This window comes from Carassius auratus, chromosome 20 (genome assembly GCF_003368295.1).
Source record: "Carassius auratus strain Wakin chromosome 20, ASM336829v1, whole genome shotgun sequence".
NCBI lineage: Eukaryota > Metazoa > Chordata > Actinopteri > Cypriniformes > Cyprinidae > Carassius > Carassius auratus.
Window position 1 is genome coordinate 21,782,653 of NC_039262.1, and position 72,089 is coordinate 21,854,741.

Genomic DNA, 72,089 nt, shown 5'->3' on the forward strand with positions numbered 1-72,089 from the left:
TTTCCTAGGAACCCTTGACTACTTCAAGCTCCTTCCTGGGTGTCTCTGGGAGAATATATTGCAAATAAGCAATGAGCTGGCTACTTATTTAGGGTATAGCAATAGTGCAATAAACCCTTTTTTGTATGTTATCGTAGGAAGCCACTTCAGGAAGAGAGCTCAAGGAGTTTTTCAAGGTGTTCTTTTGTGTTCTAGACGCAAGAGCAACTCCTCTGTGAACTTAAATGTTACTGTTATTAGCAAGTGCAGTGACAGTCCTAAAGATAACAGAATAACACCGCTGGCACTGAGAGCTGTATATCCACCCATCAAACCTCATATGATGTGTAGATCGTTGTGAAGAGACGAAAAAGCTCAGCTGGTAGAGATCAAGGGTTTGATTTGACTTTATTTTAACAGACATTTTACTGACTATAAGTAGCTTTGCAAGTACAGAAGGCCATCTTGGTCTACTAACCCTTACCATGACCTAACAATGAGAGTATTTGTAGTTTCAGGGTCACTTATGGTCTTCAGAATGTGGAGAAACAAAGTATTGTGTGATAAGTGTAATCATGTGATTCCAACGGTGAAAAAAACATACCTCTTGTTTGATTGTGCAATCTTATTTTTCTGTTCTTGCATATTTCCCCACCGTCTTTGCTGAAGTGTGGAAATAATGAGATGGAGGAACCAAGGAACTGATGGAACAGTTTCACTCACTCAGTGTCATGTCAGTCATGAATTTGCACTAAATTATTTGGAAAAGACTTTTGTAAATGGTTTCTGAACATATGTGGACTTGTTTAAAGATGTGTGTTTGGTTTTAAAGCTATTAGTGAATCTTATTGTTAATCTTTTACTGTTCCTTAAAACATTTCATTTCAAATTTAATAACCACAAACCTTTTTTTTTTTTTTTTTTTTTTTTTTTTTACAAAACTAAAGAGTATATCCAAATTAATAATAAAAACAAAGGCTGTGAGTCTGTGCTTTTTAGTTTGTTAGTTAGTTTGTTTTGTTTTGTATTTTTTATAGTACACTTGGTGTCTTTCTTTATGAACGTGTATATATGTTTGTATTTATTTAATGTATATTTATAATACCTATGTATCTGTGTTATAATACCTACAGTATGTTACTTTGTACTGCTGTAATACCTCACTGCTGTTGATGTAGCTGGTTAAACATTTTGAATAAAGCAATGTGCACTATGGAAATATGTCAAATGTATGGTTGATTAAAATAACAGAGATTAAAAAGTTATTTCAGTATTATTCATCCAGAAGTGTACACAATTATTGGACACATTAATCCAGGAATAATACCCCTTTGTTTCCTAGCTCAGGTATTATCTGAAAGCTTTCTCTCTCCTCGTTCCTTGCCTGGCAGTGGGTTTAGTAAACTGACATGTCCTTCATGATGGAGGTCTTCAATCGATTTCTAGATCATGGAGAACCGAGCAGCGAGGAAACAAGGAAGCATCAATTAAAGTATTTAGAAGCATCACTTTGATAAAAAAGTGCCTGCCAAATACATAGATACATACATAACCAAAAGTACAATATGAGACCCACTTTTCAAATTTCTCTGATAGGAACATTCATTTATTTTGGTTATGTTTATCTTATAAATTCATAATCTGTGTGTTTTCAACAAAGGGTGCAGAAAACCTGAGAAGTAGTCAATTAGATGTCATTAAGCAGACCTTGTAATGGTGTGCTGATTGAGTCTTAAAATCCTCAGTAAATATGACCATATTTTAAAAAATAAAACGCTAATTTTGTTCCTACAAGGTTCAATATTGAGTCTGGTCTGAATTGTGTCCTATGGCAGTATGAGCTGACACAGGGTTGTAAAAGGTTAATAAACTACAACAAAGCCTATTTTCCTTTTCCCATTTTTGGTACTGTGTTGGCTTGCCATTTGATTAAAAAACAAAAAACCAAAGGGATCCTGAGGAAAACCAGCTGAGAAGCTCTGGTGGCCTCTACAGAGGTGAGTCAACTGCTCTGAGTGAATCACATGAAATAAAGCACAAGGTTTCCTTCCTGCTCATCTGTCTGATTCAGCCAGCATGTAAATCTCTCATTGTCTACCCAAATTAGGCAGTTACTCGCGAATGTTAGAATTACACTCTTGAACACTTTAGAAAAGACTTTAAAAAAACAAACAATCAATAATAATAATAAGTGCGAATTAAATATAATGGTCTGGAACCACTCTTAGTGTAGTTTTTACAAGACTACTTATGTGTGTTAAGAAACTGTCACAAAAGCAAGCATTTTTTGTTAATTTATTTATTCGTTTACTTTTAATATTTGAAGTGCATTACATGTACACATTCAATACAAATAAGTGTACTTTTTTCTACAGGTTTTTTTTTTTTTTTTTTTTTTTTTTTGTTCTACTGTTACGGCCACTGCTGAGTCTTGAGCCTTGTCCAGTTGAGTTTTGTACATCGATGACTGTGTTCAATGTGATGTAAGCTATAGCCAGTACATAAAGTTCACTTGATGATTGAATCCAATGTAGTCTGCTACATTTAGGAGCTGTAAAAATAAATGTTAGGCTATTAGGCCCATAGTGAACAGCCATCTGTATACTATCAACAGGCCAAAAGGTCAGTAAACAAACCCTGCAGACAGAGAGGCTATATTACACATGATATAAATGTATATGACACACATGAAGATGACCGTTTCCACTGAGCTGTTTTAGGCATTAGCAAACACACAGACTGCCTTATTAGCCATTAGCATGTATGTGTAGGGCTACAGCTTTGTTCCTCCCTCTGAAATCCCTTAGGACACAGTAGTTACTTGGTCAATTGGCTAGATAATGCATTTTCAAGTGTGTTACACTGCGTTTGGAAGGGTAAAGGACATCTGGAGGCTTCAGTAATCAAGTTCAAACCGTGCTCTGTTTTTTGTCTGAATGCTGATCGTATTGCATTAATAAGTTAAAAGACAAACTCCCAACAGGAGCAAACTGTACAGATATGAGAATGACGTATAATTCGGTGTCTCTTGACTTAAATAGTTAAATTAAACTGGAAAGCGAGTTGTGTGCTCTTGACCACTAGAGGTCAGTGCAAGACAGCACATACTGGTGTCTGATTTGTTCCCCCCTGCAATACAGAAACTTTGTATCGTGTAATGTTTATGAACTTAGATTTAGATGACACCACAGTGTCTCAGGAGAAGATTTAAGTTGTTTTATTATTATTATTATTATTATTATTATTATTATTATTATTATTATTATTATTATTATTATTATTATATTTATTATTATTATTATTATTATTATTATTATTATTATTATTATTATTATTATTATTATTATTATTATTATTATTATTATTATAAACAGGATCCAAACACAAATATCCCTGTTTGTGTGTGGTGGGTATAGGGTTAGGGGATAGAAAATAAAGTTTGGTCAGTATAAAAACAATATAAGTCTATGGAGTGTGTGTGTGTGTGTGTGTGTGTGTGTGTGTGTGTGTGTGTGTGTGTTCACTTAAATTGTTAATATGAATAAAGTAGTTTGTAATGAAAACAGTGTATTAAAAAAAATGGTTTTAGACTTTTTGTACCCCATTCCACTATATAATTCAAAAGGTAAACATGTATTAATTATTCATTCATTCATTCATTCAATCATTCATTTATGCCTCCAGTCCAATGGTCCATTATGAAGCAGACATTTAAGTAGACATGTAAATGGTATATACATTTTCATTGAAATCATCTATGTATTATACTCCTAGAGTTCGCAAAATGACAATAAAGAAATAAATAAATCAAATCTCTCTCAGCGGAGAATAACAAGCATGTTAAAAGAAATGTCTTGTAAACACATCATGACCAAAAACCACTTCTTCAAAATCCAGATTCACTGTACTGTTCAAAAGTTTGGGGGTCAGTATAATTGTTTAACTGATTTCAGGATTCATAATAATGATGCATGTTTCTCGATCAGCAAATCTGCATATTAGAATGATTTCTGAAGGATCATGTGATGTTCAGAAAAAGGAAGATAAAACAGCTTTGACATCACAGGAATAAATAGCATTTTACTGTATTTTTTATCAAATAAATGCATTCTTGGTGAGAGATGTCTTTTAATAACATTAAAAAAAAATCTTACACAAATCTACACTTCTGAACAGCCTTGTATGAGATGTCAATTTCATGTTATAATATGAACATGAAAAATCTGATCATAATAAGCTTTTACATTTTGTATCGGTACAAATTAAAATTACCACAGACAATAACAAAACTTATTAATACATTCTCAGCTTCTGTTGATCACTCAAGAACATGAGTCATGAGTCTATAAAAGTGTATGAAAAAAAAAAATACTCTAATGGGCAAGTTACCATTTTACCTGGTAACCTGGAAGACTAAATTACTTCTAAACATTTGCAATGAGACCTCAAACAAACCAAATCCATTATTTATTGTTATTTATTGTTATTTTAGTTATCAGTAATTTTCTGGTAAGGAAGGACAGAGTTCTAGCTGAGGGCTTTTTACATGATTTAACGCAACAGCTCTTTTATTATCCAGTCACTGGTTAAACTGTGTCATTCATTAATTTTTGTCCACTGTATTTGTTAGAGGAAATGCACAGCATGGAAATGCATCATGGGCCCAATCAATTGTAACCCAATTTGGGAGTGTGTTCAGTAAAAGAACAGCAGTTGGCCCTGAGAAAGCGGCAGACCACATCCATTGTCTTGGTGTGAGCTAATCTGACTCCAGTCGAGCCACTGACGTCATTCCATTTTCCAAGCATTCCTTCCTTTCTCCTGTAATCAAACGCTGCCTGATATTACAGCTTGTGTAGTGCCACCTAGAGCTCAAAAGGACTTTTTGTGCTTGAGCTTGCTATTGCATCCCATGCAAGTAGTGGTGTTTATTGTTCACTAGTTATAAATAGTCATTATACATGTACAACATATACAATATTGCTGTAATATTTAGGTATTGGGTAGGGATATAAAAGATTACAGACTGATAGATAGATCAGATACTGTAGATGGATAGCAGCAGCACTAAAGTTCACTGTGAAGTTTCTTTGACTCGTGTGTCCCCATTTCACCTTTAATCTAACTGCCATCCAGTCAGACATAAGGATGTTGTTACCTCGACCAAATGATCTCATGGTTACGACACAATATGATGTTCCCACAAGTTAATATCTCATTATTATGTCGTGGCCATGACAAAATTAAGTGAACCGAACGTGTCACCTTATGGGCACCATGTATCAGTGTGCTTGATTTCTGTTTCTTTTCACTGTTGTTCTTCACTCTCCACTTGACTGATGTAGATGTTCCCTAAACTCTTATTCTTCCCCCAGGTACTGCGTATCTAGATTCATGGAAGGTTAATAATACTCATCCAATCAGCTCTCATTCCTTGCTTTTGTTTGTCTCACTGTCACTGACAGCCAGCGTGAGTCACATTGAGGAACTCGTGGAGCCCCCAAGTGACAGAGGCAGCTGGGAACATAAGCCTCTGGATGAAATAACAAGCAGAAAGAGAAAACAACTCATAACCTCACAGCACTCACAGGGTCAATGGCTCATAATATTCCAGTAATGGGAATCATGCATCAAAAACATTTTGACAACAGCAGCGCTAATGAAACATCCTGTTTTCTAAAAGCCTAATCAACACCGTGGATGTTCCTCTGCAGAAGCAGCGGGGGATATACAATCTGTACGTGTTGATATAACACATCGAATATGTTTAAGACAACAGCAACACCTAAACTTGTACCTGAAGTGAGAGTCAAATGACTGCTTCCTGCTACATTAGGAAAGTTTATGTCTACTAGCCCATGTGATTCTTGATATGGAGAATAAATTATGTAGCTCACTCAAAACAAATTAAATAAATAAATGAATATATAATGTAATGTGTTTAAGATCCACTTACATATAAAGACATTTTGACATCATTCATATCAGGTTTCCCAAACAGTTTTTCTTTAAATAGGGTTGTTGACAAACAGCTATGGATGTTTTCCAAAATCATGGTTTTAGGTTAAAAATTGACATTTTTTTTTTTTTTTTTTTTTTTAAAGTGGTTGGCCACCATTTATTTTCAAACATTTTAATCAGATGTTTATATTGCTAGATCATTTTAATGGACTTCTGATTGACAGATCATTTTATATATATATATATATATATATGTACATTAGTACATGAAACTGCATGCAAAATAATAATAAAAAAGAAATTCAAATGTTAATGCATTTGCCAGATGCTTTTATCTTTTTCAAGGTACACAGTTTATCAGTTTATATCTTGGAATCCAACCAATGGCCTTAATGTTCAAGAAGCACACTTTACTGCTTGAGCTACAAAAATAATAACAAAATAATGAAAAAGGAAAATATTTTAGAATTTAGAATATCATAAAAGAGGCACTGCTGTATGGATGCAAAGGCACACTGATATGTATGTTGTCCTTCAAACAGTATTCACACTAAAAAGTGCCATTTTTTATTTTAATCTACGTCACATTAAGTCAAGAACCTGTGGGCAGTTCTCCACATCTCTCCAGCAATCACTTCTTCATTTAGACTATTTATACTCTAGAACCAGTTGTACTCTCTGCTGGCTCTTCATCCCTGCTTCCCTCTGTTCCTCGTCCTTACATCGCGTCTGGCGCTCGGCTCGTTGGCAAAGCCGTCATCCTCCGTCTGTTCATCCTGCTGACGACAGCACTTTCCACCTTTGAAGATTTTGTTTCCCTTTTCTTGTCATTTTTTTTATTTTTTTATTTTTTTACTAGAGAGTCTTTAAATCAAGCTTCATCTTTTTGTTATTGATTTTACAGCCAAGAAAAAAATAAACATAAATAAATTCACAAAAAAGTGTGCATATTATAAATTGAATAACATTGACATGTTATTGACTTAAAAGTTGGTAAAAACATGTACTTACCTACATTACTTAATAATACAAAGTAATATTGCATTAAATAAACAATGAAATAGCCAGAAGAGGCTGTTCTGGAATAAGCTGCTCCCAACTGACTTTAAAATGGTAAACGGACTGCATTTATATAGCACTTTCAACAGACCCATGGCCATCCAAAGCACTTTACATTCACATAAACCGACGGCGACATGTCAGCCACGCAAGGGCTATCCAGCTCATCAGGAGCAGCTGGGGTTATGTGTCTTGCTCAAGGACACCTCGACACTTGGTAAGGTGGAGCCAGGGATTGAACCACCAACCTCCCGGTTGGTAGACAACCTACATGAACCACTGAGCCACTGCCGCTCTAGTAAGAAAAGCTTCAGAAAACGCAACTTCCTGAAAAACATCTTTATCTTAATTTTGTGTCTGTACAAGCTTCATTGGCTGCAGAATGAACCGTTCTGAGCTCTTTTGTGGAGTGTCCTGACATGTTTCATTATACTTGTACCTGTTGTGCATCACAAGTTTAATGTCATACCAGGTGGGCTACCAAGCAAGTTAACTATGTCAGAAAAGCCCTAAATGTGTGGCTGATTGTGTGATGCAAACATCAGAAAGTGTTAGTTTACAAATCATGCACAATGGTAAAATTGCTTTGTGGTCATAACATACTAGTAACGTTCCCTGAGTTCTTATATTCTTTTCCATTTTTTTTTAAATCAATAATCACCAAAAACCTGTATTTTTATTTTATTTTCTCTGATGTTTTCACAGTTTTGCCCCTGTCCGTGCCTTCTTTTGAATCAGAATGCATAAAACAGTTGCACAAATCACTGCATTTTTATCACAATTCAAACAAACACCCACCCACTACAATGACAGAGCTTAGAAGTGCCAGGATCATATTTCATAAAACTCTGATTGGATTCGTCTAAAAGAAGAAAGTCATATACACCTAGCATGGCTTGAGGGTGAGTCTAATTTTCATCTTTGGGTGAACTAACCCTTGAATAACTGTATTATTAATAGTTCTAAAAGTTACCCTGAAAACTATTTATTTAAAATCCAGTGGGTGTTCTGTGTGTTGAAGAGCTTGGGCTGAAATGGATTTAGGCAAATGTGTGTAATATTTGATGTAAGATCAAATTCCACAAAGTGCTCTTATGCAAAAAGTTTATTCATAACGGCACAGCTAACTTGTCCCTAATTAGGTTAATTTCATGGTAGTACAAACATGTTTACACCTATTCATGGCTCATTATGATACATTAGTGCATTAGCATTCAAGGTGCGGCAGCATAACTCAACAGATTCAAAAATAAACATCTCATGTGAAGAGCTTTTCAGGAGGTCGATATCGGTACTGGTGCCTCGTAAAAGTCTCCCACTGTCTCTCTCTTTCTGTCAGTTGGCTGAAATCTACATGAGGAGATTTTCAAGAGGTAACAGTTACTATGACAACCCAACTGCATCACGTCACACCTCTTTATTCTCTCAGTAACTGATGTAGTCTGTGTGTTTTGTGTGCTGCACTTTTCACATCCCTCCGCTCTGATTTACACAGAAATTAAAGGCATAGTTCACCCAAAAATGTGTCATCTTTTGTTTGATTTTCAATATATACTGACTTGAATTTCATTGTGTTCTTCACATAAAGCTAGTTTATAGCTTGAGAATTCTTGTGAAAAAAAAAAAAAATTAAGTACAATTTTAAAATGTGCAATTTATCATAATGCCAAATTAAACGTTTTAAATAGTTGTCTTTTAATAAACTTTTGCCCTGACAAATAAAGCACACTTGTACTCGATGTACTCGTTCACGTGTGTTGACAATAGCATATAACACAAGTATTTGATTTTACTTTTATATACACTATTTGTAAATGCTACTGCTTCTGTTAGCTTTTAATATATGGTTTTATCCTGATTAAAGTTTTAATACAGTACGCAACCAGACGCGCATTCCCTGTTTAACGTTTCTCATAGCATGAAAATAAGTGTATAAATGAAACATTGTTTGAGCTGAGCTGATGATGTGAATGGAAGAGAGAGAGAGCGAGAGAGTGGAACAGGATTAAGAACTAGGGATGGGTGAATTAATCCTGAAGTATCGATATATTGATACTGATGCGAGTATCGAAAGTATCGATACTCAAATAAAAAATATTGATACTATGGTGTTTTTATTTACCAGTGATTTTGTTTATTAAGCAAAAATAATGCCTAAAATATGCCTTAAATTGGAAGAATAACCTATGTTAGCAAATAATTGTGTGGAAGGGATTTCCCTGCTCATCTGAACACGCAAATGTTGCAAGGCAGAAATAATCAATTACAGAGAGTGTTCACTCACTTCTGACGGTGCTTTTAAACAGAGCAGCGTTTCCCAAGAGTAGCCCATAATAAGAGAGCATTTATGTTTTTGAAAAAAAAAAGCCCAGTACAATGCAGAAAAAAAAGCAGAGGCTATATGTTATTTCACAAGAAACCTATTGAAATTGTACCCTAGATTGTACAGTACATTTATTTAAATTTGAATGTTAAAAGTTCATATTGCTACTGTTCTATTCTTTATTGCTAATATAAATCATACACTCTCTGAATAAAAAGGTTGCATTGATTGGCAGTCCCTTATGACAATGAACCATGGTACAGTGAAAAAATTTAACTATAGTATTTGTAGATTTGTGCAAACAAAAATATAGCCTAATAAGTTGCAATTAACGTGTATTGAATGTTCAAATGCATTTCAAATATGAAGTTAAGTAGGTAGTATTACCCATTGTACTCATAATAATTAAATACGTTGCATAATCTAAAAGTTCAGTTTAGAAGTATCGTATCTGTATCGATATTGACAAAACTGGCCATTATTAAAAGTATTAGTATCGTATTGAAAACAAAATATGTGGTATCACCCATCCCTATTAAGAACTGCTGCTTTAGAACAATGATTTTGAAACTTGTGAATCTATTACAATCATTAGAAGACAGAACTGCAATTCGTATATGAATAGTTTTTTTTTTATGTGCACTCCTAGTTTTCTTCCTCTTCTCTAATGACACTTTTCTACTGCATGGTTCGCACAGAACCGTACAAATCACTTTTGGGGGTTTTCCACCGTGTACAGTACCTAGTACTTTTTTCAGTACCAACTCAGTTGAGGTTCCAAGCAAACCATTCTCTTACTAAAACGTAATGTAATCTCTGCTGATCACTGATTGGCCGGAGGGAATCGTCAATCCCTGCATCACTGAACTTGTGACATGAAACACAACAGAACCACTAGATTTAAATCAGCACAGCAAGCGAAGAATCAAACACAATGAGCGCACCTTTTTTAAACAACCAAAAAATGGCTGTGTCGTTGTCTGTTGAGGAAGTACAGATGTTCCTCTCGTTGATAGCAGAGGAGCAAGAGCTTGATGGGGGTGACGTGGAATGTAAAATTTTGTTAGGAGTTCTGGCCGTAATATTAAGGCAGCACAACTAAAACACAATGGAATAATCCCACCCTCTGTATAGCAGTAATAAACTGCAGTGGAAACGCAAACCAAGCGAAGCCGAGCTGTCCTTGGCATACTGAGCTGTTCTGGAAAAGCGCCATTAAGCAACACAACATGGCCTTGCCTCCTTTGTTGCATGTTCCCGGGGGCGGGTTTATCTGAGTTTTTCTGCTAGAAGTTGTTTTTGTAGGCATGCCGCATTAAACTGCGAGAATTTTAAAATGCTGCAACTTTGCAGATATTGTTTATGCTCAAACAGCAACATTACAAGAGTGAAATTGCAATCAACCACTCCTTTAAAACTTTGTACTACAACTGTATATTATAGCGCCATACTTTTTCAGCCTGATATACTGTGGTATAGGCTTGTGCTTCCTAGTGCTGTCCAGGTGGGCTTGTTGTGTTTGTTTTCAGATCTGCTGCAATCATGAACTGTTCATCTGAACAACCACCCCCAGGACTCATACACAAGATGAAGGAAAATCAGAACAGTGCATTCAATGCACAAAGCAGCAAGAACAACCAAACCGACATGAACCTCAACTGATCAGCCCTGTTCAAGCAGAACTTCTCTTTCCTGCCTCTCTGACCCCAATATGTCTAAAAGCATCTGTAACAAATGGAATAGCAATGAATTTGAGCCCTAATATAAGTTCATCGTCAGTTCAATAATTAATTCACTGAAAATGCAGGTGAGAATATAGATAAATGAAGGTGAGAATATAGATAAAGGCTGTTCTTTAAAACAAAAAACAAATATAGCACATATATTGCAATTAATAACAATAATAATAATAATAATAATAATAATAATAAATAAATGAATAAACACTTTTGCAGAAGGCAAGCATAAACTGACCCTGACTTTTAATCAATCACTTTTGTTTCCTTTCCTATCCAGGTTTGGATAATGGGTATGAAATTCTGTTGGATTGTTTTATTATTATTATCTCTTTTTATCGAACAGCTGAAAATGTTGTGCTTCATTTAATTTATTTATTTTCTATCTGAAAAAATATAAATAACTTATTAGTTAATTAATGAAATACGTTGTCATAATAACCACCCGAAAGACCATAAAAAAAAACAATGAACTGGTTTGAAATGTAATAAAAGTAGCAAGTGCATCCACAATAACTTATTACAGTTAATATTAAATATCAAACAATTAACAATAAGTTACTAAAGTGCATATGAATTTGTTTTGTTGTACAGTTGGCTTACAAGCATCAGTTTCATCAATCTTTCGACTTCTAACAGTCTGGAGAGGAAAGATCCTGCTGTGACCCAGCTGATTCAAGCCAGAATCAGTGTGTGACACCAGCGCTGTTGCCCTTGCCAAGAGCTCATCTGTTCTTCAGGCCACATCCGTTCCGTACTGTGACAGGTGTGATTCCAGCACTAATGTGAGAGCTCACCTTTACGTGCCACTGAAACAAGCATCTTACCCACCTGTCTGTAAGAGCAGCTTTTTTATAATGCTAGACATAATACAAAAATGTCTGCAAACTTTCAAATTTACCTAATTTGCCAGGCATATGACATTTAACAGTTCTATCCATAATTTATTCCTAAAATCAGAGGGAAATGATAAGTGAATAACAAGGGTGTAGAAGCATCTAACCTTGATTGTAAGTCTAAAACTGACATTTACGTACAGTGTTCCTCGATTCTAATTGGTTGATTGGAATGTTGAACACAAATGTTGATCCAGGAACATGTTGTACTTGGTGAAATCATGTTCACCTATGACATTAAACAGTTCAATAATATCACTGGGTATAAACCCGTAAATGGCATTGGACACTGGGTGGAACCCCAACATTTTTTCATTATGGTCTTCTCAAAAGTCAGAGGCAGGACATTCAGATGGGTGGAAATTTTGGGATGCGGCGGGCTGAGGACTTATACAGACGAAGAAATGTAATTTTAGCAAATTTTTTTTTATATCGATCCTATTTCAAATAACTTCAACATAAATCTAATATTTACTGAACTCTTTAAATGACAGAACTGGATTATGGAAGTTCAACAATTAGAGTATCCTATAACCAACTAAATGTACGAAAATGAAATGAGCACAATGTTCAAAAGTTAGAGAGAACACCATCCGAGGACAAGCTGACCACTTCACTGTTAAACATGTAAGAAGTTTATAATTACATAATGAGTAGGTCAAGCTGTTATATTACTGCATATTGTGAAGGATCTTAAGGCAATAATAGTGTAAAATACAACGAGAGGAGTAGGATTTGTGAACGTTGGCATTAGACAACTTTATAGTGGATTAATGAATCAGCATAACTCAGCCAAATACATTTAGTAAGAATTTCAAAGTAATGTTAATTAAAGATGTGCATCAGTTAATATATTCATCTCTTTTTATGCATTATTTCATTATTTGGACGCATGATCTCGACACTTTTAAAGGGGTCATCTATTTTTCAAATGTTTGCTATGTCAGGTTTTTTTTTTTTTCACACTTCTTCACACACATCTGCTTGTCTCTCAATCTTTCAAGAAGTTAATAAGAAATATTGACCTATATAAACAGGATGTTGGTATTAGAGAGAAGTAGGATAAATGATTGTTTCATGTCACCTTTGATTGAGCCTGTGTCCCACATGGACCAACCCATTCAACAAATTTATACACGCCACTAGTCATGAACTTCTTGCACTATATTTAAATGTGCTGTCTGTCGTGTTTGGATTGCCTGTGCTACAGAATACTTTATGGTATGTTTTTGTACACTTTTTAATTACTTAGTGGTGTAGAGATGTTCTTGAGATGTTCTTCACATGGTGTGTGAAACTGTTGCTTGTGAGAAAATAGAAAGGATGCTGAGAGGTGTGATGCTGTAGAAATATGTGCTTTGCAAAAGGCAAACTTCACAGGAATTTCCCAGGTTTTAATATAGCTACAATAAATGATACTATTGTGAACCATAAATACCAGCAGAACACCATAACATAATGTTGTTTTGTGCAAATATCATGCAAAAGTTGCTAGGTTTACATTATCTTGATATAGATCGAGAAACTGGACATCATTTTATACAGACTTGTAATATTCTGGTGCTTTACAGTTTCCCAGTAGATTTTCATTGCAGGTCTATTTACGTAACCATACAATGTACTTGTTTACTTATTAATTCAAACTGATGGATGGCCATACAATTTAATATTATTAGCCTTTTTAAAACAGAACAAGGAAGGGAAAAAATGTTCTGAAAAATGTATGCAATTAATAATGTAAGTTTTGCTTTTTAGATCTCTATTAACTGTGAAATAAAACATTCAAGATGTTCCCAAGAGAGATTACTTCTACATTTACCTACAATTACAGCTTCTTTACTATTATTGACTCAGATGTCAAGGTCGGTAATGCTGAAAAGAGTTTCTTCGCACATCTCACTCGGCGTTGCAGTCTAATTGAAATTTCTCTTGCAGTTATGGCACAAAGGGACCTTTGAACAATTTAGCCTATCAAATATTTGCATAAATACTTTTTTCATTAAGATGTTATTGAATGTTTAGGTAAATGCTGTTTGGCTGATTTTCATTCCAGGCTTATTTAAGAGGCATTTCTTGCCCATCAATGTTGCAAAATATTTGCAATTGTAGTGCAGGATGATCTTACACCTGGAAACACATTTGAAGGTGAAAGTTACCTCTAGATTTTAAAATAGCACGTTGAGTGTTTTTTTTTTTTTTTTTCAGTTGTTGATGTTTTTGTGGATTCTTACATTTCAAGTTGACCTTTGAGCGAGGAAACCGTACAATTGATAAGACACTGCAGGTCATTTCTGAAAATGGTCTAAACTAAGTGGAAAGAGAAAACAAACCATTTTTGTATTTTTGTTCAACTGTGTTTATTTCCAAAAGGCACTCACTACATTGAATGTAATGGTTGCACAAGATACTGCAGATACTGCGAACAGGAATTTACTTGCATGTGCAGCCCGAAGTAGAGCTCAAAACATGGACATTTCAAAGTCTCAAGAAGCATGTTTGTGGTACAATCAATACCATAGCATGATAACATATTAGCACAATAGCATGCTTTAGGGATCCATGTGTTTAATAGTTTTGAATGCTTTAAAATGCTTTACATTTTCATAGTTTTTTTTTTCCTTATCAGAAATATTCAGTCCGTTGCTGCATTCGCTCTAGACTATTGCAAACATGAAAAGAGTAATTAACATTAGCTCAACAACAAGCATTTTGCTGCAGCTGTAAGTGTATGTATGTGTGCGTTTGCGAGTTGGTGGGAATGAGGTACTGATACATGTGTCTGCCTCAGGGAGTTTTCATAAATACAGTCAGCAAGACAACAATCACATCAGACAAAGCTGTATTTGGTTTCAACACAAACACACACACACACAAATACGTCAGACGCTCCCAGGCGATTAGCACAATATTGTTTAGTGGTGTCTCAAAAGTCTATTCCAGAAACATTCTGGAAAAGAAGATATGAAAATCATAAACTGAACACAGAAACTTGTAAAAAGTGCAAGGTTTTTTGGCAAAAAAAAAAAAATAGATTAACATTTCCATGTCAATCCTAAATGGAACTGCATCCTATACTCTCATAAAGCTATTACATAAGTATGCCATATTTCTTTCATTCACATACAGAATGTCTAGTAGACTTCAAATGAGTCAAGATTTTACCCTGATCATTCACAAATCAACGTAACATTGTGAATATGCTATTATTTTGTGTAATCAGCACCATCAGTCAATTAAATAAAGGTGCAATAAGCGATTTCTGATTTCTGAAACTCTTGATATTTGAAATGACCAAAAACACAGGCCTCTACCCAAAAGGATCACATACTATCTTGTTAACTTGGCCATGCTATGCAACAGGCACCTCCCCCATCATGAGTGGACACACCCCTTACTGGTGATAGGCTACAAGATATTTTTTAAATTAGATTCAACTTCTCCGAAATCGCTTACTTGACTGGCTTAAACGGACAGTTCACCCAAAAATGGCATCAACATGTGTCGTTTTGTATCTTACTGACTTCAGATAAATAGACAAAACCCATTTTTTGGGTAAACTGTCCATTTAAATGAAATAAATGGATATGTTCAGTTGTTTGTGATTAAACTCTACTAGATATTCTAGCTTAAATGACATCTACCATGACTTTCTACCTTATGGCTTCTCTTTTGTCCCATTGTCCTAAAATTTCAAACTATGAAAACAGTACTTTGAAGCAACAGTTTTAGATATTTCATGAGAGCACAGAAAATTGTATGTCAGACATACCGTACAATTTGACAGTTACACTAGGACTACAAGCCCTGAGATTTCATAGGTTAACTTCATGAATCTGGATCACATATTGATGCGAATGACTTGTTTTACAAGACAGTTGAGCTCCGTGCATATATGACGTGTCACCAATTTAACATGGGTTCTTCATATTCAAAGAATTTTATAATCGTTGATCATAGGGGATTCAAGTCTCAATGTAGGTTTCTTCATTTCGAATGGGTGGGGGTTCTTGACAGACATTGTTTTTAAGCAGTTATGCTTCTTAACAAATGTACTTGACAAGTACAGTCTGGCAGACATAACACTGAAAGTGAAGCAGTGAAACAAACAGCCATTGTAGCTTGCTACGAATTTTGTCCAGGACGTTGGGAGAGATTCTTTCAAACTTATACAAGCATTTTTTAGCGGTCTGAAGAAAAGAACTAGCTGTCTTCCAGTGCTACTGTCGCCATATTTCTGTTATCAAGTTATCAGGACACAGTGAACAGTTAAATGAACAGCAGAAATTGAGATTCTCACATCCCAGCTCAGGGTAAGGGCTAAACAAGGCACTTTAGGCATATGTTATTTTCTTACACGGTTCCTTCTAGGGCTCCATCTGCAAATGGAACTCTTTTTCTTCAAGTTTTGTCTCGTTTTCTTCCTCTTTGGTCTGTGGCGGTAGAGGCATGAATCCGTTTTGTCTATTAGGGCTCTCCACAAAGAGAGGTAAGTCGGTCAGACTGGTGTTGACCTCTTTCTCAAGCTCGTCGTCCTCGGCCTCTTTCTTCTCCTCATCCATTGTAGGAGTATTACAGGAGAAGGAATCTAAGGCTTTCCGACCGTCGTCTGGGATGTTTTTCCTCAACTCTTTGTTCCTGTTCCGTTTGGCTAGTTTTGTGACTGAACCAAGGCGATTGAAAAGGTTATCTTCAGAGTACGCCTGGCTGGGGTCGCTCCGCCGATGCTCATTCTGCTCAACTCGTAGACGCAGGTTGTTGAGCTTTGTGTCGATGCTCTCCTGGGAGGATGTTTTGTAATTGGTGGTGTCCAGGCTGTTGAAGGCAGCTCGACGTTCAGGGGACAGCATGTCTAGGGAATGGGCCCGCTGGTCGAAACCTAGCTGCCTGCGCTCCATGCTGCGAATGGTGGCGGCCCTTTGCAGTTTGTCGTGAACTTCCACGCTGAGTCGGCGCCTGGTCTCACGGAGCTCTGCACGGACATTGGCCTTCCATTCGGCGGCGTGAGCCTTAATTTCACCCACCTTCAACAAGATGACAATGGTGAATAAACCTGTAAGCTTAAAAACGTGCCAAATTCTTAAAATGTGTTCTTTGCATTGATTTTGGTTTCATGCGATTTTGAAAAACTGTTGTATAACCATTAATTAAGTAAAATTACTATTTGTTTTAACACGTGTATGTACACATCTTAATGATTATTTTCGAAAAATAGAAAAAATATATATTTATTAAGGTAAACAGTATATATATAAATATATTAAGTAAATTAATCAAATAGTGTCATGTCATTGACCATTACATCATATTTGGAAGTATAAACATTTAGATGGAATAACCAATGTAATGCAATGCAAACATCAGTCTCACCTCCATTTTCGTCTTCTTAGAAAGCACCCTGAGCCAGTCTCCAATCATGCTCAGAACTGCAGCAAAGTAAGCCAGTCCAACCAGGATCCAGAACCACACCAGTGGTCTGTACCATTTACGGTACTCTATTCTTCTGTTGCCTCCTGGAAGAGATGTATAAATGACACTTTCATTTCAGAGGTTGGGAGCATTTGATTGTCTTTTAAATCTACAACCACACGCTTTTTGAAGCATTCATCAAAACCTCCTGCCAAAGACATGTAAGCTATTTCCTGAGAACAGCAATCAGACTAGCTCAGTTTTTCTTGACAATTCATGGTGTCTGCAAGTATTTCAAAAGAAATACAATAAATAGCTTTTATATGGACTTTATTTTTATCAAGTACTAAATTGAAACAAAGTCTATAAAGGAATCCATTCAGCTGCGCAGGTAAAGTTATTTGCCTCTGAGATTTGCCTACCAAAGCAAATCAAAAGGCACTGAAACTGTTCCCTGAAAGGGATCCACAGAGATTAAATGTAAAATGATCAAATCATACATGGTTGTTTGTTGTGGTTTTTTAATATTTATTATTATTATTATTATTATTATTATTATTATTATTATTATTATTATTATTATTATTATTATTATTATTTTACTTCTGTCTCATTTGCAAATTCCCCAAATGGTCTGCATAGATTTGGTTTCACACTTGTCTCTGACCTAAACTTTTAATCTTAAAATATTAAACACCTTCAAAAATGTTTGATGGATGGATAGATGGATCGAATGAATGAAGGAAGGAAAAAAAGGATGGATGGGTGGATGGATGGATGGAAGAAAGGAAGGATATATGGAAGGAAGGACGAAAGGATGGATGGATGGATGAAAAGAAGGAAGGAAGGATGGATGGATGGATGGAAGAAAGGAAGGAAGGATAGATGGAAGGAAGGAAAAAAGGAAGGATGGATGGATGGATGGATGGATGGATGGATGGAAGAAAGGAAGGATATATGGAAGGATGGACGAAAGGATGGATGGATGGATGGATGGATGGATGGATGGATGAACAGAAGGAGAGAAGGATGGATGGATGAATGGATGAACAGAAGGTAGGACGAAAGAATGGATGGATGGATGGATGGATGGATGAACAGAAGGAGGGAAGGATGGATGGATGGATGGATGGAAGAAAGGAAGGAAGGATAGATGGAAGGAAGGAATGATGGAAGGAAGGATATGGAGTATGGAGTATGGAGTATGGAGGGAAGGAAGGAAGGAAGGAAGGAAGGAAGAAAAATCTAAAATAAATGTTTATTTCATGAAAATGATTTCCTCTTTAAAATCTATGAATATCTTGTTTAAAATTGAGTTTGCTTAGTTACCAAAGAGACAATACCATTATTGAACGCATGGGATGAAATGTTAAAAGTAAACAAAATATTGAAACAGGCATTAGTATAACAGGAATTCAACATTTTATTCATACATTTATTTATACATTAATTTAATTTAATTTAATTTAATATATAAATACATAAAAAAATCACAGAAGTGCTTTCCCGCCTTAATTCTAAATTCAAAAATCTAAAACTAAATTCTGTCTGTACCTGCAACATAATCTCCGATCCCAACAGTTGTCAGTGTGATGACCACGAAATAAATCGCCTCCAGCCCGGTCCATCCTTCAATGTGCTTGAAGATGATGGCTGGTATGGTGACGAAGAGAATGCAGCCGGCCAAGATGAAGAGCAATGTAGAGGCCACTCGAATCTTGGTCTGGCTTATTTGATTGTGTTTGCGCTGGTGGGGGTGAAAGAGACAAAAACCAATATCAACATGAAAGATCGTACAAGAGCCATTCTTAGTCACGCAAAACAGCACGACTTCATTGCCACCAGCGGCTACATGTGGCATGAGAAGACATTTCGTGACTTTGTGAAGGTGGCATGTGTTCATTAGGTCTCTGATGGGCCTAATGATGATCTGAATGAGATTGATTAGCCCTAATGAGGTGTGATCTCAGCCCGTACTGCAGATGCCACTGCCACAGCATGCTGGAGCCTCAGTTCTGTGTTTATTTACTAGGCGTTTACCTCTGCTGTGCAGGATCTGACTAACCTACCACAAACAAGAGCTGCGATCTTCATGACTAATGCCACCCAGGACGTCAGGAAAAGAAGTGACCTTGCATAGTCTAATATGATAAACCTAACACTTGAAATTCTAATTGCCATGGTAAACATTTTTATAGGAACATTTAGCATTAAAATACATTGTTGGTTTGGTTTGTTTGGAATCGGCATAGCAGTGTTTTTCAGGTGCATACATTACCGTTCAAATGTTTTCGGTAGGTAAGATTTTTTAAAGAATATTTTAATGCTAACAAAATTGCATTCATTTGATCAAAAAACACAGCAATGAGATAGTATTCCTGTTATTCCAATTTTTAATGCATCCTTACTGAATAACTTTTAAAAAAAAATAATAATAATAATCTAGCCCTAAGCAAGACTGCATGACTTGTGGTACTGCATGCAGTGTCACCCAAACATCACCCCATGCTCATTAGAAATATGTGTTTGTGGAGACATTTCTGCAAAAGTTTCTGCAAATGTTTCTGCAAATGTTTCTGCGACGTTTCTACTTCAAATGTCTGGGGAGTATTGCTAAAAGGCTAACGCTCTGTCGTGTTTTCATGACGTTTTTGATGATGCAACCATGCTATTTTAACTAACTTAAACACTGATTTTAACTCTTCACTTCACAAGTGCATCGCTGATATCGCTAATGCTGCCGAGCAAACCTATTGCATTAGAATACGTGAAGCTGTATACGTAATGCTAACATTCAAAAGTGTTCGTTTTCAAAGCTTGCAGCATGTTAAAAAGTCATAATATTCTGCAAGAACCTGTGCGAAAATTGGACTCTGGACCGATAAATCATACTTTGTTTAAAAAGGAATAAAAGTTGTCTGAGTTTTACTGCCTACAGTGTTCATTTCAACTAGAATCTGCAGTGAATTCTCCATATAGGTAAATGTTTTTGAGTTTTGTAGAAATGTACATAAAGGAACATGCTACCAATGAGCCTGGATGAAACATATTTGTACTCTTAGGGTACATTTATTGACAACAATGTACTAAAAATTATTTTTTTATCTTATTGTATTGATTTTTTTTTTTTTAAACACCACACACATGTGCATCCTACGCATATGCACAGTATCGCCATTTTTACATATTCGCATTTGTTTACACAAAGTCTGTAATGGGATTGTTTTTTTAAGATTTGTGTTTTCAAGCCGCTCAAACAGTTGTTGTCATGTAAATGAGTGGCCAGAATACTTAAAAACATGTTTCATTTTAAGTTGAAAACAGCCTTAACAAGCGTACTTTCCCACAGAGCCCATTAAACAGATCGTACTGTACATCTATCCATCACAGCTGTGTTTTCAATAACCCTAGTTTCAATAACCCACGGTCCACTTACCCTGAACATTTTCTCCACTTTAGCAATGCTCTTCACAAAAATAGTCCCTAGTTGATCACCAACACCAGCCAGAAGAAAGCCAAAGAGTGGGATGCCAAAAATTGCATAAAGGATGCAGAAAATCTTTCCTCCCTCTGTGCTTGGAGAGATGTTGCCGTAACCTTATAAGAGAGCAATGGTATAAATTAAGATTCAACTGAAAGGCAAATTTACCACTATACTGTATATTCAAAATGACAAATGAAAGAATGTCATATGATATAATGGTAAGGGAATGTTATTGGATAATTACATGGAAATTTATTTCAACGTCAATTCAGAGTAGACAAAATCAAATGAAAAAATCATAAATGTGTTCAAATTTTGCTATGTAAAAATTCATACTACAATCAGTCTGTTAATTCCAATGCAGCCTAGTCAGAAATACTCTGTAGGTTTAAAGGGAATTGTAGGATATTACCTACTATGGTCCCCACGGATCCAAAATGTGTCTACTGAGAGCATGTTCGAAGGTTTGCCAACTGAAGTGTAAAAACTAATCTTGTTTAAACCTTTGTCCATTGCCTGCTGTATGGCTGAGCCAATGAGAAATGACATTGAGAGTACTGTCAGCATTTAGATACTGAATTGTATTGCACAACAGCTTCTTTAAGTAATTAATCACAGGCCCTGGCAGGTAACACAGCGGGTAGCTTATGGACTTCAAATTAATTACATCAAACTTCCAGTGGAATGTGCCATATAACTGCAAGTAGTGAATTAATGCCTTGTATTTTCACCACAGAGTGAAAAATAAATAAAAAGGCTTTTTTCCTTGCAGTTTAAAAGTTATATCTCAAAATTCTGACTTTTTATCCTTCAATTCTGAGCATAAACTAAAAATAAAAAATTATCTAAATATAATATTAATATATTAATATATATATATATATATATATATATATATATATATATATATATATATATATATATATATATATATATATATATATATATATGAATTTCAAGATATAGAACTTTCAATTTAAGTATTTTTGTGTTTTAATGTTTGTGTGTTTCAACGTGCAAGAAGTCAAAATTGTCAAATCGAAATGTGCAATTGTGAGAAAAAAAGTCAGAATAGTGTTTTGTGTTTCTGCCAAGGAACCACAGATAATAATAATAATAATAATAATTGCAACTTCAAGTTAATATCTTGCAATTGTGAGTTCACATTTCAACTTTTCTTTTCCATTTATGGCTTTGATTATTTGATTTATTTCCTTACTGGGACTATAAAATGTGTCTAAAAATCAATGAATCGCCACATAAGCATCAGTAGTTTCATTCGGATTGACAGTTGAAGCAAGCACATTTTCACACATTGAATATGAATGGTGCTTAAGGAGAAAATGATTGATTGGTAGTGTTAGGGGTCAGGCATATTGACTGCAACTAACATTATAAATGTATGACACAAGCAAATCCCTTGTATTTGGCTTGAGCTATACATATTAATGTGGGGTGGAGAGGTCTAGAAATGTATTTATAATATCCAGAGATGTATAGGTGCTACCTATTGTGGTTATCACAGTTCCAGCGAAGAAAAAGGAGCTCCCCAAGTCCCAGTGACTGGAGTTGTATGATGTGTCTCCGATAGGACTGACACCAGCATTCACTGCATCTACAGAGTGCTGGGAAAAGATAAGACCGGAGTAAAGTTCATTGTATGAGAAGCACATATTCCATTTGATTAATAGTCCATTCCAGTGACGGATCATTTAATGTGGGAATGAAAATCTAAACTGATATCAGGCCAAAATAAACAAATAATTTCAACATCGAATTGGACTGAAAATCTAAAAGCCATACTGACAGTGAATGCAATTTGAAATGAAGTATTACTTAAAAGGCAGAAAAAAAGTATTTGGTGTACTGTAATTTTTAAACCACTGTGTATCACATAAATAATAAATCCATATATATATATATATATATATATATATATATATATATATATATATATATATATATATATATATATAAACATATATTAGCCCTGCAAAACGATTAATCACCTCTGAAATAGAAACATGTTTTGTTTACATAATATGAGTGTATTGTATATTTCTATATATAAAGACACACATACAGCATATATTTTGAAAATATTTATGTGCATGTATATATTTATGTTCATTTAAACTATATCATCATATGTTCATTTAAACTATATCATCTATAAATATATTTATTATATAAGCGGAACATATATTTCTTGAATATAGCGATGCATGTGTGTGTCAGACTCTGTTCCTGTCTTGTGTTGTGTTTCCCACGTGCTCCATGTTTATTATTATGTATTATTATTACAGTATGTCCTTATTTGGTCCTTGCTGTTTCCTAGTCCCATTATTTTCCCTGATTAGTTCTCTATTAGTTCCAGCTGTGTTTGATTTGTTATCTAGTTTAGCCCTGTGTTTCCTTGTCTCCAGTATTTGGTGTTGAACGTCTTCATGTCTCTTAGTGTTTGTATCCCTGCAGTTCTGTCATGTGCACCTTGAGAAACTGTGACAGAACACCAAACTGAAACAGTATAGTAAGTGGTGCCCCTTCTGCATGTTTTGTTTCCTCATTTTTTGAAAATGTTTTTGTTTTCCCTTGTTTTCTTCCTGCGGCATGGAAATAGCTGCTAGCTTCTCCGCCCTAGCCTGCAGAGATCTCCCCTTTGTGGAGTATGTGTGGGAGTTCTGTGGGTTCCCCTGCGAAAATAGCACTGGACAATGCCATGCTAAACTCTCTTTTTTGGATCGGAGCCAATTGCTTTCGCCCCATTTACCTGACTGAGCTGGAGAAAAGAGATCTTCCTGTGTCTGGAGAGCATCCATTCCCGATACAGAACCAGCCCGCAGTCAAGCCCACTGACCACACAATTCACTTGTAACCCTGACCCTTATCCTTTCCTGAAAGCGCTCCCCCAGAACTCGCTTAAGTGTCGGCTCCAGCTCCAGAGCTCGTGCCGTTGTCGGCTCCAGCCCCTGAGCTCAGTCCAGTGTTGGCTCCAGTCCCAGAACTCACTCCGGTGTCGGCTTCAGCCCAAAAGTTTGTTCCAATATCAGCTCTATCCCCTGGCCAGAGAGATGGTTCTAGTTCTAGACCAGCATCAAGATAGGACTGCAGTTTTCAATTCCTGGCCAGTGAGGACTGCTATTCCTGAGTTTAGCTCATGGAGGGCTGCTGTTCCTGAGTTTAGCCCAAGAAGTGCCCCCATTCCTGTTTCTAGGTCCAGAGAGGATCAAGGTCCCTATGTCAAGCCCACATAGGGCCTTGAAACCTTGAAACCTTGTAATTTCCCCAGGTATTCTTTATTTTTTGGTGGGGGTCAAAGGGTTCCAGCTGTAGAAGCTGGGGCGGCGGCCTCAGAGCCTGCTCCACAATGGTCTCCTGAACTGCCTGCTCCACCTTGGCTCTCGTGTCTGTTCTGAGGGTATCCAGAGCACCCATTTCACCTCCCAGTTGGATGCTGTGAGGCACGAGGACATGCCTTCTGGGAGGGAGGGAGTAATGTCAGAGTCTGTTCCTGTCTTGTGATGTGTTTTCCTTACACATGTGTTCCATGTGTATTATAATGTTCTTATTAGGTCCTTTCTGTTTTCTGTACCCATTATGTTCCCTGATTAGTTTTCCATTAGTTTCAGCTGTGTTTGATTAATTATCTAGTTTACTCTTTGTACTTAAGTCATGTGTTTCATTGTCTCCAGTGTCCCGTCTTCATGTCTGTCAGTGTTTGTATTCCTACAGTTTTGGTTTTATTAAAGTCTTTCCAAGTGAAATGTCCAATGAGTTACACAAAAGTTGTTCAATCTTACATCAAAAAAATATTCATGATCAAGTTATGATGTTGTACGCAAGGTGTGATTTGTGAACATTTTCCTGTTCCCTATCACTTATCCCATATACAGTATATCGACTATATCACAGATCACAGAAATAAATACAGATAATTTTTGACAGCTGTTATAAAACCATTTTTTACAATAAATATTCTGAAATGACCCAGCTTCGCTATTTGACAACAGTTTATAATAATAGTTGGTTTTGCCCGTGTGTTTCTGGATGCGGTCGATATATCTCTCCTCGCGCTGGCCACGATTTCGGCTCACCATGACCCTGTTGAAGGTAAGTCTCTTGGGAGGCACGATCTGATCATCAGGTTCCTGAGAGGAGCAAGGAGGCTCAATCTGTCTCGCCCTCAGCAAGTCCCCTCTTGGGACCTCGCAGTGGTTCTATCAGCACTGCAGAGGGCTCCCTTTGAACCCTTGCTCTCACTGGCGGCTTTGGCGTCTGTGAAGAGGGTCGGGGGGTCCAGGCATTTTCAGTTGATGAAGTGTGCCTGGAATTCGGGCCGGCTAACTCTCATGTTATCTTGAGACCCAGGCCTGGGTACGTGCCTTGAGACCTCAAGACCTGCCATGCCCCCTAGGGGTGGGAGATCACTCAACTAGGTGTGTAGCTTCCTCCTGGACACTGGCGCATCGCTCCTCACTAACAGACATCTGTAGAGCTGCGGGCTGGGCGACACCTAACACATTCGCGAGATCTTATAATCTCTGTGTAGAGCCCGTGTTCTCCTGGGTACTCGCCCCTTCGGGCCAGTAAGGACCTGCTTGTGTCAATCTGCTTGCTGTGCCATTTCACTCCACGGACTGGATGCGTGCGCTATTGCCCTAAGGTGAGTTCCTCAGTTCAGAACCCTGGGTTCCTCCAGCACTGTTGATGTCAGGCACTTGCGTACATGCCCCTTTGTTCAGCCCTGTGTGGGACTAGGTGCCTCCATGTGTTGTGGTTCCCCTTTACGGGCAATCCAACGTGTGTATGTCCACAGTTAGTCTCTTCGCAGCATGTGTCTTTCCCTTGGCAAACCCCTTGCCAGCTCGGTCATTGAAACTTCCACCCTGCGGGCTTGGTACCACAGAGTTAATGCATATCACCACCTTTGGTTGATACCTGCCTTTTGTAAGTCCTCCTTTGAGCAGGCAGCCTGCTAGCATACATCCAACAGGATAATGCTATCCAGTGCATTCTGCGTAAGCTATAGGCCTCGTGACCGACTGAAAGGGAACATCTCGGTTACGTATATAACCCTCGTTCCCTGAAATAGGGAACGGAGACGTTACGTCCACTTGCCACATCGCTGTTCCGCTGAACAGTCGGGTCACTGGCTCGGCTCTTCAGTGAAGACTTGAATGCGAGTTGCTCACGCTGCTCCTTATATACCCGCTCTGTGGGGCGGAGCTCGCGATGCAAATTCCGCAGACCAAGGTACTCAGCTTACTATTGGCTCATTCTGTAACCACTCAAAGGGGATTTGGCTCTTTTGCGAGATTCCATTTGTCAGTCTCTTTCTGATGTAACGTCTCGAGGGTTACATACGTAACCGAGACGTTCTGAATCATGCTCTATGTGTTGTTAGGTGATAACAATGTTGTTCAAAGACTGGTTTGTTTGTGTGTGTGTGTGTGTGTGAGGGAGAGAGCTTGTTTATGTGGTTAACGAGGACACAAATTTGTATAATGACATAGGTATGACACAGGTATTACAATGAAGAGGTGGTTTATGAGGACATTTTTAGTGTCCCTGTAATTCAAAACGCTTATAAATCATACAGAATTAGTTATTTTGAAAATCCAAACATGCACAAAGTTTCCTGTGAGGGTTAGGTTTAGGTGTAGGGTTGGGGTAGGGCAATAGAAAATACAGTTTGTACAGATTAAAACCCCATTACACCTATGGAGAGTCCCCATAAACCACATATGTGACCCGTCACGGAAACCAGTAACACAAGTCGGCAGCACAACTTTCGAGCAAAATGAGAAAGAAGCTGTTTTTTTTTTTTCAAAATTGGTGATTTTCGTTTTTTTGCAGAATCTGTTAGTTGATATCACAAAGAAGCCTCTCCGTGTTTGAGATAGCAGTATTGGTATATTTAAAAGCGTACATTTTGAGGTTGAAATCAGGTTGTTTGTCGGAGATTCTAGCACGCAGTAGGGGCGTTTCATTGTCTGTCTGTATTTCCATACTGGATAAGCCGGCTTTTGTTTCTTTTGTTATTGTCCCCGCCCTCCGAGGGAAGCGTGGCTACTTAGTATGCAGTGCTCTAGCCGGCTGTAGCTGATATCAAAATTCAATGAAGATGGACGCCGCAAAGATGAACGCAGACGAGCTAAACAGTGGCCGTTACACCAAAAATGTTTCGAAGTACTTCTTCGACAAGCCGGATGCTTATAAACAAGCACTCACTGATTCTGAAGACGATCTGAGCGACGATGAAAGCGGCATAATAAGACTGTAATATCCCTAATCTAACTGAGCGAAGATGATGACGAGGAAGAATGTATTGGACTGGCGTCAGACGAGTTGGACCGTAAGATATCAGACGCTATATTGTTTCTTATGGGGTGAGTTTCCATAAACATCAAAGTTTGTTGTTTTGTGTTCATTCTAAGAACACACGTTATCTCATGTTTAGTCCATGTTTAGACCTTCCCATATCTACCTATTGTTATTAGCTAGCTCATCGGTTATCACAGAATCCTGTTAAAAAAGTCCTACGGCTACACAATGAAATTAATTCACCAAGTTTTATGTAGAAAACCAGCAAATAACAAATATAATTAGCATCAATATGTACTTTTTGTTTACATAAACTTTAAAATAATAACATTAAAAATGATGGCCACATTTGAAAGATTAAAGATTTTTTATTAAAAGATAAAACTCACATATTTCGGTCTCTAAATCATTTTTATAAAAGTCAAAAAAGATAAATTACTGACATTTACAATGCACTTTCTCCTTTATTATTAATAGTATGCGGTCCGATTTTTCCCGTTGTGTCTGTCGTTGCTATGCAGGGGGTATGGCTTATCTAAATGAGATGTAAATGAGCCCTAGTGTCACTCGCAGCAGTGAGAACCGCAAATCTTCAGAGGCTATTTCCTGCTTTTTGAGCTTTTTTGAGAGCCTACCTTCAAATGGCCACAACTTCTCCAAATATTATCAGATTTCCATGTGATACACATCGTTGGAAAGCTTGGAGACTACACTTTCAGAATCTGTGAATAACTCAAAATGCCCCAGAACCGACTTGTGTCCCTACTTTCCATGATTGGTCACATATACCAACAGCAACGCATTTTATCGACGACCGTTTCGTGAACCTAGGAGAGGAGGTTATTCTGACTTTGCTATGATAATCTGGTTTTGTTATTAGTTTAAGTATTTGCTATTGATTGTTCAAATGCAGAGTTTTGTGCACCGTGTGTGTGTGTGTTGTTGTTTACTGCAGTGCTCATTTCAGCTTGAAACTGTATGTGTATGCACCTTTTCAGAGTTTTTCAAAAATGTACACAGAGCCTTTCCCAATAAGACTATGTATCAAGCAGTACATGAAACATCCAGCTATATATTATAAAGCATGATGACTCATGATGCCTCACACATTCTAGTCATTCCAAATAGAACAAACAATAAATAGATCCTCTTTTCTTAGGCAAACTGTAGTTTTTGAGCTACAGTTTGTCATGTTCAAGGCACCAAGGTGGTGATACAAATAAGCTGTCTGGCTTTAATGAGCCTTAGATGATCAGATGTATCATTAATAGAGAGGAACAGAGAGGGCGGATCAGAAACAGGTCACTCAGCCCAACAGGATGCCTCGAGAGCAGATGGAAGTACTATACTGAGATCGACAGGAAGCGGCTCAGGTGTGAGAAAAGAGTGTGTGGGCAGCTGAAGGGCAGGTACACTGCAGAGTCTTGTCAGTCTAGACTGGATGCGTAATACGAAGTTTTAAAGCCAAGTGTAGCAATGAAAGCAGAACCTCGTGCAAGAAAAAAGAAAGCAAGTTTATTGAATTTGCAAGAAAACAACTACTATTAAGAACAAAATAAATTCTAGAATTTATGTAAAGCAGATATCTCATGAATACCAGATATCTTATTACAATCTTTGAAGTTTTGTGCATAATGAAACTGAAATAGCCATATTTACATTCTCTTTACTGTCCCTTGGGTCATATAATGTGATGTTCTCCACTGTTTAGCGCAAATGGTTTTACCTCAACACAGACTGCTGGAAAGCACAAATTTGCATTCAATATGTCTGCAGCTCATCTTCAATTTCTTTTCTGAACTGATCTAAACTGCATTTTACTCCATCTGCTTGCCTGGGTGACTTGTATATGCATCTGTGTCCCCTACTGGGAGACATTATACCTCTTTTAAGGTGGTGAGAAGATGATTCCGAAGAAATATAAATGTGTCTTTACAGCAGACAGCAGGTGCTCAGATGACAGCATCTGAAAGCTTTCAATCCCATCATGAGAAATGTCACTATGGCAGAGGTAAGCCATATAGAAGCTGTAAATACTGAGTTTCATGAGGGATTCCTAGCTATAAGATCCTGCTTCAAACAAAGAGAGATTGATCAGGAAACCCAATCTCCACTAATCAACACTGCACTTTGTTATGATTCTAAATTAAATTCATGCTGAAACATGGCTTTTAAAAAACACATACTGTAGCTGCTCAACTGATTTATGCTAACTTTTCATATACAATACCAACATTTTCTATTTTTTATTTTTATTTATTTATTTATTGGGTGGGGGGTGAAATATGACTTGGACTTCTCATCTTGAAATTCACAAATGGTATAATATAACCAAAACATACAGTACTACAAAATATAATATTGTTAAAGCTTGGCAAACCCTTAAAAACAGTGGTATTATATATCAGGACATTTAAGCTTACTTGACTCTCCAATTCTCACTACTGAAATGAAAAATATAAATTATCATTCTCAAGTAATAGTTATGTAGCTTTTAATTACAAAGTACATTATTTATTTAAATAATTTCAGAACCCTATATTTATAATTTATTGTTTATCTCTAGTATATTTATTTAGCCAGTGTTAGAGGCATGTTAAGTAGGATATATAATAGCATATGCGAAATGTAATGAAATATTTGTTTTCCATTTCCTGGCAGGTAGAGTGATGTACGGTAACTGGAGGTGAAGAATCTGAGCAAATATCAAAGCAGTTCCTCGAGCTGTAGACAGTAATGCTTGAACATTTCCTGGCAATTTTAGCTGAAAAAAAAACACCTTTTGATAGTCAATGTGCAAGCATTAGTGCACACGCTCTGTCTGGTCTGCAGCTCAAAGAAGTGCTTTGGCATTTCTTCAAATTCTTCACCTCCAGTTACATCACTGCCAGACTGCAGTACATATGCACAGCTCACAGCCTGAGCAGAGCGAAAGCAACAGCTTACATGCAGCTAATCCACCCGCCACTAGGCTGAATCATCGGTGCTTTGCAATATTTCTAATCAGTAAAACCACAAGTTACGTTTCCCGCAGATTCGTTTTCCATTTTCTTTGTTCCACAATTCCCAGCTCAAACAACATTCAACAGCAGAAGCTGACAGGAAGCAGCTGTCATATCTGCCTCTCTCAGTCTCTACTGGAGTTGGTGAGGCTGAGCTATTTTGAAATGGTGCTTTGTTACAAAGCTCTCAAATGCAGCTGGTTCTAGATTAAATTAGGGTTTCAGGTTATTGATTCAGTTATGGTTTTTTAACCTCCCAGCCTCAGCATTGCGATGGGCGAGCTCCACATTTTTCCCCTGCCCATACTCCTGATGGAGCCCCATTAGCGCAGAGGGAATCAAGATCCTCCAGCAGATGCTTTTAAGACTTGATTGTTCTTTATCTGCGGGGCTGGATGATTATCACCGCTCATCTATCAAGGAAGCTTCTGGTTCTTTAACTTGGCTTCATCTCTCAAGGACATCTTGAGCAACCGAAAATCACAGTAACAAACACTAGAACTGCTCAACAATATTGACTGCTCAACACAATTAGGTTAAAGGGATCATATGATGCGATTTCAATTTTTCCTTTCTCTATGGAGTGTTACAAGCTCTTGGTGCATAAAGAAGATCTGTAAAGCTGCAATGACTAAAAGGATGTAATTAACTAAGGATGTAATTAAATGTCTTTACATTTATTTTGAAAGATAAAGCTCGCGATTATGGAAAGGAGCGTTACATTTCTGACAGTGATTGGCCAATCACAATGCACTGGGTCATTTGGCCAATCAGAGCAGACTGTATTTCTCAGAAGGAGGGACTTTGTTGAAAACAATGTGTTTGAGAGACGAGTCATAGAAGACCTAAAATAATGTACAATATTTTAAATAAGAATGTTTTTGTTTGTTTGTTTGTTTGTTTTACATTAAAGCATGTCAAATTATTCTGTTACACCAAATACACAAAATAATGATCTTAAAAAAAGCATCATATGACCCCTTTAAGAATGTGTACTTCAACAAACGGTCTTCCACTGTTGGTGTTGTGACCTGCTGAGTGAATAATGAAAATGGAAGCTTTAGCCTAAGTTCTGCCAGGAAGACTCAATCACTTCGTCACTAATTACCTTCATCATTATCCAATCACGTCTTTATACTCCTGTATAAAAGATCGTACTTACACATGTTTGAGTTCGCAGATGCCAACGCGACAACAACCGCAGATTCCGACGCGATTGTACTTGCTCAAGCTGTTGTGTTTATTCATCTACTTGCTGTAATTAAGTTCGTGCCCCGCAAACTATCTAGAGTTCGACGTTCCTCTAAGATGCACACGGGATCGTTGGCTTAGCTCTGTGTCGCGGTGATTATCTGCAGTCGTTTGTGTTGGATGATTTACAAGCTTTTCTCGGCAGAGGATGTGAACATTGGCGGAGTTCCGTGTGCTTCCAGGCCAGGGTTGCCAGGTTCTCAAAACCACCAGTTACTACTTTAAAAAAAAAAAAAAAAGCCCAATCGCGTTCAAAAGGGATTTATGGTAGAATTCACATTCTAGGGGCTATATATAACACTATTGGGGTCACCTCAAACCCAGGACAGAAAAGGCAACCCACACAAAAAAAAAAAAAAAAAAAAAAAAAAAAAAAAAAAAAAAAAAAAAATACGTTCTTGGCAACGCTGGTGCTTTCCGAGATGTCGCGTCAGTGCTGCTTGGGTCTCAACACCTGAAAAGACTTTGGTCTCAATCAACAAATATTCATCTGTACGCTCACGTGAACCTGCAGCAATGAAGTTTCTCCGGACCAGCAGACAGAATTAAGGCTGCCAGTCTCTTCGGCATCTCGCCTCCATCACTTCACAAGTCTACAGCATTATAAGTATCATTTTGTTCTATGCACTTGCGGCGCCTGGGCATTAATTTATTCTCTGCAAGGATTTATACTTGCACGTTCAAATAAAACACTGGGCGTTTCGTGCTTGTTTATTGACTTGCACAGCATAATTAAGATGTTGATCATAGTGCATGCAATTTTCTGAATTTCTTCGTAATGAGGCACTTTAAGGCTCATCATAAACGCTACAATCTTTATACTGATAAAGATTTTTCGCATTTCTTAAAAAAAAAAAAAAAAAAAAAAAAAAAAAACCTCTGTCTAGCACACTTGAGATTCGCTGTTTTAATCCTATGCTTTAATATTTTGCTTATTCAGTCTTTCATTAGCGTTATTCCTGAAAGTTCATACTCTAATGGGATTCTATGGTTGCAGATGCAGGGAACCGCTGCTCTCACCTCATCTTTACATGGCTTACTCTTGGGCTAGTGAATCATGAACACCGGATCTACCAAGCTGATGCGTATATGGACCCTTCTTTTGAGTCGTAGGTAAGATTCGGCTCTATGCTCCGTCAGCTGGCATATAACTCCACGTGACACGAGTTGCTGCTGACCTTATTTCAGAGTAGTGACAGATCTCCAGTTTAAACCGAATATTAATTAGCAGGCATGGTTTGTTTGCACTCCTGGTCTCCGTCTCAAGGTGCGGTCACACTAGACTTTAAACATGCAAAATTATTTCGAACGCCACTGCGAATATGGGCGGGAACAAGATAAAACAGTCTCCCCTCAATTATCACAAGATGGATTATTATGTGCGCTAGCACTGTGTCTTTTGCAACGGCGTCAAAAGCGTTTTATTATATTGTAACGTTACTCTGTATCTCTCTATAAATATATACACCCTAAGGGGAGGAGGGGGAGAAGAAAGAGAGAGAGAGAAAAAAAAAAAAAAAAAAAAAATATATATATATATATATATATATATATATATATATATATATATATATATATATATATATATATATAAAACGTTGTCATTTCAATGTATCACCTGTTCCCGTCGACACTACAAACCATGCAGCTTTTCTTTTATAAATCTTTTAATGTATTATAAACTAGGACCCTGTGCAACAGCTAAAGTATATAGCGCTTCCTTTTTGAATTTTTGTACAGAGGCCATGCAGCAATGTATCGCTCTTCTACTGGTCCACATCCTCACGTTATGCAAATTCCCTGGTCAGAGTTCACCAAACTTGAACTTTGGAACGCAGCGAAATGCAAAATTTTTCGCATAAGCTTGCGTTTCCGGTCCGACGCATTCGCATGCGTATGAATGGAAGTCAATGGAGAGAAAAGTGCAGTGTGACCGCCCATCACTCATAACTAACTAACGCCTGGAGGGGCGCGTTAAGTAGGTTCTGCTCATGCTGTCAAACTGACCTCATCAGAAAAATTATTCGTTACAGGGTGGAAATATTCAGAATTTGATAAGATTAAGACAAACAACGTTTAATTGTTTACATCAAGATTAGCAATGTGTGCTAGTAAGTCAATTCGACTTATGCGTATTTTAAACTTAACCTCTGATACCTCAACTTAATATTATAAAAAAAAAAATAAAAAAAAAAAAAAAATTGGGGAGTGAGAGTTAAGGGGTTAAGCTACAATCAAGGCTTGTTTATATTCGCGCATCTACTGGTGTTGGTTCATCACTCTTACTCGGCTGTTGCGCCTTTCACCTTACACTTTTAAACTTTCAGACAGCTGTGCCCTCAGCCAACCCGGATTCTTCAGTCTGCCCTCCGTTAGCAGACATAATACTAAACGAAGTGCTACGTCAGCTGGAAATCACATTTCTAAGGCGTCGCTCCCTCTACAATCAAGCCTACACGTTTGCATGGTCCGCTTCTAATGTTTTTCCTTCCAATTTTTGTGTTCCTATTCTAATTTCGACCGTTGCTCCTTTCTTGTCAAAAAAAAAAAAAAATCGCAATCTTAATTTCTCTATTCGCAGACTCCTTGCCAGCATCTAATCCACGCTAAATTTTATAATCAAATTTTCAAGCCTTTTGGTTATTCAGTTCTATTACTACTTGAGGGGTTAGCTAAATCTTCCAACAAATTAAAGACAAATGTCTGCCTATTACCCTGCCCATATTGCAAAATGAATTACTTCCATCTGCTACGGCCTTCCTTCAAAGTACCTCAATATTCTTCTGGAGGCAGTGTTTATCTGCTTTCTACAGGTTATGCTTCCAGGGGAATTCACTTCAAACCAATCAATTTGATCCTGCTCGCGGCATTTCCTTCAGATCTATGATTTTGACCAAAAATTCTTCACACTCTCCTCAAGCACTCAAAAACCGATGTGCAAGGTTCTGGTGTCACCTTAACAATTCTAAAATCAATAATCCTGTCCCTTCTCTGCATGGTGAAATTTCTTAAAAATCCGACCTAGAATTTCTAAAACGCACCAGCTCTATTTTTCCTAACGGAGCCCCCTTTCCAAGGCTGTTTAGAACTCACTTAACCACTGTTCTCAAAGCTGCAGTCTATCTACTGGCCATTCATTCAGAATTGGGGCAGCTACTTCAGCAGCTGAATGAGGGATCTCTACATCAGCTGTTAAGATCATGGGCAGATGGTCTTCCTAAGCATTTGAATCATACATCAGACCTGATTCAAAACCATTATTGAAGCTCAGCAAGCTCTCCTGTAACTAATCAGGTAAATTCATGCAATTACTGGTGGTGGTGTTACTATATCTGTATGGTCTTTCAAGGCCTGTCTGTGTCTGCCTATCGTGACTATTTCTGTACGGTCTATTGAGACCTGTCCGTGTCCGGCTATCATGGCTATTTTTCTGTATGGTCTATCAAGGCCTGTCCCATGTCTGCCTATTGTGGCTATCTGTGTCTGGCCTATCGTGGCTATTTCTGTACGGTCTATCGAGACCTGTCCGTGTCCGGCTATCATGGCTATTTTTCTGTACGGTCTATCAAGGCCTGTCCCATGTCTGCCTATTGTGGCTATCTGTGTCTGGCCTATCGTGGCTATTTCTGTACGGTCTATCGAGGCCTATCTGTGTCTGGCTATAATGGCTATTTCTGTACGGCCTATCGAGGCCTGTCCGTGTCTGCCTATCGTGGCTGTCTGTGTCTGGCCTATCGTGGCTATTTCTGTACGGCCTATCAAGGCCTGTCTGTGTCCGGCCATCATGGCTATTTTTCTGTATGGTCTATTGAGGCCTGTCCTGTGTCTGCCTATTGTGGCTATTTCTGTACGGCCTATTGAGGCCTGTCTGCGTCTGCCATTGTGGCTGTCTGCGTCTGGCCTATCGTGGCTATTTATGTACGGCCTATCGAGGTCTGTCTGCGTCTGCCTATCGTGGCTAATCATGGTCTATCGAGGCCTGTCTTGCGTCTGCCTATCGTGGCTGTCTGCGTCTGGCCTATTGTGGCTATTTATGTACGGTCTATCGAGGCCTGTCTGTGTTGGCTATCATGGCTATTTCTGTACGGTCTATCGAGGCCTGTCCGTGTCTGCCTATCGTGGCTGTCTGCGTCTGGCCTATTGTGGCTATTTCCGTTGGTCTATCAAGGCCTGTCCGTGTCTGGCTATCATGGCTATTTTTCTGTATGGTCTATCAAGGCCTATCTGTGTCTGGCCATCATGGCTATTTCTGTACGGTCTATCAAGGCCTGTCTGCGTCTGCCTATTGTGGCTGTCTGTGTCTGGCCTATCGTGGCTATTTATGTATGGTCTATCGAGGCCTGTCTGTGTCTGGCTATCATGGCTATTTTTCTGTACGGTCTATCGAGGCTGTCTGTGTTCTGCCTATCATGGCTATTCTGTATGGTCTATCGAGGCCTGTCTGCGTCTGCCTATCGTGGCTGTCTGCGTCTGGCCTATCGTGGCTATTTCTGTTGGTCTATTGAGGCCTGTCTGTGTCTGCCTATCGTGGCTGTCTGCGTGAGGCCTATCGTGGCTATTTATGTTGGTCTATCGGGGCCTGTCTGTGTCTGCCTATCGTGGCTGTCTGCGTCTGGCCTATCAGGCTATTTATGTTCGGCCAATTGGGGCCTGTCCGCGTTTGCCTATCGTGGCTGTCTGCGTCTGGCCTATCGTGGCTATTTATGTTCGGCCTATCGAGGCCTGTCTGTGTCTGCCTATCGTGGCTATTTCTGTTGGTCTATCGAGGCCTGTCTGTGTCTGCCTATCGTGGCTATTTCTGTTGGTCTATCGAGGCCTGTCTGTGTCTGCCTATCGTGGCTATTTCTGTTGGTCTATCGAGGCCTGTCTGTGTCTGCCTATCGTGGCTATTTCTGTTGGTCTATCGAGGCCTGTCTGTGTCTGCCTATCGTGGCTATTTCTGTTGGTCTATCGAGGCCTGTCTGTGCCTGCCTATCGTGGCTGTTTCTGTTGGTCTATCGAGGCCTGTCTGTGTCTGCCTATCGTGGCTGTTTCTGTTGGTCTATCGAGGCCTGTCTTTGTCTGCCTATCGTGGCTGTCTGTGTCCTGCCTACCGTTGCTGTCCGTGTCTGGCCTATTTCTGTAAAACTTAAGAAGTTTAATCTAACGTCATTATACTGGTCATGCTAACTCTCTTTCTATTTCTTCCAGGAACCTTAGGATTCACAACTGGTGGGTATACTTCATCTACTTTATTTTGGGGGGAAGGCTGGCCCCGTCTGGAGGTCTCATAATCCACCTAATTTTGGGGGTCTGCTGCGCCCCTGCCTTCGTTTTCAGGCAGGAAATGCAGATTCGCTACCCTCGGATTACGAACCATGGACGGGGCCTTCCGCCAAAGAAATTTATAATTGTGCTCGCTGAGCTGTCAATAAATGTATGCTTCGTACATTCCTCTATCTCCCGAGTCTTTCTGGTAGAAATGGAAGCTTTAGCCTAAGTTCTGCCAGGAAGACTCAATCACTTCGTCACTAATTACCTTCATCATTATCCAATCACGTCTTTATACTCCTGTATAAAAGATCGTACTTACACATGTTTGAGTTCGCAGATGCCAACGCGACAACAACCTCCACCCTCCCCACCACCACCAGGATGGTCCTGTCCTTACCTTCCAGGGGGGGTCTGCTGCGCCCCTGCCTTCGTTTTCAGGCAGGAAATGCAGATTCGCTACCCTCGGATTACGAACCATGGACGGGGCCTTCCGCCAAAGAAATTTATAATTGTGCTCGCTGAGCTGTCAATAAATGTATGCTTCGTACATTCCTCTATCTCCCGAGTCTTTCTGGTAGAACTGGCAGAATAGTCAGACATTGACAGAGCATTGCAGATGCTTGAACCATATGAATGATTTTCTGGAAGATGAGAATCTGTCAGTGTCTAATTTGATCTGCATTGTATAAAAAAAAAATATCTGGACTTAATGGATCCAGAAAATCAGATAATGTGATTGTGACAGGGATTTTTCATTAGTTTTTTTTGTTTTGTTTTGTTTTTGTGTGTGTGTGTGTGTGTATATCTCAAATGCTAACTTGCTAAAATGAGCAATAAAAGTCAATATTGCAACATAATCTTGCCTCTAATCTATCTATATATATATAATGTGCCTATACATACAATTCACAACAGCTTCCAGCTGAAATTAATATTTGTGGCAGTTTTTATATTCCTTTCACAGAAATTTTGATTATGAAAAGCACTTTTCTTTAAACTAATTCATTTTTACATCTGCATGAAATAATCAGCTCCATATGGCTTTTCTGACATAGTAAACTTGCTCGATAGCCCACCTGGTACAGCATTGCACTTGCTATTATGAGACAAAAGAGCTTAAAGACTGATAGGAGCAAATTTGGTTCAGCAAATGCCGTTTTATATCATGTTTGCTTTTGCAGGGTTTAGTGTAGGTGACAGGTTTTTCTCAAATGGAATAGAATGTAAACCTTTTAATGCATTAACTGCCATGATACATACAACTTTTCGACCATTTCACATACAATTTTCCTGGAAGAACATATCCTTTAGAACAGCCTTTGCTTAGTGAGCATTTATATGATGCCTTACAATGCTGCCTTAGTAGGCAGCTCACTTGCTATTGGAACAGAACCAGAGTCAATATCTGGAAGGTCTCTACACTTGGGTGCCACTTTCCCTGTTTTATGAGGAGCTGTGAGCACTGGACCCTGAAACCCCCAGAACTAGTGAAAAAGAGGGTGACGCAGTGCAAGACAAATAAACTGCATCTGTCAAGATTGAGCAGAGCCTGACCCTTGTAAACCAGGCTATAAACAGATAACATGGATATTTTTTTACCTTTCTTAAAATAAAAACTGATTTAAACATAGGTCTGCATGGAGTGTATGAGAAAGTAAACATGAAATTTATACAAAGAAATTTTAAATTTACAGAAACAACATGACTTGTGCATAAATTGAAAGGTCTTGAATTTGAACGACTCTGTAATAAAAATTGATTTATGTCTATCAGCAAAACCTTGAATCCTTGATGCGAGAACTTATTCGTAAGTCTACAGTAAATTAACTCTGCAGGAATGAAAAGTCATTTTTGTCACCGCATTAGACATCACATAACAGACCTGACAAAAATGTATTAGTCAGGTTTCAAAGATTGAAAGGTTGCAGAGTTTGCAGTGTTTCCTCCATAAATCTCTGCTATTTTATTGCTGAGGACATTTCTGAAAGTCGTGTTAGAGTAGCCTCTGTAATTGGGAACTATTAAAGACCAGAATGGACTTTGCACATCGCTTCAACACTGCAAAACAGATTGATTACTGCCATCATGGCCACTATCAATCAAATACTTCAACTCTACACCAAACGGCTTGCTGTCATAAGTCTGCTACGACAGTCTGCTTCGATATCTTTACATTTATTTTCGTCACTTGCTCCATTTAGAAATGTCCAACCGCTGTGCCCTGGTCTATTGCATGAGTGAAGCTCGCATGTCAGACAGATCGATGAAGCTATATTGTTACACAAGATCTGAGATCCCACAAGGGACACTAGCCGAGCTCTACTACAGATGAGCAACAGTTTTACCTTGATGAGCTCTTCCAACTCATCTCGCGTCACGCAGCTATGTTTCTCCAGGAAGGCTGCTTTCTTCAAAGTGATTGTGTCTTTTTGGTTGCTCTCAAAGGGTTGCTCCAGGGCTCTGAACACCAGACCGCCGGCGACCAGGTACGCTACCACCACCACAAACACGGCTAGGACAGTCTTCCACTTCATAACTGTGAGGAGGGCTGAGCCGTCTGCCACTGCTTCGATGCTGGCCACCATACTAGCGGGCCGGGAGACAGAAAGGCGAGGTAAAGAACAACCCATGGGGTTCTGCATGGTGGCCACACTGGCCTGCACCAAACTGGATTGCAACATCCCTGGTTGGACCTTCTTCGGCGGCACCAGGTTGGTCTGCACTGGCACTGTTAAAAAAAGAGACAATATGTTTATGCCATGTATGTGATCATTTATAACACCGGATTTGGTTCAGGATTTTATATCAAACATTAGGTCAAACTTGTACAAATCAAAACAAAAATGTTTGTAAAATCTTAAATTGCATGAAAAAAAGATTAATGTTAATGTAGTCTATGTCGTATTTTTTACCTTGCGTAGTTTCGTTCATAGTTTTCGAGGACGAGAGCATGACACGCAACCTCTTCATGATGGAATCTTACTTGCTTGGCTTCTAGCAACTGACAGATGAATTTGCGACAATACCGTAAAGTTTGAACTCACAGCCCTGACGTCTAAAAGACGTGCATTTTCTCCTCTTTTAATAGCTGATAAACCTATGAGACTTGCTACACTATATAATGATTTGCATTTTATTATTTTTGCATTTTATTTTTCCCTGCTGTCCACTATCCTATCAACACAGATGAGCGATACATTTCTGTATTGCAAACCACTGATATATGTTTTCATTTAGCTTATTTGAAGCAAATATCTAAGTAATTTGCTTTTCGAGTTTAGTGTTTGCTCATGTGTTCATTTTGCTTTCTTTCAAAACATGATAATTTCACATTAATGTAAACACTCCAGGTGGCAAAGGGTGGTGTTTCAGATGTAATAGTCCCAAAGCTTCTGATGATTGCTGCATATTCACACATACACACACATATACACACATGTCTGCACACACACTTCTCTTGGCTTTCTGAAAACCCATTACAGTAGGGAGCAGCAGTATAAGGGTGGAGCAACGATAAGCTACACTGTTTCAGACCGACTGGCTTTGTTCGTAAACACATAAAAGCATAAGAACGTTACTAAACATTATGGATATTCTACAAAAATAATTTTGTGGTGGTGGTACTGTAAATAAATAAAAAAATCACCCCTATAATCAATAAACCAAGGAACGAATTAATCACATAAAAGCACATACTTGTATAAAGACTGTGCCTCAAATAATTTCCCCTCAACTTTCTTCAGGCAATCCCTTTGCCTTCAGTATGATGTACTATAGCACAACTGTTTATGTGGACACTATGGCCGCAGCATGACCGCAATAATTACTGTGACAATTCAACCTATTGTTTACAAGCCATCTTGACCCTACCTTAAGATTATATATATCCATTTTTTTTCATTTAAATTTAAGAGCAAATAATTAGATGAGCATTAAGTCTTATTCAATAGAATTTATATTAAAGTATAGTTCGACAACAGTGACTTAAACTGTAGTTGCATTATATAAAGGAACTGTTGCGGGCAAAGATATTCTAAAATAAAAAGTAATAATAATAATAATACCCTGTTACCAAACTTTAATAAATAAATAAATCGCAAAACTAAGTCGAAATTTTCTGGAAGGTCAAAAAAAGTATGTTTATTATTTCGTAAGACATTATCTGCAACGCATTTAAATATATAAACCAGTATCGTGAATTTGTGTGATTTTCCTGTACATAGATTAGGTAATGCGCGTCACCCACGCTTCATTATGCATCTCTCGTGTTTCTGTATAGTACTCGCAGAACTGTAGGCGCGATATGATGCACCTTTGTTGAAGATTTCTAGAAAATGTAGGCTTTAATTGCTCATATAGACGTCTTCATGACTTATTCCTCTCCTACCCTGCTAAACTATTGCAGCAAACATCGACCATGCAGGTCTCTCGGTCACGTCGTGATTGTGATTTGTGAGGAACACCTCTTAAGCATCAACGGATGTTGTGATTGAAACGCGTGGTTGTGAATCTTAATGAAGGTGAACACTGAAAAACTGAGACAGACAGAATGTGATCCTTTATTAAAATTAGAGACGTTAAACCTTTGTACCACTTACTGATCACAGTCAACTACCTCACCCACTGGTACCCCATCATCATTTTGCGCATCTTGGTTAAAGTGCTTTTGATTGAATTAGTTGGGTTCTTAAATAACTCTATATGACAACTGACTGCCAGAGCGCATGTATGCTTCATTATGCTCATAATAACTTATGTCAAAGATACAGTACGAGAAATAACGCATGTATGCCACTGGAAATGCATTTTGAAAACGAAATGTACCTACCTGGTGAAGGGTTCCAGTTCCCTGGTTTCCTTGGGTTTTCCGTTGGAAATTTCATTTTGGATTGCAGTTTAATTCATGAAATGGTCGAAAAGCGATAAAGTTATCAAGAGATATGGTGTGACTGATGAATCATGCAGCGAATTTCTTTGAAGAGATTGTTTTTAAACGAGACAGGGAGGTAAACGGGCGCAAGCATGAGATCATCTTCATCTTCAGGCGTGTGGAGCGATTGATGTGCTGCTACACTGGCGTGGAATTTGCTTCTGTCTCTTCGTGGTACTTAAGAGTTCCAAATCACTCCGCCTTTTGCCAATTGCACCATTTTCCAAGCGTCAGAGACCTTTTGTGTGTGTAGTAAACAGTGAAGGTGCAGCAGAAGTCCACGCGCTGTTGGGGGCATCGTCTGAGCGCTTCGCGAATGGACCATCCAGAACGCTTTTCTAAACAGCCGCAGTATATGGCAAGCGGTTTTAACATTTATCCTCCTAACTAACTTTTTTTTTCTTAGCGCTTATTTTAAGGCAGCGGCTATTTGCACTAAATGTAAATATCTATACAGACTATTTAGTGCATACTAAGTGCACATAGCAATGCTATTTTCATTAAGTGAAGGATTGCCTTCTATGTATACTGCTCAATGCAAATAGTGGCAGTTATTTACACCTGAGGATTGTAGTACATTATAAAACAGTATGCAATAATAACGTACTGGTTGTAAATTATAATTTTAATTCAAATGATTAAATGGATGTCACCTTATTGGGACAATAAAACCATATACCTAGACCTAGCCTAACCCTACCTGATACTTAAATTTCAACTTCTTGATTATTTCCTTCACTTTTATTGAAAATGTATGTCTTTTGGATGTGATATGAGATTTGAAAAGGCAGAAAGTTTTGGCACATAAAAATAAATAAATAAATAAAATAAAAACAGTTACTTATATTTGTGTGACACAACATTACTGTCGGGTCCAATAGTCAACACAGCATCATCTTTTAATTTCAGTCTTTATAAAATTTCTGCATTGAAATGGGCCTTGTTTGTAAATGAATCTGTGGTAAAATGAAGTGAACAAAGTACCAAGTTTTTAACTGAATTGGTCTGAATTTTCATTCAAATTAAAGTTAATCCTTTCCTAATGCTGGGATAAGGAGGAAGGCAATGCAAATATTATATTCCACACCTCGGCACTGCACAGCTTCTTGTTGTCTTCTGATCCATCTTTATCCTTTGGTTTCTGCGTAGACCTGTGTTCGCCTTTCTCATTATTTAGTCACTTCCTACACAAATTGGTGGGCAGGACTAAAAGAGGCAGTGATGTAGAAGTAGGCATTGATTTTCTTCTGCTGTGGCGGTGCTTACCATTTTTGCCATTTACCACACATTAGTGCCTATAATGAATCAGTCTAACATATTGACAAAAATAGCTTACTTCCACATTGCCATATAAGGTGTACAAGTGGAGGTGGGTCCAGTTGTGTTTCTGGTAATCCAGATTATCTTTATTCCTTCTTGATTTCACAGCTGACACAGCTTTTTCCATGTCCTCAAAAAAGGAATTTATACATTCTTATCCTACTTCTTATTCACTTCCAAATAGCATGAAGGCCAGTTGTTGCTAATGCCTATTCTAGTTGGTGCTTACATTAGTGAATATTTAATACGTACCAGCAACAACTGGAAAACATACATGTTTAGCCTGAAATACATATTTTAGCTGAACAGAATTCCATAAGTATTAACTAATATCAGTCATTACTGGATTTTTATCAGTTAAAATTGGCAGTTATACTAGTTATTTTAGATGGTACCCTTTATAATCTAAAAATAACAAGTATTACTGTCAATAAGATTGCTGACCTACTAGTTATTTAAAAACGAGCTCTAGTAACACCAAAATAGATGTTAGTTAGTTTAAAGGAATAAATGTTAAAATGGCTTGCCACAGCAGTATGGAGACACCACACATAAGGCTCCAGCTATAAGCCAGGCGCCCCTCTTGCCTCACCCGATTCTACTGCACTGTTGCGCCAAGTGCTGGTGTGTAGTCAGATAATACTCATTCTGTCTGCCATATGAAGTTCAGCCAGTGTCATTTATACAGCCTGCTAGTCAGTAAATGGTCAACCTTCTTTCCTGTCCAGGTAAAATGGAAATGTAACAGCAAAATATTAGACGCCAAAAGGAGAAAGCTTCTGCAGTAAAGCACTGACTCCATCTGTTCATTACAGCATTACAGCACTCAACGCAAATATGAAGTCATCACCTTACATAATGAATCCAATTTGCTCAATATATGATCAATATGGTATCTCTTTCAAACAGTGGAAATTTTAAATATGTAGGATATGAAATATTACAATATGGTTAAATGTTGTTTTGTATTTTAATACATTTTAAAATGTAATTTATTTCTGTCATTTCAAAGTGAATTTCCAGCATCATTACTCCAGTCTTATGCGTCGCATGATCCTTCAGAAATAATTATACTATGCAGATTTGCTGCTCAACAAACATTTATTATTATTTTATTATTCTATTATTATCACAGTTAAAAATGGTTGTGGTATCTTATAAATCCTAAACATATACTTTTAACAGATGACCATAACAACTTTCCGGCAAACACAATATGCAAATGAAATGAGAACAGAAAAATTCCAGTAGAACTCGTCATAATTGGGCCAAAGTAGGTGCTACACTGACTGACATTTATGGTGGCAGTAAGCAAAGTGAACTAACTTGGTGGGAATTTATCGCCCTTTTTGGATTCCAAGTTTTTTGTAGGAAATCTTTCAATTACTAAAAGGCCTGTCATTCTAACAGCATTGGCCATAAATATTTTGCTTAAATTAAATTGTGACCAAAACAACATTGTGCAAAAAGGTGTATAGGTGCGACGGGGCAGGGTCATCTATCATCCTTGGTACCTCTTGGCACCATTCCTGTGCTGTACATATTAAAAATAAAGGTTCTTTATTGGCGCCCATGGTTCCATAAATAACCTTTGACATCAATGGAACCTTTTTGTTACAAAAAAGGTCCTTTATAGTGAAAATAGGTTTAGATTATCAAAATGTTCCCCACAACGGGGGGTGGAGGGGGGTTGTTATTTAGTTACAGGGATTAGGACTGATGGGAAATACTGAGACATAGTCAAATTGGGACTATCATGACAACAAACTAGGCTAGAGATATTTGATGAATGTTACGGCTCAGTGGTTTGCCAGCTTATATGGTTTTATAGTCCACAGTAAAAGCATTTTCGAACTTAAATCTCAGGTCCTCTGTATCTTACTATGAACTGTTCCCAGACGTCTCATGGAAAAAACAGGGCTTCTGGTAATTCCTCAAAATGGCTATCATAAAAATGCATTGGATTCTAAGAATATAGAAAGTTTGAGTGAAGTGACGTCATTCCTGTCTATCATTGAGGAATACGTTGTGGCTTGGGCCAATAAGGCCAGTGCCCTGGGGTCTTCTTACTGCCAGGGGCCTCAAACTGAAGGGCATACAGTGGCCTGAAACACAGAAAAGGGGAACTGCAAATGTAAACTTGCAAAAATAAATAAATAAATACTTTTGTGTATTTGACATTGTGTATTTTTGTTTAAACACAATAAGACATGAAAGAGAACTTAGTTTAGTACTCACATGCTGAGTGATAGCAGCTTTCTGTGTGAGTGCTTTAGGTGTGTGCACCCAGGAACCTGTATACCAAAATTTTAAACTAATATGGTTTAAAATGTATGGTTTACGTTATAGACATGATAATCAGAACCAAACAGATGTTTCTTTGGCAGAGATCTGAGGTACCAACTAAAAAGGCACAGCCCTATTCTGGAAAAGGAGGTGAGAGCAGCAGCTTATTTGCATTTAAAGACATGTGCATAAAACAGTTCGTTTCTGCTTAGAGTTCAACTTTGTAGATAGAACCTTTTTGTTTTCTAAATAAAAAGTCCCAAAATGTGCACAAAGTGTACAGATTAGTTTTAAGGGAAGATTTAAAAATAGAAACAGAAGAAGAAGATCTAATACTGAGAGGGAGACTGTTCTAAGGCCTGGGATCAGCCAATGAGAAAGCCTGGTCAGGTTTAATTTTCTAACGTGAGCAAGGAACAGAAGAAAGTAAGGATCTTGAGGCATTGTACTGGACAAGAAGATCACTGGTGTACTGAGGGGCAAGTCCATGTAAAGCTTTATAAACAAAAAGCTTAATTTTAAAATCATTCCGGGACTTAACCGGTAACCAGTGGAAGGAGGCAAGCACAGGAGTGATGTGCTGACACTTTTTAGCATTCAATAGCCTGGCTGCTGCGTTTTGAACCATCTGCAAATGATTTACAAGTGAATTAGGCAAACCCAGGTATAAAGAGTTACAATAATCCAACTTTGAGATGATACATGCATGAATAACAGTTTCAAGGTCTTTCTTAGAAAGCATCGTCTTGATTTTAGCAATAGATCTTAGCTGAAAGAAACAATGGCACTAATCTGCTTATTGAAACTCAAATTGGAATAAAAAATGACACCAAGATTTTTGACACAGTCATGAACATTTGACGAAAGAGAACCAAGCTGATAAACTTTGTCAGAGATCAAATCTGTTTGGGCAAATATAACAATTTCGGTTTTGTTGTTGTTTAGCTGTAAACAGTATTTTCATCTAACATTTTATTGTCACACAGGCAGCCAAACAGGCCAGACACAGAACCATTATTATGGAATCATTATATTCTTAGGAGTTAAAGAGGATGTTATACAGCCCACTTTCCTTTTTTCTTTTTACCTTTTTCTTTTCCTTTTCCTATGGCATTGAAAATGGGGGAGGGGGTTCATGCCTTTGTCCCGAGATTTTCTATGGATGTTCGTGTTAGTGGTTACTATACAGGGGAAGCCAACAGTGATCTTGCATACCCCTCAGCAAATGTGCAGTAACACACCTGCTGACTGTTATTGGATGTTTTGGTGCACCAGGCTTGATGTTGCATCATCCAGATGCTGCACATTGGATTCCCTCATTTACATTGTGAAATAGTTTGATTGACAGAAGACACACACACACACACACACACACACACAACTTGGGTATCTACAGAAATTTGCAATCAGTTATCATATCCACAAAAAATACAACTATATACTAGCTTTGTTTATTTTATTATTATTATGCACAATACCGCTTATAATTAACAAAGCTTTTAGAGTCTACCATATGTCTGATGACACATTCAGAAAAAATATAGTGGCAGTTCCAGTGACTCGTTCGTTTATTTCAGCACCTTGGACAGTTACACTAATACAGTTCTTACTGCAGCTGATTGACAACAAACACTGAACTTTAATCTTCTATATTATCACTTTAATGCCTATAAAGTGTAAAGTGTAGTGAAACTCTCACAGAAAATTGTAGAATCCAAAATTCACAATGACATACTTTATTCTAATAAAAAAGAGAGAACGAGGGGACGTAAACTGGCGTTGTAATTGATTCAACCCACCGTGACAACCCAAACGTAAATATAGTATGAGAGTAAGTATCAATGTAATCATTATGTTATCTCTTTTGCCATCTGCTGGACATTTATTTGTATTTATTTTTTTAAAGCGTAAAGATTTGAAAGAAACCGATTTTGCGCCATCTTGTGGTTAAGATATGTTTCTTGGGAGCGCATTCTTCATTTAAATCAAATTGCAAAGATCACAGCAATAGTAAAATCTCCATATAGGCTACTGTCTCTTCTTGGTTAGTAATTAATCGTTGTTATTGATGATACGTGAATGATCGACAGGGACGTCGTGCACTTATTATTTTTGAAGGGTCCTCGTCATGCTTGTCGTGACACAGCAGCCACCATATCGCTGTATACAGTATCTGATGTGGGCTTTTTAGGTAGAATTTTTCGCTTTTTATTATTATTTGGATTTATTTTTATTCATTATTATTATTAGTAGTAGTATTATTATTATTATTATTCAAAATGTTCCCAAACATGTTAACTATATCATGAAATATCTCGATTCTCAAATATGTGTTAGTAAATGCATTTTCCACCTCTATAGATCATGCTATTGATCTATAACGGGCGATGGACAAAGTAGCCTAATGTTAATGCAATCTACGCATAAAATCCGTCTTTTTACTAAAGTACCTGATGTGGATGACGTCATAAAATTTTCAGTACGACTGATTTTGAATTTAATGTGAATTTAATGATAATAATAATAAATTATGTAACTAATTATAATTGTTTCATTATAGAGAATTGTTAATTGTAGCAGCTGATGATTAGCCGCACTAATCACACCGTGATCGTACCATATATATATATATATATATATATATATATATATATATATATATATATATATATATATATATATATATATATATATATTAAAAGTATATATAATATTCAAGCTCCATTTAAACTCCACTTAACTCAAAAATCTGAGTGGTGAATGGGCGTGACCTCTAATAATTGAATAAATTACGTTTACAACCAGGTATTTAGAGCCTATACTTTGTAGAGCATTTTATTTTCTCTCTTTTTTTGAAGAGGAAGTTTGAAAATCATAATTTAGCAACATCATTCATATAACCACACTACCATTTAGTTATTTCTGATAGAAATAAATGCAAAAATTATTAAGCAGTATTATTAAGCTGTTTTCAACATTAGTCATTGAAGGTATGTGATAAAATGTTTCCTAATCAGCAAATTAGCATATTAGAATGAGTTTTTACAAACCCAAACTTTTGAACGGTAATGTATATTATTACACCTTGGGGCAAGTTGTCGCACTCCTTTTTTTTTCTAATATAAAACAAAACCAATTCAAAGTATATTTATCATTTACCAACAAATTGCAACAGCTAAATCATATATGTAATATCTTCCGACTTGAAATGAGAGCGAAGCTTAAAACTGTCAGTCAAAACTGACCTTCATATATTTTCGGACTCTCTTCTGAATGTCCGCAGTGTAGTTTTATTGTGTTTGTTTGTTAACCCTAAACATCATATAAAGTCTGTAGATGTGTATGTGTGTCACTGTCTGTCATTCTACAATATTCCAATTATCTGAATTAAGAGATTAATTTTTATGAATGTACTTCAGCATCATTCACGCTTGTCTGAATGTGGATGGTCACCATGTGCTGCCAACTGACCCAATTAGTGTTCATGGCACTGTCGTGTCCAGCCAAGCATACCCCTCCCGACCCCACCACTGCAGGGGTCAGACATGGAGGTCAAGCATCTGTCCGACTCCCACTACCCTTAGTCTGGTGACATCATCACTCAGAGACTCACACAGAGCTGGTGGTGCATTTGGGAATGAATCATAACAATAGAACACTGAGGTATGGTAGTTTTACGCAATACTATTCAGTTATTGATTTTATGACAGAATTGTGTCGAATCTGTGTGGGAGAAATGCTCAGATATAATATCATGTGACAGTGAATGACAAAGAAAATAAACATATCAATGTAATTGAGAAATAATGAAACAAAACTTAAAAGTGTCTAAAATCCCACATGCTGAGTAGGTACGTCTTTTGAAGAGCAGTAACTTTGTGACTGTCACTGAAAAAGTGCTTTCTATTTAGTGTCTATACATACAATAATAATACTGTACAACACAATACAAATAAAATAGGATTTTTTAACCTACAAACCAAAAAAATGAATTTCAAATCTTAAATATGGCACACCAACTGAAACAAAAAGATAGTAATTACAGATGTGTTGTAATGGTTGAAAATGTGTGTTGAAATGTTTGAAAGCCCATAAATAAAATCACTTGTAATGTGACAGAGTTGCTTATCACTTTTGACCAATAGGTGGCACTAGCAACCAACTGATGTGTTGTGGTCAGTGTGGGGTGACAATTGTTAAGTTCCACTTAATTTTTTATGTCTTTCCCTCACTAAGTTCCCTCTGTCTAATTTACTCTGATGTAAGTCATTGATTATGTTGCATGAGCGCCCACTACTGGCAGAATCCTTGAAAAAGCTGAATTTGAATGTTTGTTTGATTGAGCATTCTATATGTATAGGGATGCTTAGGCTGCTTTAAATATATATATATATATATATATATATATATATATATATATATATATATATATATATATATATATATATATATATATATATATAAAAGACAATAAACATATCACAAACCTGTTTGAGGTGATGGTAAATTAAATGCAATCTGCGGTGACCTCACAGTCATGTTACATTGTGGTATATGAAGCGGCCTGAGGTGTACATATAAAGGAAACTCTCTCCCTCCATCAAAATCGAGAGGTTGAGTGTCTGTCTATATAAATGTCTCTTGTCCACTTTACAAAGTGGAAAACACTTAAAAATGGCAGCTGGGTTTCGCCTGAAAGGGAAAGCCCACATGGCATTAAGATCATCTGAGTCTAATTTTGTAAAAATCGAACCCAGGGTCTAAGAGAAGTTTAAAGGGGTCATGTGATGCTTTTTTAAAGATCATTATTTTGTGTATTTGGTGTAACAGAATATGTTAACATGCCTTAATATTCACAAATCACATTATTTTTCAAATACTGTACATTATTGTAGGTCCTCTATGCCTCTCTCAAACACATCGTTTTCTACAAAGTCCCTCCTTCAGTCAAGCTCAGTCTGCTCTGATTGGCCAACTGACCCAGTGCATTGTGATTGGCTGAACACTGCAAGCACTCGTCAGAAATGGGGGTGTGTTTGAACGGGATGTTTTGGGCTGTGTGGCAGAGTCTTAACGTTGATAAAGAATGTCTCTTTGTATTTGAGACATTTTAGTCTTTGCAACTTTACAGATCTTTTTTTATGCAAGAGCTTGTAACACTCCAACGAGAATGGAAAAATTGAAATCGCATCATATGCAGGTTTTTGAAGAAATCCAAAATGCCAGACAGCAGGTTTGGTCGAACTGCTATCACTGGTCTCAGCATAACCCATGGAATCTGAGGCCCATCGGCAAAACTAGTCAAAAGCTATAGCATTGTGCTATCTTTATTGAATTTTTTAAGTACCTTTTGTCAGGATCATGGACCTGTTTTGCCCCAGTTTCTGTTGTAGTGCTCCCTTATTTGGTTGTGTTCATGTCCTCGTTTAGTTTGATTAGTCATTCTATGCACCTGAGTTCCCAATTACCCCTTGTATTTTAGTTCCTGTCTGTGCGTTTCTCCCCTGTGGGATCTACTTCATCTTGACATGTGTCTGCATTTCGTTCCTGTATTGGATTACCTCTGTGTTTTGCTGATTAACAGATTACTGATTGTACACCTCGTTTCTCTCATCTTTCTGATGTTTCTGTGTTTTTTATTTTTTTTTCTGTTGTTCCACTCATGGATGCATTTACCCATCCCGAATACCTCCTCCTCCTGCTGGAGCAGGGTGAAAGATCTCTTGAGGATCATGCAAGATTGTTCCTGTTGTTAGCTAACACCACCAGCTACCCGGACGAGGCGCTCTGCTCATTCTATGATGCAAGCTTGATCCCCGCGAGCAGGGTGCCGTCACCCAAAGATGCTTCTTCAGCCTGCCTTCTTGGAGTGGACTCTGGTGAATAAAGGATCGCAACAGTACCCACCGCAGGGAAACAAGCCATGGACGGTGAGAGTGCTGAGGGTGAGCTAATTATACGTCTGGGACTGCTGAACATAGAAGGGGACCTGCTAGACTAGGAAACAGATCTGGAGGCTGACTTGCCCCTTCAACTCTCTCCTTCGCTCTTTTATTTACAGGACAGGGATCTATAAAACTCTGATCATGATTGTGGAAGTGAATCATGGCTTGAGCAAAATAAATCTCTTAGGACTTCAGAAAAATTATTTCAGTTACTCATCAGGCTAAAAAAGTTTACACAGCCATCTCTAAAGAGTTTGGACTACACAAATCCACAGACAGAAAGATTTTGTGGAAATCAAATATTCGACATAAAATGAGCTCACTGTTTACCAAAACATTATCGTTTGACTTTTTCAAAAACTGTGGAGATGAAATACATATCTCAAATATTGATGTTCAGCAATAATAGTTCAGTAATAAAACTTTAATATACTTAATATAAGCATAACTATTCAATAAATGTCCTGATATGTCCATTCAGAAATTGTATTTTTATGGCGCATACTGTATGTGAGCCTGGACCACAAAACCAGTAATAAGTAGCATGGATATATTTGTAGCATAGCCAACAATACATTATGTCGGTTAACATTATAGATTCAAAATCATTAGAATATTAAGTAAAGATCATGTTCCATGAAGATATTTTGTACCATAAATATATCAAAACTTCATTTTTGATTAGTAATATGCATTGCTGGGACAACTTTAAATGTGATTTTCTCATCATTTTTTTTTTTTTTTTTTTTTTTTTTTTTTTTTGCACCCTCAAATAGTTGTATCTCATCCAGACATTGTCTTATCCTACAAACCATGCATTAATGTAAAGCTAATTTATTCAGCTTTCATGTGATTGTTTAAAAAAAAATTGCCCTTATGACTGGTTTTGTGGTCCAGGGTCACATTTCAGTTCCCCTGCTTTCCACTTCTTACAATTTGAATGAGGAAATTACAAATGCATCTTAAAAATAATCAATATTCCTGGCCCACACAATGATTTTTGTGTGTGTGTTATTGGATATTTGTTTGCTTGATTGTTATTTGAATGCTATGTGTTACACACAGTATTTATGTGTTTTTGAAGCGCTCACTTATTATTGGTTTGAGAGTTATTGTATCACTGCTGGCCAACTGCCACTAGATGGTGGTACAGGTACAATTTAGACTACCGCACTTTCATCGTTACAAGAGTCCATCCAGAGCACACACACACACACACACACACACTCAGCAGAACATGGCATTTCTTGATCATGTGGTTATGCCCATGCACATGTCAGTGGATGAAATTAATCGTTGCCCAAAGGCATAGCATTTAATGAGACAAAATGTCCCAATTAACCTTTTTAAGAGTGCCATTTTCAAAAGATATGAATGTTGCCTCACTGTTTAAGACATTTATGGTTTAACCCATCGGCCAAGGATTTTCCCACTTGAGGCAAACGATGTCATATTTTTTAGTGTTGTGCTTATGTGATTCCTCACCTAAGTGAAAGTTTACAAAGGACATATTGAAAGAACTTGACATTTTCGCATCTATAACTTGCCTTGCTCCTCACACGGTTATTTTACTGCATGCAAACACACTTGCAAATGAACAAATAGTTGAATCATGACCTACTTTCTTCAGAGAAATTGGTTTAAGAACGCTAACAAGGAATTATTAAAACGCAGTTTCCCAGTGACAAAAGCATGTGACCAGCTTTGCTGAGCAGGACTTGTGTCATGTTGATGATTATGATGGTCCTCAAGAGCCTCCATGACCCAGTCAGGCTCCTCATCTTCATAAATGACTGAACAATGTTACCTTTGAATTGACAAATCAGGAGCTCATGAGACGTGACAGTAAACACAGTCAAATGCATAACTCACGTATGCTTGAGAGCATTGAGCCTTATTAACATCCATAAGTTTCTGTGACTCTTGTGAGCATTTCTGACCTTTCTAAATCATAAATTTTGTTTTTTTCCCCCATACTTTTTACTTTTTAAAAATTAATCTTTGTGCGCTTCATTCGGGGCTGTCAGTAGAGCACATTATTAAATTATTACTTCTAGGCTGATGTAAAAATAATCACAGCCAACCATCTGTACACTGTGCTTTTTATAAAACATAACTGCCAAATAATTTTGTAAAACATTTTTCACAAGATACTACGGCACTGTGAGACTTAAACAAACTCCATTTTTAATAGTATCTGGATATGTGATCTTCTGGGATGAAGAAGGATGATGGAAAATAGAAATTATTCAAAGGAAGTAGTAGTAATAGAAGTTTTCAAATAGCAATGTAACTGTACCCCTATTTTAATTATCTTTTCATTCAGATTTATTTGTATTTATATAGATCCTCATGAGATATCTAACTAACTGAGATATCTATTGTGTGCATATACTACAAGGTAAGTAAATATATTTAAATATATGTTATGCTTGTATTAGAAAACATTCTAATTTTAAGGTTTATGCTTAAATATAAAAAATGAACAATTAACAAATGTAGACAAGAATACATTTTGTATGAATAAAAGTGATGAAATATGACTTTAGTTTTATTTCATTATAACACACACACATACGCACACACACACACACACACACACACACACATACAGTATATAAGTTATATTCAATGTGTATATATAATTAAATAAGTATTATTATTATTTCTGTTAATATATATATATATATATATATATATATATATATATATATATATATATATATATATATATATATATATATAAGCACAATGGCTTTTAATACTGATAATACATGAACATATTATAATGATATCTGATGAATCAACTGACACCGAAGACTGGGGTAGGCTAATAATGCTGAATATTCATATTTGCATGAAAGTAATAAATAAAATGTTTACATATATTGAAAAAGGGAACAGTTGTTTTAAATTGTAATGATATTACACTTTTTTTAGATCACATGAATGCAGCCATATATATTTAATGGACTGTGCATTTGGTTGGTAGAGGTTTGATACACCGTAGTTACATGTCCTCCAGTGGATGAGGGTGATTAATGTCTTAATTTACAATTATTAAAGACCAGAGAGGGGATGCAGGCTGCAGATAGTCAACACGATATAAATCTCAGTGAAATGAACGATCAAATAATCACTCTTCAGAAATGAAATCTCCATGCATTAATGCTACCACCCAGACACACACACACACACACTTGTCTGGGTGTTTCAGTGATCTCACTCAATGACAGTGTAATTACCACACAGAATTATAGTGTTCTTTATTATATTTCACCTCCCTGTGTGAACCATTTACTGTACAAAATACAGTTACTTTAGAATGGCCCTGAGATTGTTATGACTTAAAACGTACCATGATCTACTCTGTCTTTTTATCTTTTCTAACATCTCTCCCTCTCATCTACACACATGCGTTCCTCCAATCCTGAGAGAAAGAGAGAGAGGGAGAGAGATGAACTCTGCTCCTTTGTGCGGGGCAGACGGAGGGAAAGGACTAATCACATGCACTGGATTGATTACAGTGATGATTAATAGGGTATATGGTTTTCATTAACAATTTGATTTATCACAGATCATGAAGCTGAATAATGGTAATGGTCTCCACTCCCTCATACCTCTCTCAGCAGATGAAAATCCAGTCCTTTTTCACTACTTTGTTTCCCTGTTTCCTTATTTCTACAGATGGAAGGATTCATTTAATGGCAGTGGTTCTTTTTTGCCTTAAATTTCCAGTGCTTGAACCACATTTCTCTCTTTTCCTTTTCTCTCTCTCTCTCTCTCTCTCTCTCTCTCTCTCTCTCTCTCTCTCTCTCTCTCTCTCTTTCTTTCTAATTATTATTTGTTTATTTTATAAGTAATTTATTGTGGTGCTTTTATTTGTGTTTTTTTTCTGTATACTATAAGAAAACAATCTTAAAAAACAACAACAATAATGTTCAGAAAATTACTAGAGCATTTTCCATAAATTATTGTTCTTTCTTTCTTTCTTTCTTTCTTTCTTTCTTTCTCTAATGTTCTTAATTGTAAAGTGAAGTGTGTTATTTTACCTTAAAAAGTGATAAAAGGCTGTTAGTGTATTTTTTACTCTGAAAAAAAATTATAAGTCGTGCTGTTGAATCTATTAATCACAATTAATTGCATTAAAAATGTGTTTACATAATAAATGTGTGTACTATGTTTATATATATATATATATATATATATATATATATATATATATATATATATATATATATATATATATATATATATATATATATGTATGTATAAATAAATACACACACATACAGGTTTATATTTAAGAAAAAAATATACACACACACACACACACACTTTCTTAAATATTTATCTGTGTGTGTGTGTGTGTGTGTGTGTGTGTGTGTGTGTGTGTGTGTGTGTGTGTGTGTGTGTGTGTTTGTGTGTGTGTGTGTGTGTGTGTTTATACATATAAATATACACAGTACACACATATACTGTATATTATGTAAAAACAGTCTTTAATTTTGGATGTGATTAATCGCAATTAATCGATTTGCCAGCACTAAAATAAATAAATAACATAAATATATGAATGAATGAATTGATTAATTAATGTTCTGGCAGAAACTTACCAGTTACTTTTCTGTTAGGTTTACAAAAGTTTTATTAAACCTTGAAAATCCATTATAGAGTTAATTTATTTTATCACTATAGCTAAAAAACAATGACTGTTTTCACACAGGTTTCCGATCAAATATTCTCTCATTGGCCAGTTAAACGACAGTCCCATCATTGATTTTTTTACTGTTCAGGATGCTTACACAAACATTAACTTAATAGCACAACAGAACAACAGCATTGTAAAAATGCCTCTTTTTTTCTTTAAAACATTATGAGATTTTTGTTTCCCAAGAAAATACTATTTCAGTCTTTCATAAACATTGCATGCTTAATTCAATGTGTTGCTTGCCTTTTCTTTGCAGTTACTAGTGAATTGTACTAGTCTTTTCATTGACTGTGTACAGTTTTCAGCACTCAACCTACATATGGCTTCCTTACGCCTGGTCTCTCCATATTTAGCTGGGACAGAAGAAACCATTCTAACGTCCCAAAAATTACCTTTAATGAACACGTTGATGGAGTGTGAAAAGGTGTTCATTTAATCACCGATGTTCTTATTCCTGGATGCTTTATTATACATGCCCGTGACCTAAACTGAATCAAAGTTTGGCATTCTTAGTGAATTAATATACCCTCAAGATTATTTCAGTGTTCTGGGTCACCTACAGTCATAATGAAAACAACTGGGGTCCAAACGTACAGAGAAAAACGAATATTAAAGCATTAGGGAATATGGCATTTTCCCCCTTTTTTTTGAGGAAGGATAAGGCTTCTTTATGAGAGGCTGGAGAGAATCTCTTTTTGGTGAGGTCAGGCTGTCAGCACATGCGCTGTAAGTCATTGAGCTGGAATGCGCTGGCTTTACTCCCCCAGACCTACACACATTGTGTTGTTTTTACAGGGCTGCTCCTGTACTCTCTTGCAGAAGACACACTGGATGTACACACAGTGCATCCTGCCAGCAAAATGACAGTGCTCAATAAATCTTGTTCCACATGTGCAGCGTGTGAGATACAGGTCACTACATTGTCATCCCTTCCGGATACCTATTCTGAAGCGTGCATGGCCTGCATATATACATGCATATATCGAATATGTACATATTTATCAGCAGCCACCAAAGGAGAGAAGGGGGGAGTGATTGGGCCATGCATGCGCTTCACCCTGTCCTGACAACGCTAATGATGTTCAGGACAGCAGAGGATGATATCTGATTCTCTGCCAGGCCTGTGTGGGTGAGTGGGTGGGTGTGTGTGTTCCTGCTTATTTTTTTTGGGGGGGGGGGCTGGCAGGAGAATAGTGCAACTAGGTTTTTGAGGATGCACACAGGCTCAGACTATGGCAACTCATTACAGTTTAAAGCAGGCCGGGTGACAGCATGAATCAGTCAGCATCTTCCATGCATACTGTAAGCGGGGAGCGAAATACAAAGGAGGAGGAGAAGTGAAAGAGAAAGGGGAGAGGAAATGAAGTCGGAGTGCCAAGAAATAATGTGCATCGGAAGAATTTAGCCTCAGGCATGGCGCGCTCAGCCCGTGTCGGTATCATTAGCGTATTTATAATTCAAATGTATGCCTTTAATAATTCACGCGCGCTGCTTTTCAAAGAGGGGCGCGCGAGATTATGTACAGACTGATGAAAGCAAGGAACTTTCCCATCTCTCCTGAAAAGTAAATAAACGACCTCATCTTGCAATGCTCTCTCATCCTTTGCCTTGGAACATTTAAGTTGTTTATTTTGCTTTTTTTATGTGGTTGATATTTATTTTGTGATCGCGTTTTGCACTTTCTTGTCGATGCAAAATGCGTGTGTGATGATCAACTTTAATATCGCCTATTGCTTTTTTGTTAAATATGTTCGGTTTTCCATCGACAATGAGGCTCCAGTGTGAGAATTCAAACGCGAACTCGTTCTCCTCGTGCTTCTTTGCACGGTGGTTTTCAAAGACAGATGCACCGCTAGGTGGGGATAGAAGGTAAAGTGACTTTGAAAATGATTGTTGCGCTGGAAAGCACAGCACACGTGAAACTGGAGCCCAGCGGCAGGTTTGCAGGACTCTCGCTGGATCTGAAGAACTAGAAGAAAAGTATCGTGCGGCTCGAGCACACATCCTGACGGGTCAAGCAAAGGTCAATACTTTTGAAATTAAAGCGGATTATCATCACACCAACATAGGCGACGAACACTGACATTTAAAGGTAGTTTAAAAAACGTGTTGAAAATGTTCATAACAAATTGAGGATTTTCTTTTTTTAAAAGTTACAATTAAAATATATTCATTAAACTTAAAAAAAACTATATTTAAATAACTACTTTTTTTAGTTGCAAAAGCTGTTTATTTCTTAAATTGTTAATATGTCTTTTTTCATGACTGATATTGATTTTAAAAATGACGCAATTACCACCATTCCGTTTATCTATATGAAATTAATTTATTATGATGCCGCACTGCAAAAGTGTATGTGGGAATTTATTTGTTAGGCTATTCTCGGCGTGTGTTTTGAAGAAATGCATCTTACATAAACAATACAAACCATTCAATAGTATTTTTCCGCGCATCCTTGCCATAATAGCTTTCGAGAGATTTATTTATTAAATGCCCAAATGCCAGCATTCCTTTTATTATTATTTTATTATTATTATTATTGTATTATTAGCCTATTATTAAACGAAAAAACTGGGACTAATATAACAAATGAAAGTAAAATAAAATATTACATTTAACAAATATCACACAAGTAAAAAACTAAGGGTGTAGCCTACAGCCGGGAAATGTTATTTAATATTTGACCAAAAGTAACATTTGTAGTTTATATTTTAAATAAATAAAATAAAATAAATAGAATTTCTAAAATATGTGTTAATTTTCTATTTTTTCTTTATTTTGTTAATAGCCTATGAGGCGATTTGTTTTAAACCATAAATAATAACTTAAAAACAACATGATAAAAATTACTATTCAAAGTCAATTTCAATTGCCAAATGCGAAGCAAATTAAATGCTTCAGCTTGTGTTTTCATCCCGGTCGATCTCGTTTCTTTTATAGGCGTTTAAATATGATGATGAGACAGTCGTGCAGAATTCCCTCAGTGTCATTTATGCGCAAAAGCGCTTGCAATAATTGGAAGATGTATAACTGCATGGGTTGTATATAGTTTCCCGTTTAAAATTCTTTTTTGTTCCACACATTAACAATTGTTTCCTTTAAAAAAAATTATATAAAAAACAACGTGAAGCTATACCCTTACATGAAACTGAACTCATGTTCAGACAGTTTATTTCATTACTAAATAAGAAAAAGACATCTCATCTGTTAATTATATTTTTAAGTCATATTTACAGATTTACTTACAAAAGTTAAAACAAAAACTAAAATGAAAAAACGTATTTATTTATTTAACTGTATAAAGGTAATAACTTATTTATGACGCGCAAGTACTGAAGGACAGTTAAAAAACGAGACAGTCAAAATTTATAGTCTGTGGTAAATATATTTTCAAAGGCTCAAATGCTGTGATGCTCAGCAATTTGTTGAAATAAGGTCCATTCCCAGTGCACTGATCTGATTTTAGCACTTTTAAAAATAAAGACACCCCACCCCTAGTAACAAAACGCAGAGGATGGTGGTGCGTCATCTGTGCGCGTATCCAATGTGAGCACTCGCTGGCAGCTCGTGGTCATTGCGCTCTTCTTTCTCTTGCTTTATGTAGAGGTGTCGAGCTGGTAACACCCACCACGCTTCCCAGGCTCAGTCATCAGGGGTTCAGTCTCTTCAAGAGGAACCTGCTCCAAATCACCAACACAATCCCAGTCGAGGCAAAGCGTGGGTCGCGAAGAGGGACCATGAGATCCGGATAGTTTTTCCTCGCAGTGTTTGCCCTGCCAGACACGAACATCCCAGAATTTGGAAAGGTTCTTGTGACTACAGGAAGTCTGTGACGGGTAAATTGTATTAGTTAGTCAGAAGCTTCAAGTGAAAGCAAATATTTGTAACCTATATTCAAATAGAGTCTATCCGTCAAATTGAGTTTGGCAGTTCGGTCGAATTGGTCAAAAACTGAAAGTGGCTGAAAAGGAAGCGATCAGAAACTCCTCACAGGACAGGCTCTATCATCTCAACGGATTACCGACAGCTCAGTCCTCTTAAACCGGATGCACAAAAGGAATTAAATCATCCAAATTGCTTCCTCGTTGGATAAGACCACAATTTGCACTTAACATCATCAGAAGCTTCATATGCTGATGGCTCAACGGGTACGTTCTCTTACAAATCCACCGCGTAAACAACTTGAGTCGTAAAGTTTGCTCGTGGTCTGTTTTTAATATTTGTATAAAGATTAATTAAGTAGCCTAAACGTATGTGTGTTTATTGAATTGCCAATGATGCCGTTTCTGTCTGATGCAGTACGAAGACCTTGCCCACTATGGTGGCGGTATGGATGGAGTTGGGGTCCCGGCGTCCATGTACGGGGATCCGCACGCGCCTCGGCCTTTGCCGCAAGTTCATCATTTGAACCACGGGCCACCGCCTCATGCCAACCAGCACTACGGGGCCCACGCACCGCACAGCATCATGCCCAGCAGCATGGGCTCGGCTGTCAACGATGCTCTTAAACGAGACAAGGACCAAATTTATGGGTAGCTACTTTATTGCAGCCATGCGTAACACAATAGTTAACAATCTTTAATTGCTCAAATGGCTGCTGCATTATTGCACCGCATTTAACAATTGCAATTATTTGTACTTTATTACAGTCAGTAAATTTAATCTTTGCATATACGATCTTAAAGAACAGTGTCTGATATATAGTAAATTCACCTGTGACATGTAAATAATTCGCGGCCTTTGAAAAAAAAAGTTTAAAATACTGTTTACTTTTTATTATAAAAAATTATAGAGCGCCTTTATATCGCTATCTAACCGAGTGCAACTATGTGGTCGTCAAAGCTATGGAAGTAGCAATAAAACTCCATTACTGTCGTCAGAATGATTGCTCGGTTATTGATAAAGTGTTTTGATGTGTAAGTTTATGCAGATGTTTCTGTTGAATCTCGAAGGCACCCGTTATTCCCGCTTCTGGCGCTGGTGTTTGAGAAGTGCGAGCTGGCCACATGCACACCGAGAGAGCCTGGAGTCGCTGGAGGAGATGTGTGCTCATCCGATTCCTTTAACGAGGACATCGCTGTGTTTGCCAAACAGGTAACTTGTTGATTGAAAAAGAAATAGCGTTTAACGGTTTAATTAAATGTTTGGTCATCCCGATTAAGTTAAATATTGGTCGGAAATCTAAAACTGTTATTTGCGTTATAGGTTATTTGTTAAAAATATATATATAACGTGTGACATTTTTACAGATTCGGGCAGAGAAGCCGTTATTTTCTTCTAATCCAGAGTTGGACAATTTGGTAAGTGTGAGATGCTGTTTGGCGCAGATTTTGTTCCAGGTAAAGTCGCTTCAAAGCTCCATGTGCGGATTCTTTGAGGGAAAGAAAGGAAGCTTTAGTGATTTATGAGGCCGCGTGTTATCAGAGGGCGCGGGGGTCTTCGCCCAGGGCTCCCTCAAAGCGTCGTCTCTAGAGGAACCTATTTACACTTCTGCTATTGTCATAACATTACAAAGCCAGCACAATATCAGACGTGCCAAGCTTTTGATTCGAGTCTGATTTCTCGCGCGTGTAGAATAACCAACGATGTTTTAAGTTTTGATGTTTGAAGGTTTTTTTTTATTAGCATAATATTATTATTATTAACCCATTTTCATTATAATCATTATTGTTACTATTATTGGCTAATTATTTTTGGTTGTTGTTAGTGTTTCTATTTTTATTCAAATATGTCATGCATTATTTTACTCTTTCCTTAGATGATACAGTCAATACAAGTATTACGATTCCATCTTTTAGAACTCGAAAAGGTATGTACATTATTATTATTATTATTATTATAAATATTATTATAGTTTTGCATTATTATAATTTTAGCCTATATTGTTCGAATAACACATTTAAAAACTGATTATTTTTTTTTATTGTTTTTTTATTTTATTTTTTCTCGGTTTTGAATCAGGTGCACGAGCTTTGCGACAACTTCTGCCATCGGTATATTAGCTGTTTGAAGGGCAAAATGCCCATTGACCTGGTAATTGATGATCGGGATGGATGCAAGTCCGACTTCGACGACCTCTCGGGATCCTCGACAAATCTGGCAGATCACGTGAGTTTTAATTGGCTTTCTTTGAGATCATAAAACAGGCCAATTAAATAGTGGAGCTGTTTGCATTTGCAATACAGCCATTTTATGGGACTGCAAGTGCAAATGCCATTCATTTTGTATTGTACCTACTTATATTTTAACCTTAAGATTTGTAGCCATGCATTTGCATTTTTGTCTTTTTAGCTTCCTTAGTTTTTCATCTCCACAATATATTTTAGAAATAAAGAGAGAGTTGGAAAGAAAGAGGAGTAATTACTTAGTTGCATATGCTAATTTATTTAAACAGCATTATCTAAACCCATTTCTCTTTGCACTGATATGAATCATTAAGACAGTGCCCCAGGACATATCTTATTTTAGAAGAGATATGATGATGATGATGATGATCATGTTGATGAAGCCCGTCGTGTTGGGTGCAGGTGTTGCTAAGGGTCAGGGTTTTCCCCCCACTGTCCAGCCCTCTGTTAGCCCTAATGATCAACGTTACATTTGCACGTGAATGCGCTATTGTCTTTGAACTGATTGGATTGTTATTGTCAAGCAGGAGGGGAGTCTTTTTTTTTCACTCAGAGACCAACAGTGTGTTCTTTACAGTTGGGCTTCCTATTATCAACGCACCATCCCCTGTCACAGGAACAAAACCACAGAATTAAAAAGAACAGAACTTTATATTCTGCCTATAGGCTAGTGACAAATGGTCAAAAAGTGCTTTAGTTTTCGAGATACCCCTACCGGAGGTAGAACTAAACCCAACAATGTTTTTCTTCATCTCTAAGGTCTCCCATATATGAAATGGATTCTTGGCTAAAAATATTTTACTGCTAAGATTGTTAAATTAACAGATATTGTTATACACCACAAAACCAATAAAGGACTAAAATATAGCCTGTCCGTATGGGAGTTAAGGCATATAAACTAATGCAGATCAATCACACAAGCTCTGAGAGCTTTGAAACTTGACATGTTTGTAGTCAGGAAGTTGATTTAACTACTAGAAAAGACTGGATGTGAATATCTTGATGTATGGAATAAATAGACACATGTAAACACATATCTAAAATAAGCGGACATGCACAAATTTAATATCTATGCAGAATGTTTTCATTTACTTTGTGCTTGCTTTGCCTGGCATTATCATAGAAACACATATGATGGCTTGTTGGAAAGGTGGGGTTGTGCTGAATCCAGCAATACCAAATATGTAAATATATGATAAAAGAGAAGTGTTCTGTCACTCAATGTATGATGTGTCCAAAATGAATGAAAATGGAACACTGACATAATTGAGTCCAAACCCATTCATTATCAGTGGTGAGAAGAATGTTGAGAAATTCAAATATAAGAGACATCAAAAAATATTTAATATGGCACCTTGTACTATATGGAAATCGAAAGATAACACCTTACCATAGCACAAACAGGAGACCAGGAGTTTGAACTTTTTAATAAAACTATAACTTAACTTCACACAACACAACTTAAATTATTAATATGTAAATATATAATAAAAGAGAAGTGTTCTGTCACTCAATGTATGAGGTGGCCAAAATGAAAGAATACTGGACAAAATAGCCTCAAGTCCAAATCACATTATCAGTGGTGAGAAGAATGTTGACAAATTCATGGTTACTGCAAAGTAACTTACATTAGGTAAGTGCTGATCTATATTTATGATACATTTACTAATAATACATTTCATAAGGCACAGTATACTATACAATTCATATGAACCACAGATCCAATTGAATCAGGTTAACATTGGAATGGAACACCTTTATTAAAATATCGTCACTGACAGGCAGAATCCTCGCATGTCCAAATTTTGTCTATTTCATATTTTTTCACAATTCAATGCTATTGGTCAAACCCCACGTGGTAAACAATCTAAAGTGTTGAAAATAGATTGAGAGCAAATCTCTTAACTCCATTGGACACTTCAACTGTCTGAGAATCCTCGTAACGCCACCTCTTCTTCACTCCACGGCAGGAGGTTCCACGGCATTTTGTGTCCTCAGGATTTAAAGTCGCAACGATTGAGAAATCCTCATCGAGCAACACATAAAGCAAGCCTTAACTCAGATTTTATCTATTTTAAACTATGATATCAGTTATTGATGTATTTTAAATGTCTACTTATTACTAGGCAAGGCAAGGCAAGTTTATTTATATAGCACATTTCATACACAATGGTAATTCAAAGTGCTTTACATAAAATAAAGTAAAATAATCATGAAGAAAAATAATAAAAATAAAGACAAGCAATTTTAAAACTTTTAAAATTATGAAAAAAACTACTTAACTAAAATGAATTTAAAAACAGTTAGAAAATGATTTTACATAAAAAAAGTGAAAATATAGTGCAATCAGTTCGGACATTGCACAGTGCTCATTTAATAAATGCACAGCTAAACAGATGAGTTTTGAGTCTAGATTTAAATGTGACTAGTGTTTTAGCACATCTGATCTCTTCTGGAAGCTGATTCCAGTCGCGTTGCATCATGGGAATCGTGTGGCAGGAAACACCGCTAGATACCTGTAATTTGATTGTTTTGCACGTTTGGAGGAGGATTTAGAGAAGAGGATGGTTCACTCTTGCTGTGTGGTCGATTGTACGGTTAGTTGGGGGCCTGATAAAAAGTTTTTTCGAATTCCCTCCGAAAAGGATAGCGAAAAATGAAAGAAATGGTTGCTTGCAATTAGGCGATTGAATCTGGACGTTCCGAAGAAAGCCTGCAGCTTCTGAACGAGTTTGTGAGGCACATTTTGTTCATGGTAAGTCTTAGTGACTATGTATTTATAGAAGATTGAATAAAAATAAATAAAACTGAGTCAAATCAACCGAGTCATATGTTTTCGCTTTCTGATTCAGGTGTCCCAAACCGCAATCCACAGCACCCAGACTATGTTCCTCACATCATTCTGTAGCTGTGCTTTGCTGCAAGCCTCACCAGTACATGCAGCATTTGTAAGTCCTATACTGACAGCTGCTTCTACTTTAAACATTAAAGCTGCTACACGACTGCATGTTTCTCCAAGACTGGATTTGAAAGGAGAAATGTGTAAGCTGTGATATACAATTTTTCACCATTAGTACAGACGCCATTGAAAGTCTCACACTGAAAACAATTGAATTGGTACAACAGTCACTACATTTTCAGTAAATAAATAATTAAATAAGAACACTGATCAATGAAGACTTACCCGGATTTGCAGTCGCAGTGAGCAGTGATTATTTCGCCGTTCTCTTTGTCGAACACCCACGAGAGATGCAAATCATGCTGTGACTCTGCTTGGCCAGGTCTAACCTCTGCTTTTAGCACGATCACTGCTTTCTGCTTGGCAGAAAAGACTGGCCCAACTGTTCAAGAAACAAAATAATCATAGGCCTTCAGACTTTTGAAAGCCTTTAATCTTTCATGAGTAAAGGGTCCAGGGGTTTCTAATAAATAAGAATAAATGTCTCCCCAGCAGATTCGTGGCCAAGACACGGGCGAGTCGGACCAACGTTTTTTGTCATCCCAGATCTCATATGGGCTTTGAATAGCTTCGATTTTGTCACCAATACAAATTTTGAGCTTCTCTCCAAACCTCCTCCGGTCTTCAGATGTTAAAGTGCTTATATATTGAGGATTTTGCCCGCTAAAGGCCCGTTCACACCAAGCACGATAACTATAAAGATAACGATAAAGATATAGTTCTAAAAATCGTTCTCAATATTAAAGAATAGCAGAGTCCACACCATAACTATAACGATAAAGAAACGATATCGTTGGAATCACTTTCAGAACGATTTTTCCACCTGATGAACGATAAAACATTGCCAACCAATCAGAATCAATCCTGCTGTAATGAGCTCGAGAATTTAAAGCAGCAGACGTGCCGTGTCCGCTTCAAATACACAGACAATATCGTTCGCTGATGTGGACGCTAATATCGTTATCTTTATAGTTATCTTTATAGTTATCGTGCTTGGTGTGAACGGGCCTTAACTCACTTGAAAGTGCTCGTTGCGTCTTTACAGCCTGCCATACTGTTTGTTTTGTTGCCACACAACCACTCGCGTATGCGTACAAAGATGTCATCAAAGATCCTCCTATTGGGCTGTAGTAATTTGGAGATATGGCTAGGTAAATCTGGGTATCATCAGCATATCTGTGATAGGCAATTTGGTTCTTTCTCATTATTTGACTTAGTGGAAGCATACACAGGCTAAACAAGAGCGGTGCAAGAATTGACCCTTGTGGCACTCCACATGTCATGGACGTCCACTTAGACTTATGCTCTAATAGACTCACATAATAGCCTCTCCCTTCTAAGTATGACCTGAACCATTTGAGTACCATCCCAGAAAGCCCAACCCAGTTTTCCAGTCTCAGTAGAAGTATGTTATGATCGATAGTACTAGGGTTATTATTACTAGGCTTATTATACATGTGCATTGAAGTTTTAAAATGTATCTAATTTCTAATTCTACTTGTATTGAATTAAATGTTTTGGATACCAGCATTAAATTATTGTTTTTATTATTATTTTACTGACTCAAAGTTGGCACTGTGCATGTAAAATGCCCCAAGTAGGCTAACAGGTTTTATTTATGGGAGAAAAAAGGTCTGTCTACTGGCGCCAAGTAAGCCTATCTTTGCATAACTCTTTTTCATTTCTTACAATAACGAATGAAAATCGTTAGGTTAGATACATTTGAGTAGGCTTGTTTTGTTAAAAATCCATAGCTGTAATGCTTCGGTAATGCTCCACACAGCTGTAATGCTCCACACAGCTCACGCTGAAAAGCGACGCAGTGCCTTACTCGGAGACTGGCCCATTCTCTCTTGCACGGCTGCTTCGCTAGCATCATCGGATGCCTATCAGAATCCGGGAGTTAAGACCGCAGTTTGAGCCAGTGGCTTGAATTGATATGGCTCAGGCCCTGGCCCTGTGTCCTCAGACACCTCGACATCCTCCACTTCAGGTGAAGGTGGGGGAGAAAAGTCCTCTACTTCAAATGAACGCTCTGTAGCAAAACTACTTGCGTCACTAGAGTCACTCTCCATTTTAGCGACTCTAACAGCAGCTGTCAATTAATCTGTCACTGAGGGTCTCAGGTTCACGCCCCACCGGCTCAGCCCTGCCCTTGGTTTGTCCCCTCTATCTCCGCTGTGCTCTGCCCACTTTTCAGCATTTTTCAAATATTGCCAGTAGGTGGAGTCAGGCTCTGACCAGGGGTTTAGTTACCCCTTAAAGCCTTATCTCTTGTCAAAAGGCCCGACACGACCGCAGACTTTGATGAACACTGCTGGCAGCAGCGACGTCTGTGTCTGTATCATTCTTATCAATGAGTGCATAACCTCGTATCTCCCCGCTCCCAAGTCATAAAAATCTCGTATCTCAGATTAAACATGATTTTGTCCCACCCTCTTTGTTTTTTGATGATGGAAGCATAAAGAAGACAACAGCAGCTGCCAAGTGTAAAAGAACCATCAGCATATATCATTGATGGCATGGATCTTCTTCAAATGCTCAATGATTCAGCCTTTCAAACGTTCAATGACCTGGGTGAGTGTGTCTGGAAAAAGATCGCAATTTTAATGGGAAAGGAAGGTCACAGCTGTGTCGTTATAGTTTTTGATAGATATTACCACCAACACTCAATCAAAGATCTTGAAAGACAAAGAAGAGGCACCAAGATGGGCATCCTAGCACCAACCTGGATGAGCTGAGGTGTCAGCAGCAAATCTACCCCCAACAGAAGATGGCTTCCAGCAACATGTGCTGAGAGCCGTGTACCAAACAGTAGTGTGGCGTCACAGCCACCTGGCCAAACCTCTTCTCTGGAACCCAGTTGGTAGAGGATGGAGGCTCAGAGAAGGTGGCTGCATTTAATCTGTGATGTTCCAGAAGGCACCAGCACCTAAAGGAGTTAGAGACCTCACCCACCTCTACTGTAAAGATGGAAACTGCACCAATGCCACCAAATGCCAGTGTCTTTCTGTGGGCTTGACCTGCACAGGGTTTTGCTCTTGCCCTGACTGTCCAAATATGACCCACTTTGTCACTGGTGACAATGTGGATGAGTGGTGTGTTTCAGTTGTAACATCATGGGGGGTTGACCCCAAAATGTTTCAAGAGGGTCTGGCTGCAGGCTTTCACTTGCACTCTCAGACTTGCACACTCAGACATTTGTACTTCCGCTAGTGACATCACTTGCAGTCTTTATTTTTTATTTTGTTTATTTTTTTTATTACTTTTCGTTTGAATTTCCCAACATTTTATAAAGCCAGGTTGTGAAGACAAGAAAAAAGAAACTAAATTACAATGTCACTTGCAATTGCTACTTGAACTCTCCGCTACCTGTGACATCACTTGCAATCAACACAAATCGTGCATGTTGCCAATGGAGACAAGACGCTGTGGTGGTGATTAAATTATTAAAACTAATTTAGTACTATAACGTACAGGGTCCTGCAAGAAAAAGACAAGATCTGCAAATCCATGGCCAGAACACCAGAATATGAACATTTGCATAAAGTCTCTAGCTAAGCATAGAAAAAAAAACACTTAACATGGCTTAATATATTAAGATGCTATTAAAATATCAAATTAAATGTACAGTTCATTAATATAAGGAATATGTATATAGTATTTTCCTCACATACCGCAAAATGTGGCATAATGGACATAGATGAGAAAGGCCAAACTCATGCTTCTCTACTTTATTAAAATACATAACTAATATGTACAGGCAAGCATGTGAGCCCAGAATAAACGAAACACGCAAAGTTTCACATTAAGCATTTTTCCATATAGAATAAACTGTCTACAACTTGTTTATATCACTGTCTTTGTCCATTAACCTACATTATGTGTTTTATTTATAATGATTTTCTATAGGAGGAAAACGTTTAATGTACAATTTAACGCACTGCGTTCTGTACTCGTCTGCTTGCCTGTACGGAGTTGATCCTTTAAAATCACTTAATGCATAATGCCCGTTCATATTTGCTGGTCTGTATATACTTAGAGTCAACAACAAGACATATAGGCTAGCCTAGGCCTACTAAATTGTCTTTATCATCTTAGTCTGTTATTAGGCCACATTAAGCGTTATTGTATGGGAGGACAAAGTTTGCACATTGTGTTCATAGCCATCTGCTTGACTTGCAGTACATTGAATAATAACTTTATATCGAATTTGATCTTTTAATTGAACTTAATGTGTCTGAATACATTATGCCATATTAAGTGTTAGTTTTTTTCTACAGGAGGAAAACGCTTAACGAAAGACTTTGTGCATTGCGTTCATATTCTGCTGTTCTGTGGCCAAGGTCTGTGCTTGTCTTTTTCTTGCAGGACCCTGTACATTATAGTACTAAATTAGTTTTAATCGTTTAATCACAACCACAGCGTCTCGTCTCCATTGGCAACATGCACGATTTGTGTTGATTGCAAGTGAAGTCACAGGTAGCGGAGAGTGCAAGTAGTGATTGCAATTGACATTGTAATTTAGTTTATTTTTTCTTGTCTTTGCCACATGGCAACTGTTATAAAATGTTGGGAAATTCAAACAAAAAGTTATCAATAAATAGAACAAAATAAAAAATAAAGACTTCAAGTGGCCTTGCTAGCAGAAGCAGTGTCTGAGAGTGCAAGTGCAAGTCTGCAGCCAGACCCTTCTCCAACGGTCCCCAAAAGCAGTTGATGTTCCAAATGGTTGCTGCTAGAAAATAAACTAAACAGCCTGAGAAGACAGGGCTCATTTCCCCAAAGAGTGTTTGTTTCTTTAGTTAGATTGCCATTTGTTTTATTTAAGACAGTAATTTAAGTTGTATTGTGTGAAGTTAAGTTATAGTTTTATTAAAAAGTTCATTAAGTTAAAACTCCTGGTCTCCTGTTTGTGCTATGGTAAGGTGTTATCTTTCGATTTCAATCTTTGTTTCCATATAGTACAAGGTGCCATATTAAATATTTTTTGATGTCTCTTATATTTGAATTTCTCAACATTCTTCTCACCACTGGTAATGAATGGGTTTGGACTCAATTATGTCAGTGTTCCATTTTCATTCATTTTGGACACATCATACATTGAGTGACAGAACACTTCTCTTTTATCATATATTTACATATTTGGTATTGCTGGATTCAGCACAACCCCACCTTTCCAACAAGCCATCATATGTGTTTCTATGATAATGCCAGGCAAAGCAAGCACAAAGTAAATGAAAACATTCTGCATAGATATTAAATTTGTGCATGTCCGCTTATTTTAGATATGTGTTTACATGTGTCTATTTATTCCATACATCAAGATATTCACATCCAGTCTTTTCTAGTAGTTAAATCAACTTCCTGACTACAAACATGTCAAGTTTCAAAGCTCTCAGAGCTTGTGTGATTGATCTGCATTAGTTTATATGCCTTAACTCCCATACGGACAGGCTATATTTTAGTCCTTTATTGGTTTTGTGGTGTATAACAATATCTGTTAATTTAACAATCTTAGCAGTAAAATATTTTAGCCAAGAATCCATTTCATATATGGGAGACCTTAGAGATGAAGAAAAACATTGCTGGGTTTAGTTCTACCTCCGGTAGGGGTATCTCGAAAATTCAGGGGCATTGTCACTAGCCTACTAGTTCTGTTCCAGGTCAAAATGGGAAGAGAGAGGTTTTCTCCACATTTAAAACAGCGATTAAAACCGCCGTTGAGATGATTTAAACTGACGTTAAACGCCCGTAATAGTTCTTGCATTACAGTCCTTCTATTTTCCATCTTGTAAAACATTAGACGACTTTCCCCATCCGCACCATTCCTGTAAATAGATCTGAACCGCGGATGCTGAGGTCTAACCGTCATACCTTCACTTGGTCAGCAGAAGTTTATTTGATGAATATGTACCTTTGCACACTTGACGATAACTGTAATCTTTTATTGATGCTCCTGTAATGCCTTATCGATTTACAAGTGTGCAGTGTGACACAAAACAATTTGAATTAGGTGATGAAGGGAGACAGTGGCCTTCTGAAACATTATTAACAGCACACGCACACACCTAAACACACAGACTGCTTTTGTGTGCCCTAATGAGAAAACAGTGAAGGGTCTTATTCACACAGCTTTATTGTTGTAGGAGCTTATTCTGGCCTTTCTTAGAGCTCTTTAGCTGATCACCATCAGGCAAACAGCTGACGCTGAGGGCCTGAAGAGGAACGGCTGCTGTTTGCCATCATGTTGAGCCTGTCTAAGTGCTTTGTACCCTGTTCTGGTTAAAAAGGGGACACCATTGGTTTCTTGTGAGCATTTACGGTCGGACATCAGGAGAAGCAGTTTCCCTGGTTGAGGGTTCATAGGTCTTGTGTTAGGAAAAGTGTTCCTAGTTTGTCTAGATCGGGCGTTTATGCTGTCTGTTATTTGATCAGACTAATATTTCAGCACAGACATGGTAACTAGCTGTTAAAAAACGTGCTGTTTTAAAAATAGCATGTGTATGTGTTAACATTACTAATCTCTGGATGTTCGTGTATCTGAACCTCAGAATCCAGCATCCTGGAGAGACATGGACGACGCTCACTCTACTCCCTCAGTCGGCACCCCAGGACCCTCCAGCGGGGGACATGCCTCTCAGAGCGGAGACAACTGCAGTGAACTAGGTAGGAAAGCCTGTCAATTTTGTTATTACATCATAACATGCATTGTTGAAAACGCTTTATGCTGTCATCTTAATTTGTAATCCAGTCATCAAGTAGTATTTTGTCTTAAATTGTGTTTCTACATAAGAATATCCTATCTGAATCAACCTGAAGCATGATATGATTTGTTGAAAAGACTAGCACTGTCATCTAAACTTAATGACATCTTAATGTTCATACATAACATACTGGAAAAATGCTAACCTAAAAATGTTGACATCTATGTTGATTTTTTCAAGTGTAAATCTTATTAAATATAACTGAATTTATATAAAAAATGTGTTAAACAGCTCTTATACACTTGCAGCTCATATTGCACATATTCTATGTAGGTATTTGCAGGGTTCAGTGTTTTAAATTCATATTTTTGAATGCCTATGGGTGTAAACAGTGTTTACTAATCAAAGTCATGTGTCATTGTTCGTGTCATC

General features: G+C 37.4%; 3 protein-coding genes across 3 annotated transcripts in view; 2 read left to right on the top strand and 1 right to left on the bottom strand.

Moving 5' to 3' along the window:
• Positions 1-874, top strand: part of LOC113037859 (B2 bradykinin receptor-like) — a 3,337-nt gene extending 2,463 nt beyond the window's left edge. The window contains exon 2 of the mRNA XM_026195203.1: positions 1-874. This exon is cut by the window's left edge and continues 756 nt beyond it. Coding sequence (XP_026050988.1) covers positions 1-340 — 340 coding nt within the window. The 3' untranslated portion in view covers positions 341-874.
• Positions 875-14,302: 13,428 nt separating this feature from the next.
• Positions 14,303-41,971, bottom strand: kcnk10a (potassium channel, subfamily K, member 10a). Its single transcript, XM_026291449.1, has 7 exons — positions 41,503-41,971; positions 39,020-39,402; positions 22,352-22,469; positions 20,797-20,957; positions 18,915-19,107; positions 17,322-17,464; positions 14,303-16,975 (listed from the first exon to the last, which is right to left on the bottom strand). The coding sequence occupies exons 1-7, from the start codon at positions 41,555-41,557 to the stop codon at positions 16,319-16,321; spliced, it is 1,710 nt and encodes a 569-aa protein (XP_026147234.1). The 5' UTR covers positions 41,558-41,971; the 3' UTR covers positions 14,303-16,318.
• A 17,433-nt stretch (positions 41,972-59,404) lies between these two features.
• Positions 59,405-72,089, top strand: part of LOC113121178 (homeobox protein Meis2-like) — a 24,247-nt gene continuing 11,562 nt past the window's right edge. The window contains exons 1-7 of the mRNA XM_026291450.1: positions 59,405-60,014; positions 60,166-60,398; positions 60,819-60,960; positions 61,116-61,166; positions 61,625-61,675; positions 61,828-61,974; positions 71,505-71,619. Of these exons, the coding sequence (XP_026147235.1) occupies positions 59,997-60,014; positions 60,166-60,398; positions 60,819-60,960; positions 61,116-61,166; positions 61,625-61,675; positions 61,828-61,974; positions 71,505-71,619 (757 nt within the window). The 5' untranslated portion in view covers positions 59,405-59,996. The remainder of the gene's footprint in view (positions 60,015-60,165; positions 60,399-60,818; positions 60,961-61,115; positions 61,167-61,624; positions 61,676-61,827; positions 61,975-71,504; positions 71,620-72,089) is intronic.

What these genes read in the sequence shown, in the direction of transcription:
- kcnk10a (XM_026291449.1), bottom strand. Translation starts at nt 41,557, where the DNA reads ATGAAATTTCCAACGGAAAACCCAAGGAAACCAGGGAACTGGAACCCT. An exon ending in AGTTGGAAGAGCTCATCAAG is followed by an intron (nt 22,470 to 39,019) that starts GTAAAACTGTTG and finishes ATCTTTTCCCAG; the next exon opens with CACTCTGTAGATGCAGTGAA. An exon ending in AAGTGGAGAAAATGTTCAGG is followed by an intron (nt 19,108 to 20,796) that starts GTAAGTGGACCG and finishes CACCCCCACCAG; the next exon opens with CGCAAACACAATCAAATAAG.